This window comes from Prunus dulcis, chromosome 7, assembly GCF_902201215.1.
Source record: "Prunus dulcis chromosome 7, ALMONDv2, whole genome shotgun sequence".
In the NCBI taxonomy this organism is placed as follows: Eukaryota; Viridiplantae; Streptophyta; class Magnoliopsida; order Rosales; family Rosaceae; genus Prunus; species Prunus dulcis.
Genome location: NC_047656.1, coordinates 3038383 through 3109654, shown reverse-complemented (window position 1 = coordinate 3109654; position 71272 = coordinate 3038383). Strand labels below are relative to the sequence as shown.

Genomic DNA, 71272 nt, shown 5'->3' with positions numbered 1-71272 from the left:
CCATTTCCTCCTGCATGACTACACATATTCATTTAGTGTGAGTCATCATGTTTAAACTAGGAAAGTAAACCTCTGGCTTTCGTTAAAAGGTATCTTGTTATGAAAAACTAAAGATTTATGCAAGATATAATTGTTTTTTGTTTTTCAATCATAAGCTGCACTTAGGATCATACAATAATCCTTCTATAGATGTCCTAATGATTGCAAAAGGTAACTATGAGTATTTCGCTTCAACAGTTATAATTCTCATATTGTGCAGCTGTTTCACAACTGAAATTTTGGAGGGATTTGATGTTCAGAGAACCATTGGTTTGGCTGATACACTGAAGAAGTATGTTTATCTTACTCAAGCAATAACTCAATACTACAAATCAGAGTACTCTGAGGAACAACATAGACATGCCGGGATTTGCCCCTCTTTTGATGAATTTATCAAAAGGTGTGAAGAACTGGATAAAATGACAGTCAGTGATGTATTTGCCATTCAGCTCATGCAGGTATTTACTGTTTCTGACAGAAAGGAATATCATTCCCTCATTTGACAGATGTTGGCTCTGATCCCTTAATATAACAGACTATAGATTCATTCATGTATAAAAACAATGGAAAACATTAAATTCTGCGTTCCTACATTATTTCCTTTTTAGATTTATTGTAGAAAAAATCAAAGTAAGAGATACATTTTTTTCAAGTTATTTAAAACATTCTCCTGTCTTGGATTCTTCTGGATGTGTTCTTGTCCCTGGTGTACTGCACCCTTCTGCTTGTACTTTTTTTAGCATAAAACACTCCATTAAAAATATCGTGTATGCCCTTTGATGAAGAACTGGGTAAATTACTCCATGGCTGTTTGAATCAACATTTATGACATAGTTTGGTTCTCGCTTGGTCTAGAAGTAGAATATTTGTAGTGATGAAGTGGTGAGCAAGACAGCAAGACATACATCTTGAATTTTGAATGCAGGTCCCCCAGGTAACTGAGGAAGTTGCCTTGGCTGTTCTGGATTTGTACCCAACGCTTTTATCTCTTGCCCGTGCCTACTCTCTACTTGTAAGTCCTCACTCCCTTGGAATTTGAAATGCGGTAGTTACCATCTGTTTCACCAAAGTGTGCCACATAGGGTGATCTTATTTGCAATGCTTTTTCAGCGCATCACATCTCCCTACATGAAACATTTCCGAAAGTTTTCCATTTCACCTTCATTAATTTTCAATCTTTTAATATTCGTTTTAAACTTAAAAATAATCAAATTAGCACTGGCAGTGTCATGGCCATAGGGGAAGGAGGGAAAAGGGTGGAAAAGGACAAAATGGGAGTGATGAAATGGGGATGCAAATAGAATTGCATGTTTTTATCGTTCAATCTTGTTGAGTGCCACACAGAGGTTGTGTTGCATATCATTTAATAAAGGAAATCCTTACACTGATGATCCTAAAGAAGATGTTCTCTTGAAAGCGGTTAAAGATAAAATGATTTGTTTGGAGAATTTTGAAATCACATTGAAACCTATACAGTCCATTATGTTTTGTCTAGTGTTTGAAATTATAATTGGTAGACTAGTTTGGTGAAGATCATCCTTAAGCTTTTCTATTGAAGTCATAAATGCCATATGCCATATGACTTCAATAGTGGTTTTTATTCTTCTTCTTTTCTTAAAGAGTTTACCTAATTTCGTTGATCTATTTATTTCATAATTTAATCTTCTTCTATCATTTCCTTTATATTTGTTTAATTCATTTCTGCTGTATGCTGGGTGGTTAAATGAACTGCACCTTTTTTTTCTCCCCTTCGTTGTACTCATTCAAATTTAATAATTTTATTCAAATAGGAGGGTGACGTGGCTGCACAAGAGGAGATGCTTAGAACACAGAGCAACAATGTTGTCAATGCGGGTGCTAGTAAAAATATTTTTCACTTGGTTTGGGGCAATTGATTGTTGCTTATCTCTCTCCCATTGTGAAGTACATTGTTGGATTATTGCTCTTGTAATCTGCAAATCTTGCACTGTAAATAAGATAGCACAGTTATTGTTATGAAAGTAGCTTTCTGATTTGTACAATACTGCTGAATGTCATTTCACCTTTGTCTTTGTCATGAGCTCCTGAATTATTTGTTCATTGAATTAATTCGCCATCCAAAATTACAATCTGGAATGGTAAATACCATTCAGTCCGCCATCCAGGTCTCCACCGATGGCCCTTCACACGGCGCAGAAGATGGTCAAGAATATTCTAGACTCGTCCGCAGACAACCACGATGTGAGGACTGTGACCTTACTGGGTTCTTACATAATGGCGAAAGGAAATTGTGGTTGTCATGGGTTTTTCTGTGAAGGTTTGTATGGCCTTTTAAAGGTTCTTAAAAAAAAAAAGAGGCTAACGTGTTGAACGTAAAATTAATAAACTGGCCCTTGTATGAATGCAAATGATTTCGTGTGAGTCTAGTTAGTTATTCTATTTCTATGATTAATTTTCAAGAGATGTAATTTGTTAAGAATTTATCAAGAATAAAGAACTTTTGTACTAACACATTGTTAAGGCCCAAAAAATCACGAGAAATCCAAAAACATTTAAAGTTCAATATAACATACATGCATTATTATGTTATCAAAGAGAAAGGTTATTTCTTTGATAAAAGACATATTATGTTATCAATGGGTAAGAAAGGTTATTTTATACATTAAATCATATTATATTATCTTTCAATATGTAGAACAACCATAATCCAAGGAATACACAAGTGGATATGAGAGCTATGTAATAAGATTGCAAACATGGAGACTTCTCATCATCCCTAAATCCTGAATATGTTCTTGGTCATAGGAATATTGATTAGGCGTTAATATTCGCCAAAGATAAGTACACACAATATCGTCTCTATATGTAGGGAATGGCAAGGTCTCAAGTCATTAAGTGTGGAGATACATCAATATGTGTGTAGGTGCTTGTAGAAGAACAAGTACACTGAACGCGATCCAACACATGAGTTACAGCATGAAAGTCTTTACTCACATGTCAAGTTGGAACTCATAAATTGGAATGGTGCAAACTAATCCTTAGACCTGAGGCATCATATATGTTTTGTGGCTATGTTGTTAATCTTTTGGGGCGCTATACGTTCATGCTGAATTAGGCATAACTTAAAGGTGCTCATCGGGATTCTCAATAGAGTCATGGAAGCAAATGAATGTACAACAAAGAATCTCTACTCTCAATAAAGGAGAGAGGATACTCCAAGATATGATTGGTCAAATCTCTGCGCAGAGTAGTGGATAAGACTTGAAAGAAGAAGTCTTCAAATCTTACCAGGATAATTATATAAAAGGAATGATTCAGGTTAGGATATTGACAATCGGATTCCATGATCTAATAATGTGAATAAGGAGTATTGACATAAGAGAATGATTCAATTGCGTGGTCATTCCAATTTGAATAGGTTATTTCACAACATCTCATTTAGCTCGGATAACTGTGACTTGCTGCTAGGCGACAACCATGGTTTGTGGATGTTGTAAAAAGTTTCAATTAATCTTTATTAATAATAGGAAGAATTAAATCGTGGAATTTAATTCGTATATCATCTCTGAGGAGTTGAGTCAATCCATTACCTTGCTAAAGGGAACCTATAGATCTACACACCCAAAAGAATGTGATTAGAGGTACAAATGAGGAGAATTGATATGAGGAGACACAAGTCAATGGTTGATAATCAAATGTCAAAGTCAACGGTCAAAAGTCAACATGTTGACCGGAGCAATTGACCAAAGTGAAATAGTTCGATCGGGTCAATTAAGTAAGACTATAATTATAATTTAATAGTTAAATTATAATTAAAAGATTAATTATGGAATTAATATTGACATACTGAAATATTAGATTGAGCTTTTAAATATGATTTAAAAGGAAATGGACAAAATAGCCCAAAAGGCTATTGGGCCCAAGGGATAAGTGGCATAGGATGACATGTCCTATAGACCAAATGAAGCCCCAAACACCCACCCAATTGCCTTTTGTGTTGTCCTATATAAGCTAAGCGTTAGAGAAAACCTAGCTAGGGCTTTTGGTTTCCTACTTTGGTTGATGAGTGATCATCTTTGTATCTCATATTCCATAAACCAAAAATTGGTCCAATCAAGAAGTAGACTAGCATCCATACTTCTTGATTGCCTTCTCTTCATCTCTAGGAGCATTTGGTGTGGTGAGGTAAAGGACTCCAATCTTGGAGCCTTAAGGTGAAAGAGTCAAAATCAGGAGAAATAAAAGGCCTTTCCAACAAAGGTGTTCATTCTTGAGAAATCAAGAAAAGGTCATTAAGGGTAAAGATCTATTCCCTTTTTATTTTTTCTATTTGTGTTCAAAGAGACTATGCTAAGATACTAGGTTTAAAATGAAAGACATTTAGCTCAACTAGTATAAACAAAATGAATCCGCCATTTAGAATGTTTTTGTTGTATAGGTTGCGGCTAAAGTTCATTTCCTAAGCATTAGATGCATGTTTCCTTCATTCCTTCCATCATCCTTTTCTTAAAACTCTTAAGTCACCATAGCCATAGCCACAAACAACAAGTTCTCAACACCCAAACTCAAGCCTATCCACACCATGCCAAGCACATGCATTCTCATTTGCTAAACTTGCTGGTCTTTAGCTCCCATACTCCAAACTCTCATGTCCAGCTCGCATAATCTCAGTTCAACATCATCAAGTCATCTTCAACCATGCAAAATCATGACCCAGCATTTGTCAAGCAGCTGGAAATCTACTCAAGCAGCCCATTATTTATCTCCATCTCTCTCTCTCTCTCTCTCTCTCTCTCAAAAAGTTCCATCTCAAATCTGGAACACCCATCCTCTCAAGTTAAGTTGAAACCGTAGTCATTACCTTTTGGTAAGAAAGCGCAGACATCGCAAGCCCTTCGTCTAGCTGCAGAAAACACCCAAAAAATCTCAAGCCTTAATCCTTTCTTTATGCTCATTTTCTCTTAGCTCCCACGCCACAAGCCTATCATGCCAAGCCTAGTAGTATCTTGATTCACCAAAGAAAACTCTCATGCCAAACCTGTACAACATCAATGCACCATCTCCATCACTTCGTCTGGCTGCTGGAAACATCAACACAAAACACGCAGCCGCTGGAAGAGAAACAAAGTATTCCCCTGGGACTTGCTTCTCTCTCGGGATGCTTTGGGCCTAGTTCTCGCTAACTCAGAAAAAAGGGGCAACGAAGGCTTGATTCACTACTCTATGGCGGTCCAAGAATCAACAAGCTCGGATGAGCCTTCCGACGAAAAAAGACCCCAACACACATAAAACAGAGAGACATAACTCTTGTATCATTAGATAGAAATATTTGACAAAAGAGGATTTGAAAAAATCTTGGTTACATCTAAGCAATCACCTAAAAAAAAATTTATTAAAAAAAAAAACAGTTGAATTATAACTAGAATATTTTTGTCGTGGGACGTCTTTATCAGAATATTTTTGCTTCTCATTTTGAGCAATTACCAATAATTTTGTCATAGGACTAAACATAAATGTATTTCTTTTAATTTGGAACCTGTTATTATTTTGATTCTCATGTTTTCTTTTTGGTTTGCATTTTTCCACAGCTTCACCCATGTTTTGTGGGGAAAAATAGTGACATGGAAGCAACAATTTTTCCTTGAGAATTTTCCTGTTATAGTTTAATAGTTTCCTGAGCAAGTAAGGATGCTAATTTTTTCTTAACACTTGTTGTTATATAGGAGTTCTTGGTGATGGGTTTATGGCCAGTGGGCTCACAATCCAGAACACAGCAAGCGCTGATGTCCACCAAGCAGTAGCCTTTAAATCAGACAGTGATCTCTCTGTGATTGAGAACTATGAATTCTTAGGCAACCAGGACACTCTACGCACAGGTAACCTCCTGTTCTACAAGTCCTGCAACATCCAAGGCAACGTCGATTTCATATTATGAAACTCAGTTGCAGTTTTCCAAGATTGCAACATCCTGATCCGCCCTCGACAACAGAAACCTAAGAAAGGCGAAAACAACGCAGTCATCGCCCACGGCAGAACAAACCCTGCATAGTTGACGAGTTTCATATTTCAGAACTGCTTGATCAACATAACCGAAGAGCAGAATTGTGGAGCCTCAATGAACTGATTTCAGTTTGTGTCCAAGAAGAGGCAAGAATAAAGAAGGAGAAGAAAGTAAACACAATTCATCTCACCACCAATGCTTTAAAAAGACACCACTCTAAGCCAAACTCATCTGCTGCTGCCAGTTGTTGAGGTCCAAAAATCCATGGTTTGGCCTAAACAAATTCTCGGCCCAATGCGATACCTTATCAAGAAGAAACTCGATTTGGGCACGCGAAAGTTCATCATATGTGCTTGCACACATGCCACGTCAAGCAAATAAGCAACACGCCACGCTACATGCTTAAGTGGGCCCAAGCCACTCAAATGCCCGGGGCTTGCTTGAGTGGGTTGTGGTATGGATGGTAATAAATTGATATGAGGCCCATTAATGGGCCGAGAAATGGAAGTCTCGGGTTGCTTGGGAGCCTCGGGACTCAAGCCCATTTCTTAGGCCCAAACATATGGGTGAGCACAAAAGAGGAAATAGCCCATTAGCTTAACCAAATTAGCCCAACACCTCAACAAAAATAGTCCAACACTTGTTGAGGTTAGCCCATTTATTTTGACAAACCAACCCATTATCTTAGAAGGCCTATACAATTAGAAATGAGAAGCAGCAAAAGCATCAGCCCCTTGCTGAAAAAACAGAAGCCATGAAGGGAGCAAGATGTCCACATATGCAGAGCTGCTGGAAGGCTCCAGCACATGGGAAGGAACAATTTCCAAGCACAAAACACCCGAAGAACCAATGGATATTAACATGCAAGCTGCCAGGAAGAGAAGCACCCTTTGAACCAGCATACATACCCCAATTCCTTCCCCCACCAGACCTGGCCATGGAAAAAGGAAAGAAAGAAAGGAAGGAGATGGTTGGGAATGGAAGTCTCCCACTGAAACAGCTGCGGGAAAAGGGGCCTTGAGCTCTCAAAAATCTCTGCTAGGCAGAGGAAATTTCATCAAGATAGGAAAAGTGAAGGGAGGAGATGAGAAAGGAAGGGAAAAGCTTGGCCAAAATGAGTAGAAGCCATTAGGGTTTCTCGGGAAGTGATGGTTTCCAGCGGCTATAAAATGAGGCATCTTCTACCCAACAAAATCAACCCACACCTAGAGAGCAAGCTTCCTCTCTTACCTGCCAAAACCCAGCAATCTCGTGCACTATTCACCCTCCTCCATTTTCTTCTTCTAGTAGACTACTTGCATATCTGACAAGCTGCCGGAAGAACATGGTTCTTTCTTTCTCTCTTCTTAGCCAAATCAGCTTGCAAACCTCTTCTTCCTCACCTTAAACACTCCCCTTTCTCCCTAGGAAGCCATATTTTCCTCTTTGGTGCTAAACTCATGCTGATTTTGCATGCCAAGCTAGAAAATTTATTTGTAAGCATCAAGAAATCATCTGTAAGCCGTTGTTATTTTCATTGGTGAAGGTAACCAAGGTGTTTCCTAAGGCATCTCTGTCCTTTCGAAGCATTCTTGGAGCTTGATCTTCTAACTCAGGCTTAAGGGGCAATTTCATCCATCTGCCCTTTACAGCAGCCAAGGCTCGTAGCAGTTGCTGGAAGAAAAAAGCCCCTATACTAGTGAGGACAACACTAAGGCTAACTCTCCTCCCAAAGGTTTGAACACTTTAGCTATTAACAAAACCAATGTCTTTAAGTGTTACTTTATGTGACAAGACATGTCATATTAAGAAGGAATGTCATAAGTATAAGTGCTGGTAGAGAAAAAGAAGGCTAAAGGTAAACCAAATTCTATTTTAGTTTGTTTAGAGTCTAGTTATGTCAATGTGCTTTCTAATTCTTGGTGGATTGATGCTGGTTCATCAATCTACATTTTCATTTACTTGCAGGACTTCGTAAGCTAGAGGAAACCAAATAGAGACCAAGACCATGTCTTCGTTGGAAATGGTAAGACGGTGGCAGTTCTTGCAGTAGGATCAGTTCAGCTTCAACTAGTTTCAGGATTTTTTTTTTTAAATTTTAAAAGATGTCGCTTATGTTCCTTCCATGAGAATGAACTTAATTTCAATTTCTAGATAACCAGGGAACATTTTGTTTTGTTTTTGCTAAGGTAGGATTTTATTTGAATTTCAATAAAAGTTCAATTAACAATGACCTTTTGATTGATGGTTTGTTTCGATTAAATTGTTCCAATTTAAATGTTGCTTTCACCATTGATTCCATAGGTAAAAAACGATCCCAAATTAATGAAAACTCAACAAGGCTATTGCATACAATACTAGGCCATGTGTCTAGAAAAAGAATGCAATACCTTGTGAAAGAACAAATTCTTCCTCCCTTAGATTTCTCAGATTTTAATGAATCATTGAATGCATTAAAGTCAAAATGACTAACTCAAGGAGATTAGGTTCTACTCCAAACCAAAGTCTTATTGAAATTATTCACACATATATCTGTTGTCTATTCCCATTTCCAACTCTAGAAGGACACAGGTATTTTATCACATTCATTGATCATTTCAATAGGTTTTGTTATCTCTATCTAATCCAAAACAAATCCAGTGCTTTTGAGGCCTTTAAAGTCTTTGAAACTGAAGTAGAAAATCAATTAGAATTAAAGATTAAAGTGTCAAGGTCTGATAGGGGAGGAGAGTAGTATGGCAAATATGATGAACAAGGCAGACACCCTTCACCATTGGCATGGTTTCTACAAGATTGTGGAATTTTTTCTCAGTATACAAACCCTCAAGAGAATGGAGTATCAGAGAGAAAGAATAGGAATTTAAAAGACATGGTGAGAAGCATGATTTGCAACATTGATCTCCCAAAGTTTCTATGGGGTGATGCAATCAAAACTGCAAACTATATTCTTAATAGGTGTCCAAGCAAGTCCATTTCTAAGACTCCTTTTGAGATGTGGAACAAAAGAAAACCTAGTCTAAATCACTTGCATGTTCCTAAATGTCTTCCTCAATAGAAGATATTACACCTGCCCTTACTACCTCAACAAGGACTTGACAATTTGATGTGTTCCTTGTACACTCACTAATTAATATTTGTTTTTATTAATAAAGAATATGAAAATCCCTACAAATTTTTCATGTTAAAATAATCCACTCATTTCCCTGAATAAAATTATGTACAAAATATGTATTAACATTCTCAGATGGGATCTTCCTACTAAATGACACTCTCTTGGACAAAATCTACAGTCCAAGGCATCCACCCATCAGAGGAAACAAGAGCTTCCATGGTACAGTTTATAAAAACTGTCCTATAGCATTTCTCAGCCTTCTTCTTGTAAACCGTCATGTCCGCAGTTAAATTTGACGACACTCTACCCCGAACCTCCTATCCCTCTCGATCTTGGGCGGGGCCTATTGTGCGAAAGCGTCAACCAAGCAGTGTAAGTGGATAAAAGTAAACAACAACTGGCATGAGATAAAAGGAACAAAACAACACCAACAAGAACACCAAGATTTATACTGGTTCGGCTATTCCTACATTCAGTTTGGAGACGACAGAGTAATCCACTATAATCAAAGAGAGTATACAAAGTGTTTATCACTCAAGAAACCCAAATCCCAAATACACCTGAGTCACACTCTCACAATGATTGAAAAGAAAAAAAATAATGATATAAAGCAAAGAACAATTGAGAGAATTCTCTCTCTTTGGCATAATGAGTTTCTTGCTATTTTGTCTTCTTCTCACACTCGGTTCTGGTACTTCAAATGAAACCATTTGCTGTCAATGTATAGTCATGAGGAAGCCTACCATTCAACAACCAAGGGAGCCAATTGAGACCTACGTGCAGCAACCAAAAGAAGAATACATACAGCAGCCAATGAAGACAATGACTCCACCGACCTATGCATGCTTCCATGTGCTTGAATTAGCACCACCTTTTTTTACTCACATTTGAGCCAACAATCAACAATCTCCACCTTGGCTCAAAATGTAACAAACTCTCATAGTAACACTCCCAATGGTCGTCTCCCAATCCCCCAAGGAGCAATCAACAAATTTTACAAATTTTAATCAAGTCTAAGCAATGCTTAAACTTGAGCAAACAAATTGGCTTCGTTAACATATCCGCAAGATTGTCGGTGGTCCCTATCTTCTCAAGAAGAATATCTCCCTCGTCAATCTTTTCACGAACAAAATGGAATCGTGCATAATGAACTTGATTCTTTGCTAAATAAATAGCACTCTAACTATCACAACGAATATCCACATAGCCCTGCTTTGGCCATCACTTGCCGATCGGCAAGGGTCGGTTGAAGGAGTTTGAGTGAACCTCCTGGGTCTGGGCTCTTTGAAATTTGGCAAGGCTCTAGAGTGTTGGAGAAGAGTTCGAACGCGACGTGCCTAGAATCCTGCCGTTCGGCAAGAAGCTTGAGCACTGAGGAATTGGAGCTGGGTCTTCGGTGAGCTGGCATTGCTCGCGATCCCGATTCTTTTGCTCAACCCTCGCCGTTCGGCAAGGGTGTCTTGATGAAATTTTTTGACACCTTTAATTGTCTCTACATGGTGCCTACCGTTCGGCAAGTTTGGTTCATGTGTTTGACATGATGATTTCTTTGGTGTAGTCTGGATCTTTGGCATAATCCTTCGGCAAGAGCACGGCCTTCGTTGTAGCCATCATGGGCTAGTGAATCAAAGTTGGGCCGGATGTGGGGCTGTGAAGAGCTGGGATTTTTTGAAAGGAGATCATATTTGAGTTTTGACCTTCGGCAAGGGAGTTTGGCTTCCGTGTTCTTGTGGGATCTAGGTACTTGGTTCTCGTGGAGAGCTGGGAGCTAGCTTCGGTAGCCAGCCCCTTTTGTGATTTTCAGAAGTCTTGGAGTGTCGTCCCAAAGCTACAGATCAGTGTGTTCATTCTTGGATTGGAGTTGTCTCCATTAGCCAAAGCTCAACCCTTTCCGTTCGGCAAGGATTGATTGGAATTTTTTTAGAAGCCTCTTGCTGTGTCTTAAATCCGGGCGTCACTAGTTAGCAACTTGGTGAGTTGTCCGCGAGACTTCGTTTCCTTCGGCAAGGCTACTTGAATAAACTTTGGAGCCGGCACAACAAAGTTTGGGCAAGGTGAAATTTTTGGTGCCCCTAACAGGTTCTGCATGGGCCTTGCCGTTTGGCAAGGTCTTTTGAAATCCCTTTCTCCAAATTTTTTTTTTGAATTTCTCTCCTCTTACTTTTGGCATGTTGCTTGCCGTTCGGCAATTTGGTTGATCTTGGTTTGTTGAATTTGTAATAGGATCTCGGCAAGAGAGAGTGGGCCTTAAGTCTTCGGTTATAAAATAAGGGCTGGACCAATGAAGCTTGGGTACTGGGCAGATTCGGCAAGGGCTTGGATTTGGAGCATGGGCTCTTCGTCAAACATTGGAATTGGGCCTGCTCAGGGCGTGGATGTGTCAAGGCTTTTGGCAAAGCCGGGGTAACTACTTTGGTGAGGCCCCTTTTTTGTTTGCATGGCCCTTGCCTTTCGGCAATGGCATGAGTCTCTTTGTTTGTTGTTTCAACAAGGCTTCTGTGGTGTTGATTCTGAGCTAGGGCACGAATTGAGAGCTAGGTCACGGGTTTTGTTGCTTCATTGTCGTTGGTTGAGGACGGTCTGAGTTGCATTCGTCAAGACAGTTTTGCGAGTCCCCCATTTTCTTTTTCACGGTGCTTGCCGTTCGGCAGTGCCCTTTAGGCCCATGTATGTTGTTTTGATAGGTGTATAAAGGATTGTTGTTTTGTTTTTGTTTTTGAATTTGACAATTGAATTTCAAATTGTGTGTGGGTACAAGGGATTTGAGAGGGAAGATGAAAGGGTGCTAGGTTTTTCTCGTGAACCGAGGCGTGGGTACCCTTGGTTTGTTATAAATAGGAACTTGGGGTGGCGAAGGCACCACACTTGAGTTATAGAGCAAAAGTGCTAGAAAGTGAGAAGGAGAAAAGGAGATTTCCGGTGAGATTTGGTGGTGGTGCTTGTGGCCAAGGTGATTTCCGGTGACTCTTTCGTGGTGGTGCAAACAAGGTTAGACCCCATTTTTCTTGAACTTTTTGAATTGAAATGTCTTTCTTTGCATGAACATGTTGAAGGCTAGGAAGAACACCTTGAGTATGAGCATGAACCTGATGAACACTTTGAGCATTGGTATGAACATGGTGAATGCTTGCTTGTACACTAAAGAACATGTAGATTTGCCAAATTTTTATTTTGTTATGTTCCAATCATTCTTGTATGTGCATTAGTTCCTTTTTCTTGTTTTTGCATATTGTAGATGTTTGAAAGTTCTGATAGAGAAAGTCATGACCCCCTTGCCTTTGGTGGGGATGATACTGAGAGTCAAGAGCCCAGCCAATATATTTGTTCTGAAGAGGAGAGTTCAGAGACAGAGGGTGTGGTAGAAGGTATTATAGAAAGTAGGGTGGTTGGGCATGAGGGTGAGAGGGGTGCGCCATCAATAGACTCCAAGTCAGCTGCATATAGGGAGATGCAGAGGAATTATATAGAGTTAGAGGCTATAGCGAACTGGGTTCTAGCCTTGCCTCATACGCTAGAGGTGGGTTCGAGCAACCATGCATCACCATTGGGGTCCGTGGGTATAGCTGTGGCTTCAGTTTCAGAGGGAGTGGACATTCGGGTTGGTGTCTCTTTGGCGAGGCAGAACATACTTACAGAAGCAAAGTTGGCCCAGCTTCGGACAGACTATTGTGTTCCACCCTATGTGGACTTGAGGTTACCCACTGCAGCTGATGTGGTTAGATATCCTTCGGATGGCTCTGTGATGATTTTTATGGATATGTATCGGCATGGCTTCAGACTACCATTTCATCCATGGGTGCAGAAGATGTTAGCCAAGTTGGGATATGCGCCGGGGCAGTATAATCCCAACTTTTGGATTCTTCTTCATGGAGTTTACATCGCTTGGAGGCTGGTTGGGTTGAGGGAGCCAACATTTGAGCAGTTCATGTACTTGTACTCGATTTCGAAACAACAGGGAAGTTTTGGCTGGGTACAGACCAATTGCCGAAAGGCGAAGGAGATGGGTTATTTTATTAGTCACGAGCCATCTACGCAAAAGTCCTGGAGGAACAAGTGGTGCATGGTTTATGGTGATTGAGAGTGTCCGCCAGGGAAGATCATTACCCAACACACTCCTACCCACTTCAAGTCTATAGGTCCTTGGCCCATCCCTTAAGACTGTTTGATGTTTGATTTTGTTTTTCCTGTTCTCACTCTTGGTTCTCTATTTTTGCTTGTGCAAGTGTAAATGGCTAAGTAGTATCTAATCTTTGGCGCAGGTTCGGTGAAGTGGGGGTCTATCTCAAAGGAGCAAAAAGACGAGGTTGAGAGGGTGAGGTCACAGTTGTCAGAGACCGAGCGTGAATGTCGGAACCTAGTCACCTAGAAGAATCTGTTGGAGTCTAGACTTCTGCAATGAAGTAAGTACCTGGGTCACTTTTGTCGTTTGTCGTTTGATTCCTTTGTGGTTGTGAGTAACGTAGTTGTTTTATTTTTTGTTTTTGACAGTGGCGGGTATTATAAAGGGGAGCACGAAGGTGGTTGTGGATATTGATGATGCTGAGATGCAGAAGCGGCTAAGGGAGTCTCGGGCCAAGAAGGCAGAGAATGGGCCTGGGAAGCGCCCCAGAGATGATGATGACGGCTGGGTTGCTGACGTGTTGGGAAAGAGGAAGGCCTTGGAGGAAGCTCATCAGCATGTGATGGGGGCGGCACCGAGACTTCCTCCTTTTTTTCTGCAGGCGCCCCCGAAGCTCCCTTTTGGCGTGGAGGACATTTTTGCTGAAGGTGGACTTCGGCAAGCTACGTCAGCAGAAGAAGGAGGTGAACTTAGCCATGCACCGGCAGGAGGTGCCCCTAGTGAACGTCTTCCTGGAAGGCGTGAAGAGTGACCCCGAGGCTCTGGCGAGGACCCCGGCCTCTTCCTATATAGATCGGGCCCAGAAGACGATCCTCACTTCTGCCTATGTAAGTTGTGACATACATCTATTTGTGAATTTGTTTGTATCATTCTTGTTTGGTCTGACTGATGTTGCTTTGTTTTGCAGGCATTTGGCGAGATGTATGTCAGCATGGCCAAGGCAGACAAAGAGATTCAGAGGCTGTAGAAGCGTGATGAGATGGCCAAGAGTAAGATGGCGGAGGCGCAGGAGGCCATCCGAGAGAAGAACACCCTGCTGTTACAGAAGGCGGCCCTAGCCAAGGAGGTGGAGGAGCTGAAACAGTCGAAGGCCGAGGAGGTAGTTGCTGCCATAGTCAAAGCGATCGAGTCGTTCCGAACTTCAGAGGAGCTAAAGAGTTACATCATGGACCGACTTTTGGATAAGCAGCTTCGTTGGGAGGATAGGCTGGTTAGGTTCAACCCCTCGGTTGAGATTAACTTCGATACGAGTGGTGAGCCTCCTGCACCTAGTCCCACTACTGATGCTACTGCTCCGACGCCAGAGGCAGAGCCAGCCACTGGCGATGCCCCCTCTATTGAGTCTTGAAGGTGTTGCCTTCTTTATGTATTCTAGCTACTGTGTTGGAACACTTGATGTTTAGTTCTGCGTTGTATGAACATTTTGCCTTGTGTGGAGGAAGGTTATTTTGGTTTGCTATGATATGAGACTTGTTTTCATGTGATATCAGTTGTGCTAGCAAAATGATAATCATGTGAGTGATAGGAATTAGCCAGAGTTGGGCGTTTCATTTAAATAGGTGCCGAAAGGCAGAGGGTACAAGAGTTGGTTGAGTCAAGGCTCAAGACCGAAGTGTAAGAGAACATATTGTCCTAGGGTATCTTGGTATGTTTACTTATAGTAGTACTTGAGGTGATCAGCGTTCCAAGGATGAGGCAAAGTCTTGCCCTTAGGATCACAAAGTTGATAAGTGCTGGGGCGGCAGATTTTGATAATCTCGTAAGGACCTTCCCATGTAGGGCCTACGGTACCTTCAGTAGGATTCTTAGTGGCCAAGGAAACCTTTCGCATGACCCAGTCCCCCCTTTTGAAAGCACGGGGCTTGACTCGGGAGTCGTAGTATTTGATGATGTGCTATTTGTACGCGACATTGCGCGTGCTGGATTGGTTACAGAGCTCTTCAATGAAGTCGAGGTTCAGAGCTAACTGCTCGTCATTGGCCTCGGCATCATAATTGGGGGTTCGGTATGTGGGCTGGCCAATCTCCACTGGTGCCATGGCTTCGGTACCAAATGAAAGAGAGAACGGCATTTCTCCTGTAGAGGTACGGAATGTGGTGCGGTAGGACCAGGGAACTTCTGGGAGTAGCTCTGGCCAGCAGCCCTTGGCTTTGTCAAGTTTGGTCTTTAGGGTCTTCTTTAGAGGCGAAGCAAAGACGGATCTTGAGGTTAGAACAAAATTGTTTGAATTTTGCATTGTCAAATTGCTGGCCATTGTCTGTGATGATGGTGTTGGGGATGTCGAAGTGACATACGGTATTTTGCCACACAAAGGTTTCGATGTAGGCTGCAGTGATGGTGGCTAAGGCTTCGGCTTCGGCCCATTTGGTGAAGTAGTCTACGGCTACAACTGCATACTTGACTTGGCTCTTGCCCTCATGCATCGGTCCAATGAGGTCCAGTCCCCATTGGGCAAATGGCCAAGGACTGACCATGGCTGTCAATGGTTCAGCTGTGGGATGTTGGCAAATCTATGACACTTCTCGCATTTCTGGGTGAAGGCCTGGGCATCAGTATGGAGTGAGGGCCAGAAGTATCCTTTGCGAATTGCCTTATGAGCTAGTGAGCGTGCGCCCGAATGGTTGCCGCAGATGCCTTCATGAATTTCCCGAAAAACATAACGACCTTCTTCTGGAGTCAGACATCGAAGGTAGGGAAGGTTGAAACCTCGCTTGTATAGGGGAGCTGTTAATGATCAAGTATCGGGCAGAACGATAGCGAACGCATCGTGCCTCAACAGAATTAGCCAGTAGTGTTTGGTTCTGCAAAAACTGAAGGATGGGGTCCATCCATGTAGGGCTGTGATCAATGGTACAGATGAGTGGGGTTTGTGTGCTGGGTTGGTCCAAGAATTCGATGTGGATGTGGCGACCTATGCACTGCTCCAAGGCTGATGCTAACCTGGCCAACGCATCAGCATGGCTGTTCTCAAAGCGTGGCACTTGGCTTATAAGATGAGGGTCAAAGGTTGCAAGCAAGTGTCGGGTATGCTGGAGGTAAGCTGTCATAGAGGCGTCCTTGGCCGTGAAGTCCTGGTTGACTTGATGGACAACAAGCTGTGAGTCGCTGAATATCTGAATTTGTTTGGCGTCCATCTCCTTGGCTAGCCGAAGGCCAGCTTAGAGTGCTTCATATTCGGCCTCATTGTTGGAGGTGTGGAATTTGAAGCGGAGGGCGTACTCAAGGGCAACCTTGTCTGGGGAGATGAGAACCAGGCCGGCCCCACACCCTTGGGCATTGGAAGAGCCATCCACAAATAAAGTCCACAGAGGCTAGGTCAGGTCCAAAGTGCCTTTGATGGCGGCGTGGTCCTGGCTCGAAGGAAGAATGGGTTCGGTTATGAGCTGGGTAGCTGCTGAGGCATGGGGTTTCGTGAATTCTGATATGAAGTCAGCGACTACCTGGCCCTTTGTAGCTGGGCGGGGTTTGTAGTGGATATCAAACTCACCAAGTTCAATGGCCCACTTAACCAACCTCCCAGAAGTTTCTGGTTTCTACAACACTTGTCGGAGTGGTTGGTTGGTTAAGACATGGATGGTGTGAGCTTGGAAGTATGGTCGGAGGAGTCTAGCCGAGACTACCAGAGTGAACGCCAGTTTCTCAATGTCTGGGTACCGGACCTCGGTATCCTGCAATGCTTTACTAACATAATACACTGGGTGCTCCGAGCTATCCCTTGGTCGGATGAGCACAGAGCTAACCGCCGTAACTGAGACGGAGAGACAATAAAGGGGCCCAGGAGTTGACAATAAAGGGGCCCGGCCCATATATTCCTTGAGCTCACTGAAAGCCTTGTCACACTCGGCAGTCCAGATAATGCTTCGCTTGCTACCCTTGAGTGCCTTGAAGAATGGGGCGCAGCGGTCAGTGGCCTTGGAGATAAATCAGGTCAAGGCTGCGACACGCCCTGTAAGGCTTTGAATGTCCTTGACTGTCTTAGGTATCGTCATGTCTAAGATGGTCTGGATCTTCTCTGGATTGGCCTTAATACCCCTCTGGCTAATCATGAAGCCAAGGAATTTGCCTGAAGCCACCCCGAATGCACATTTTGTGGGGTTGAGCCTCATTATATACTGCTTCAAAGTGGTGAACATGGCAGAGAGGTTAGGGATGTGCTGGTCAGCTGTGCGACTCTTGACTAGCATGTCATCAACGTATACCCCCATGGTGTTGCCAATTAGTGGGGCCAAGAGGCTGTTCACCAGACGTTGATAAGTAGACCCGGCATTGTTGAGGCCGAAGGGAATCACCTTATAGTAGGAGGTGTGGGCTTGGTCTTCAGGGTGCATGAAGATCTGGTTGTACCCTGAGTAGGCATCCATGAAGCTAAGGAGGGCGTGGCCAGCTGTGGCGTCGACCAGCTGGTCAATGCGGGGTAGGGGAAAGCTATCTTTTGGACAGACTAGATTAAGGTTGGTGTAATCTACACACATGCTCCATCCCTTTCTTGGTTTGCGGACCATCACCACTTTAGCCAGCCATGTAGGATAGTCAACCTCCTTGATGAATCGGATACTACCCAGTCTATCCACCTCTGCCCTAATGGCCTCATAGCGCTCAGGGTCATAAGAGCGATGCTTCTGTCGAAAGGGTCGGACGGCAGAATTAACGTTGAGCCTATGGGATATGATGTTTGGTGATATGCCAGGCATGTCATTGTAGGACCATGCGAAGACTTCAGAGTTGAGGCGGAGGAAGGCGACGAGGTCAAAGCGAAGCTCTTGTGAGAGGGAGGTGCCGATCCAGACCTGCCGATCTGGGATGTCGTCATGAAGAGTAACCAGCTCCAGGACTTCCACAGGTTCAACATGCTGTGTGACAGACTCCTTCCTGGGGTCCTCAGGTCGTTCAGTGCCAGCTTGAGAAGGGGCTGGAGCCTTGGTTACTGCAAGGGCCTTACTCCTATGTTGGCAATTGGTGGATTTGACTACTGAAGCATAACAGCTTCGGGCGCCAAGTTGGTTGCCGCGCACTGTGCCTGTGCCATTAGGCCTAGGGAACTTCAGCAGCAGCATATGTGTGGAAATAAAAACCCTCATTTGGGCCAAGGCGGGGCGCCCAAGGATGACGTTGTAAGCTGTGGGACAGTCAACAATGAGGAAGGGGGTAGTGATTGTCGCCCGTTGGGGTGCGCCTCCAATAGATATAGGGAGATCAAAGCTTCCAATGGGCTAGACAACATCACCAGAGAAGCTCACAAGGGGTGTGATGCTTCGGTCGAGTAAGTGAGAAGGGAACTGGAGCTCATTGAAAGTGTCAGCAAACATCACACTGACCGAGCTGCCAGTGTCCACCAAGATACGCCCAACGTCGAAGTTAGAAATGTCCGCACGGATAATGAGTGGGTCATTATGGGGGAGGATAACACCACGCTCCTCCTTCACGCAGAAGGTAATGGGGCCCCAGCCCTATTTTTGGGTCTTCAGCAAGCGTCCCTGCTCGGTGCTGAAGACCTGGTGCGCATAGGTGGAGCAGACATAATGTTTGATGGAGTTGTGGGAGGTGCCAGCCAAGGTAGGACTCCCCACTAATTGTGGAGATCATGTTGATCTGCCGTTGGTGAGGGTTTGGTGGGGATGGTAGATTGTGCACATAGTTGTCCAGCTTCCCTTTAAGGATGAACCCTTCAATGATGTTGCTCAAGGCAACAAAAGATTCGGTCTCATGGCCATTGAACTGATGAAAGCGGCAGAAGACGCCCGTGTTTGGCATAGGCTTGCCGGACGGTCTCCGAGGGGGTGGCTTGGGGATGATAGGGGCTTCACGCACCAGGACGTTCTCGTAGGTGGTGTTGAGGATGGTGAAGACCTCAAACCTGGGGCTGGGTGTGAAGGGAAGTGGGGCCCGATCACTTGTCTTGGGAGGGTTGCTTCCACTAGATTGGTGGTGGTTGCGATGTCGGCCACGTTTGTTATTGCTGAAGGGATGTTGGTAGCTATCCTTTCTTTTTTGGGTGTGGGGTACCCTGGGTACTTGGGGTGGGGATAGAATACTGAGGTGGGGCTGGGGCAGGTACTGAAACAAGTGGAGGATCGGCGAAAGTGTTACGCGCCAGGTTGGCTGGGCCACGCTTGGAATTGAAGTATTCAATCTTGGTGTGAACCGCTGCTTCATTAGCTTTGCATATGTGTTCCAACTGTTGCTATGAATCAGGTAGCTAAAGTTGGACTCGTAGAGGTCACTCTTGAAAGCCCCGAAGGCAGCGCGATCGTCAGTCTCTAGGCGGCAGGAGTATTCGTGACTGAACCAGGTTGCATACTCCCGAAGGGGTTCGTCTTCACCCTGCCAAAGTATATACAAGTCGTCGACGGAGTATTGGCGATCAGTCTGGATCATAAAATGGTCCAGGAAGGTCTGCTTGAGATTGTCGAATGAGTTGATGGTGCGAGGGTGGAGCCTATAGAACCAGTTTTGGGCTGGGCCGCTGAGGGTAGAAGGGAAGATGAGTCACATGCCTTCGTCAGTGAGGCCTTTGCACCCAAGGGCAGACTGGAAGGAGTGGATATGGGTGAGAAGGTCCTTCATGCCAGTGTAGAAGGCGATATGGAGCGGCTGGATATCCTTCTCCTGGTGGTAGTTGAGGATACGTTCAGTAAAGGGCCCAGGTAGTGGTTTTGCCCAGAGTGGTTAGTGGCTGCGATGTTGTTCGCTCTCTAGACGCTGGACCTTCTCAAAGAGAAGGCTCATGTCCAGGACGGCATGAAGGAGAGTCTCGGGTGCTGAAGGCCTGCGAGATGGGCAGACAGGGGCTGAGGAAGGTTCCCATTCTTCCAATGCCTTGGTGTGGTACGGTGGCCAGGCTTCTGAATTATAAAATTCCCAGATATCCGAGTCCCCTATGCCCTCCTCGTCGGATAAGTGGGTGGGTTCTGGTGGGGGGCCCAGGTGTGTCACTCGTGGGTCTTCGAGGTTAATAGGAATGGGGATCGGCTCCGGTTGACAGTCCGAGATGCGGTCCCTGCAATCTCTGTAGATCCTGACTGGTTCATGAGGCCGGTCCTTCGGCGGGGGAATGCAAAGGAGTTGCGACTGGGTTAGCTCCGGATGAAGGTGGCCTTTACCCTTGCAGAGCCTAGATTGGGCCGGGGCACTGTGGCTGGAGTGTATTGGCTGGTTTGGCGAAGTATGCCCAACATTCTGGGTGAGGTCTTGTTGGGCGTCCTGGGTGTGAGTCCTCTCCTAATTTCGCTTTAGAACACGATAGTCATGCTCCAGCTCAACATTCCTGCAATGAAGATGCTCGTATTTCTCCGACATTTTAGTAACACTGTCACGGATGCACTCCAATTCTGCCTGGAGATTGGCATCTGCCGAAGGTTTCCTTCGGGACGTACCATCGCAAGGGGTACGGTGCTGGGTATCGTGGCTATCCTCAGTCGGCATAGCAGAGTGTGGGGTGAAGAAGAGGTGACGGTGCTTGATAGGTGAAGAAGCCAGCTAGGCTGGTAGAGAAAGAGGGGATTCAAGTGTCGAATTCCCACAGACGGCGCCAAACTGTTGATGCTCAAAATGGCCCGGCCAATATTGAGTCCAACTTAGTGATGAGGTATGTGGAGTCTTCAGCAGGGAAGAGGGCTAGGACCTTTGGCAAGAGGAGAACCTGCAGAGGACAAAGTGGGAAAAGCAGTTGTTAAGCTTTGGACACAGGTGTGGTGCCGGCCGAAGGCTTTCCGATGCTTAAGTCAGCTATAAATAGTAACTTTGGCAGAGTAACAGTAAGTGTGAGAAAGTAGTTACCCTTTTTACTTGGGTACTGTTCCTATTTATAGGGAGGTGAAAGTGGAAGGTTTGCACAAAGTTTCAATGTGGGACTTTGTGCAAGTTGCAGTGGTGGCGACACGTGTTCTGGGGATTAGGTTTGGCAATTGGGAGCTTCGGCAGGTGTCTAGCACCTCAGAAGTGTGTCTTCCTTTGGCAAGGAAGAAGACGTGGCTGCCTTGGTGCTAGTTGCTTTGAGGTTGGGTATGCTCGGTTGATCATGGTGTAAACAGTAGTCAATGCCTTCCTTCTTGCGTAACCTTTGGCTACCAATTTGGCTTTGAATCTTGCATTGCCTTTTTCCAAAGATTCCATTTTCTTGGCATACACCCATTTACACCCAATTGTTTTCTTCCCCTTTGGACACTGAACCAGCTTCTAAGTCTCATTTTTATAAAGAGATTTCATCTCCTCATCCATAGATTTCTTCCATTCCACGCTCTCTAAACTTTTGACCGTTTCTTTAAAGGTGAATGGAATATCATCTTCAATGACTGGAAGTGCATATGCCACAATATCAGTAAACCGAGCAGGCTTTCAAATTTATCTTCTCGTTCTCCTGGTTGCAATAGAATCTTGTTGTTGTGGAGGCTTTTGGATACATGCCTTCTCTTCATCATCCTCATCCTCATCATCATAATCAACTATATGACTAGTGTCTATAATGTCAGACCTCACTAGAACAACTGGAGTCTTCAGTAACTCAACCTGCTTTGAACTACTCATGGTCTTGGCTGCTTCAGATTCACCTTCATGCTTGTTCTGACTAACCATAGCACTCTCATCAAAAGTTATATCTCTCTAACAACAAATTTCTTCTCAACTAGACACCAAAGTCGATATCCCTTCATGCCAGTGCTAAAGCCCATAAACAGAGCTTTCTTTGCCGTTGGATCCATCTTGCTTTCCCTGACATGATAGTAAGCAGGACAACCAAACATACGTAAATACTTGTACTCAGTACAAGATTTACCAGACCATACCTCCATGGGCGTTTTTCCCTCGTTTGCAGCAGTAGGCAACCGATTAATAAGATGACTTGCATAGGTAATTGCCACAGCCCAAAACGCTTTGCCTAACCCAGTATTAGACAACAGACCCGGACTTTCTCAAGATATACACCGGACTTTCTCAAGCAAAGTACAGTTCATGCACTCCGCCACCCGATGTTGTTATGGTGTCTCCCTAACCGTGAAGTGCCTCACAATACCCTCATCTTGACAAACTTCCAAGAAAGGATCATACTTATATTCACCACCATTGTCTGATATGAGAGTCTTGATCTTTCGACTGGTTTGCGTTTCAATTATCTTTTTCCATTTCAGGAATATCTTCAAGAGTTCATCTTTACGCTTCATGGTGTACACCCATACTCTTCTAGAGAAGTCATTAACAAAGGAGATAAAATAATGGTTACCTCCCCAAGAAGCATTCTAGGAAGGTCCCCAAACATAAGTGTGAACATAATCTAGAATGTCATTAGTGTAGTGAATAGCAGTGCCAAATTTCACTCTAGTTTATTTACCCAGCACACAGTGTTCACAGAATTCCAATTTGTATGCCTTTGCACATTTTAATAAGCCTTGCTTCACCAATCCTTGCAACGCCTTTTCACTAGCATCCCCAAGACGCATATGCCATAACCTCGTAGTGTCTGTGATATCTGCGTAAGTAGCTTCGGTGACAACTGCTCTACCAATAATTGTACTTCCTTGCAAGAAATACAAGTTATTCCATCTTGTATCTTTCATCACACTCATGTCCCGTACACAACTTTAAGAACTCCACCCTCCATGGTGATCTTGAGACCCTTGGATTCCAATGCGCCCAATGAGATAAGATTCTTCTTCATATCCGGTACATACCGAGCATCACTCAATTCTCTGATTGTTCCATCTTGCATCTTCAAGCAGATTTTGCCTATCCCTTGCATTTTGCATGCATTATTGTTGCCCATCAAAACAACTCCACCATCCAACTTGTAGAAGCTAGAAAACTATTCTCGAATAGGACATATATGATAGGTGCAACCTGAATCCAAAATCCACTCCTTTGAGTGACCATCAACAAATGAACTAGCCAAAGCAAACTCAAAATTATCATCTCCAGATCTTGCAACACTTGCTTCAGAACCTGCTTTCTCCTTCTCTTTATTCTTCCATTTGGGGCAGTCTTTCTTCCAGTGACCTTTTTGGCGACAAAAGGCATATTCATCTTTAGCAGGAAACTTCCCTCGCGACTTTGTACGAGATTTTCCCCGCTTCCCAGATTTTCTTTCCTCTATTTGATCCGTTGCACCAAGTGCCTCAGTTTGTGAATTTTGAGTCTTTAGTTCCTTCTTACAACATTCATGATTCACCAATGCTGCAGACACCTCATCAAGTTTCCCCTCGGATTTTCCATACAACAAAGTAGTTGTCACATGATCATAATCATCAGGCAGTGAATTTGACAAATATAGTGTCTTATCCTCATCAGGAAGGTTTGCTAAATCAACAAGAATTTTAATAATTGAGGTGTTCGTGCATAGAAATACCTGAACGATATTGAAATCGAAAGAATCGCTTCTTCAGGAAGAACCGATTTTCTGCGTTCTTGGTCATGTACTTCTCCTTTAATTTCCTCCATAACTCCTTTACAGAAGTTTCCTTTATATATGGGTATTTCAACTCCTTATCAAGGAAAGATCGAACAAAGCCACAAGCATGAAGATTAAGTCTCTTCCATTCCTTATCATCAACTTCTTCAAGTTTATCTTCCAAAACAATATCCAACTCTTGTTGATATAACACATCCATAACTTTACATTGCCACATGCCAAAATTATTAGATCCATTGAATTTATCAACCTTTAACCTCGTAGTAGCGATTGGATGTCTACTAGATGTAGGTGTCGATGAAGACGATGCCGACTCCTTTTCCTTAACAGGTTCTTCTTTATGTCCAGCCATCAAATCCACTCGGCACTATTCACGATACTATAGCACAGGTGCTGTTCACAGGTACTGTAGCACAACCAATTCCAAACGGAAACCCCTAGTCAAAAATGGAGCGCTACTACCAATTGTTGTGCGCAAGCGTCAACCAAGCAGTGTAAGTGGATGAAAGTAAACAACAACTGGCAGGAGATAAAAGGAACAAAACAACACTAACAATGACACCAAGATTTATACTGGTTTGGCTATGCTTACATCCAGTTTGTAGACGACGGAGTAATCCACTATAATTAAAGAGAGTATACAAAGTGTTTATCACTCAAGAAACCCAAATCCCAAATACACCCAAGTCACACTCTCACAACGATTGAAAACAAAAAAAAACAATGATACAAAGCAAAGAACAATTGGAGAGAATTCTTTCTTTCTTTGGTAGAATGCCTTTCTTGCTATTTTTCTTCTTCTTACACTCGATGGTGGTACTTCAAATGAAACCATTTGCTGCCAATTTATAGCCATGAGGAAGCCCACCATTCAACAACCAAGGCAGCCAATGGAGACCCACGTGCAGTAGCCAAAAGAAGAACATGCAGCAGCCATTGAAGACAATGACTCCACCGACCCATGCATGCTGCCATGTGCTTGAATTAGCACCACCTTTTTTACTCACATTTGAGCCAACAATCAACAAGGCCCACAACTTGGTGTCGTTTCCGAAGTTGTCGTACGAGAACATCATGTTGAGGGCGTTCCTGGATTTTTCGACCACCGAGTCGAGAAACGACATTGTCTCATTGAACATCTGGGTGTCGTTGTCGTTGACTTTGGGGTGATTTTATTGCTTATTGCTACCACCTTGTACTATGAAAAGGAGGAGAGAAAATTATTTATTTTTTCTCATATTAGGAAATATTCTTATACTAAGAAAAGGAAACTTGTAGAATAAAATTATAAATTTTTTTTTAAAAAAAAGGTTATTTTCCTAATATGAGAATGTTTCCTAATACCACATATCACATCATTCATAATCCCCCCCCCCCCCCCCCCAAATATTCGACCAAAATCTTGCCTAGTAATATGGTTGCATGAAAAAGAATATATGACAATAAATATCAAAGAAGGAAAAAGAAAAAAGTAAAAAGAAAATCCCTTTCCTTTTTTTGTTGTTGATCAATTTCCATTTCCTTTTTGTTACAAGGGCATCATTGACTTTCCCTTTCTTAATATGAGAATGTTTCCTAATACGAGAAAAAAATAAAATATTTCTCTCCTTATCTTACACAGACAATGTGCTACGAGCATACTATAAAATCATGCAAAGTCTCTCAACCTTTGGAACTCAAATCACTCAACCCTTCAACTTCCAAAGTCAGAAAATAAAAACACTCCCATGTTTTCAACTTAAAGACTTAGTTAATATTTCAAAGAGACAATGGCCTCCGACGAGATGAAGAAGATAACCTTGAAGAGCGATGACGGTGAGACCTTCGAGGTGGAGGAGGTTGTGGCCATGTAGTTGCAGACCATCAAGCACATGGTGGAGGATAACTATGCCGACGACGCAATACCTTTGTCGAACATGACCAGCAACACCTTAGCAAAGATGATCGAGTACTGCAAGAAGCATCATGAAGAGGCTATTGATGGCAATTGGGACGCTAATTTCGTGAAGGTGGACCAGAGCACTCTGTTTGACCTAATACTGACTGGAAACTATCTGAACATCACGAGCCTGCTAGATTTGACTTGCCAGACTGTGGCAGACATGATCAAGGGAAAGACACTTGAAAAGATTCGTGAGACCTTTAACATCAAGAATGACTTCATGACTGAGAAAGAAGAGGAGGTTCATAAGGAGAACCAGTGGGCATTCGAGTGAGGGAGTTAGAGCCAGTTTGGGATTGCTGTCACCTTTTTAAAAAGTTGCTTTCTGCTGTGTTATTAGCTGTAAAGTAAAGCAACTCTATGTTTGGTAAATAATTTTTGTTAAGTGCTGCTAATACAAAAAGCAGTATCAAAACCGTTTGGTAAATTTTAATATAAAACCGTTGAAATTGTGAATAATGACTAAAATAGACATGATGTTGAAAGTGTTATGTGCTAATCATGTGGTGGTGGAGGAGGTGGTAGTGAAAGAGATGAAGGTGAAGGTAGTGGTGAAAGAAGTGGTGGTGATGATGATGAAGGTGGAGGTGGTGGTTGCAATAGTGGTAGTGGTGGAGATGGTCGTTTTGGAGGTGGTGGAGGTTGAGGAGGAGTTGGTGAAGGTTGAGGAGGAGATAGTGGTGGCGGTGTTGGAAGTAGAGGAAGAGGTGTTGTTCACTCGTTCTGTGTTTGCTCCTACGATGGAAGGGTAAAGTTCCCCATTGTCTTGAAAACCATTGACTGGTCAACAAGTCAACTTTCTTTGGTGTGCGAGCGTGCCACTGCTAGCAATAAAAATCATAGCAGACTTCTTAAGAATAGATAACTTGCGCCCTCAGTTACTAATTTCTAAGCAAGCGATTGTGAATTTGGGTGAGGAATATCTCCCAAGTAAGTTCTTTTCCTGCCTCACACTGGTGAAGACTTCACAATTTATCACAGTACAAAATTGGTAGTTCTGGCCAGAATAAATGATAATAAAGTGGGCTGTTTTAAGGCAGAACTGCCTTTTACAGAACTAGAAAGGGAAAAATCAACTCTAGAAAGACAAAAAGAAAGCTGGGATTCCATTTCTGCTTGGATAAAAGCTTCTGATCCGGGCTGGACTGGGTATGCCGGTGCTGGATTGAACTGTTCCCAACTTCAGCGGCTAAGCTTTAGCTGTAAATCGATACCAAAGTTTGAGTTTGGCAGAGCTTTAATCTATTTCGAGTCCTGGGAGGCTTTCTGAACGGGCAAAATTGCTGCCTTCTTCAGTCTAAAAGGGGCAGAAGTGGCTGGACTTGAGGATCACTGAGCAAGAACTGTACTGTGGTACCTATTCTGCTTGGCCAGGGCTCTCCATAAATTTGTTGAGTTTTTCATATTTGTAAAAACCTAAACTCTGCTTGTTTTGGCTTTTGCTGAACGAAATTTGTAACGAGAGAAGTCTCGTTTTGAATGACTTTTTCTAAGTCTGAAACTGGAGGTTTCGATTTGTAGCTAGCTTCTTTCTTGAGGCTCAATGAGCTTTTGGTTGCTTCAGTTTGTTTGAAGATTCTCAGAGATCAAGTGATCACGTTGAGTTTTTTGGTTGTTTGGTTGATTGTCTTCCTTTTGATTGTTCACCCTCTCCTATATTTATAAGAAATGCTTTAGAGTGGGTTTTCTAATAATGGGCGGCAAAATTTCTCAAAAGATCTTTCATTTTTAAATGGAAAGAAAAGGGATTTTTATCAGTTCTGGCAGATAAGTCTTCCATAGTCAGTTCCTAAGGCAGTCACTTCCCTGTTTTTGAAAGAGAACCTAACCCCACTTTAATTCCAACTGCCCCTTGTGAGAGCTCAAACTATGATGGTTAGTCTGATTTTCCAGTTTGAACAACTCCTTATTTCCTGCTTATCTTTTTTTAGAAAACACAGTCTGTGTATCCCTTGAAAGATGGTGCCTTCTGTGGAGTAGAAGCAATATCTTTGAATATATAAAAGGGATTTGATCTTCTAGTGGCAGAGATTCAGATAAAAAAGATTCACGTGGGTCTGTTTCCTTTTGTGCTTCTTCTTCCTTTTGAATCATGCCAAGCCCTTTTGATTTTTCTGGAGCTATGGGCTGATTGCTCTTGTCTTTTTCAAGGCCCAAGTGACAGATTCTGGGCTGGGCCTTCTTGGATTTAGGCTCTTGAATTCAACTTCGATGCAAAGCCCAATCTGCTTAGGTCCTGAGATTGCTTCGTTTATTCTGGGTTTCCAGTGTTGGGCTGAGTGTGTATTTTTGGCATGGGCTTTTGATATTTGGACTGGGTGTGCTAAATTTAGGCCCAAACAGGTGGTGTTGGTGGTTGTGGTGTGGTGGCGGAGGAGGATGTGGTGGTGGTGATGGAGGTGATGGAGTTGAATGTGGAGGTGGATGTGGTGTCATTTAAAAAAAATTAATGATGGTATTTTGGGAATTAAAAAAATTCATTAAAGGCTCATCTCTGTTTCTTTTAAAAGCAGCTTTGAAAAGCAACCCAGAGCCTGCTTTTAAAAGCTGCTGTCAAAATGCCACTGCTTTTAAAATGATCAAGATATTTTACTTTTACCAAACACCTTAAACTACTTAACTTTAAAGTAAAATAGATTTTTAACGAAAAAAAGCATTCTTAAACGGGGCCTTAGGGCAAGTGCAGCGCACTAGCCTTGCCAAGGCAACATGCCCCCTCCCCAGCCCAAATCCAGCTCCAGCCCGGGCAAACCCTGGGTCCCACCAGCCCAGGCAAGCACACGGGTAAATCTTGCCTAGGCTCAAGCTCGAAGGTGGTGACGTCAGCGGTGACGTTGCGTTAACACCAGTGAGCGCATTTCAATTTTTTTTTTTTATTACCGTTGGCGCGTGAGTTTCATGCTCCAATGGTAAAAAAATTTGATTTCCGCTCACTGACGTCAGCCTTGAAAGAAGCCAACGGGAAAACGCCACGTGGCGCTTCCCAGATGCTGCGATGGTTTTTTTTCCCCAGAAATCTAACAACCCTCATTTTTTTGGCTAAAAAAATACCAAAAAATTCTAGATTTTTTCCCTATAAATCCCTAACAATTTTATTCACTTTCCACACCAAATCTTCATACAAACTCTTCTCCTTCCAATATTTTTTACTTTCCACTCACATGTTTCTACTACTTTCCATTTGTATCAAACAACAAATGGCCTCTTTTATCGAAGCCGGAGGCGCGTGGACAACTCAGGAAGATATTGTGTTGTGTCAGTGTTGGGTGAAAGTTAGTCATTGCTCTGTCACGAGCAATGAGATGAAGTTCGTTCATATGTGGAGCAAAATTTATGGAGAATTTTGTCAAAGATTTGGTTCAATTTGGACCGAAATGGCCTTGTCTAGTAGATGGAAAATTATGAATAGAGTTAGGGAAATGGAGAAATGCCTTAACAAAAGCAAGGGGGAACATTCGAAGCGGTCAAAATCTTTCCGATGAGGTAAAAAAAATTTAATTGTCATTTTAATCAATTTAATGTAACTTTTTATTTATTGCATATTCAATTTCTTTTTCTTGCATAATCTTTTTTTTTTTCTTCTTGCATTTCGAATTTGTCTATATTTTCTTGCATAATCAATTTTTTTCTTGCATTTCAAAATTGTTTATATTTTCTTGCATAATCATTTTTTTTTCTTGCGTTTCCAATTATTTATTTTTAATAGATCATACAAGCACAAATGTGGTTGGGTGCCATGGGGCAAGGCAAAAAAAATTTCTTGAGTCACGAATGTTGGGAAGTTGTGAAGGATTGTTCGATATTCAAAATTATTTCCATAGGTCCGCCGGTTGTGTTGAATGAGACGCCGCTCCACGATTTGCCAGCAACCGATTTGCCATTGGACTCCCCAATGGAAACGGACTCACCACTCCCACGTGCACAGAGACCTATTGGGAGAAATGCAGCAAAGGCCAAAAGAGGGAGCAATTTGAACAATGAATGTGCACAATTTTTGGAGCAAATAGCTAAGAACGTCGCACTAAGAATTGAGAGAGATTTGAAAAGAGAAGAAGCGGACAAGGCACGACGTGAAGCATTTGCAATTGAAAGGCAGCAGGCATAAGAACAAGACATGGAAGGCAAAGAAATGAAAATCATGGCCATGGATACGAGCCATATGTCTCCGGAAACAAAGTCCTATTGGAAGCTAAAACAAAAGGATGTGATGAGAAGAAAATTTTTCCATGACGATGGACCTAGTAATACGGATTAGTTTAATGATCAAAACCATTAGGTTGTATTGAAAGATTTGCCATATGTATTAATTTGTTGTATTGTTTCCCTTTTATTCAATAAAGAAAGCATTAAATAATGACTATTTATTAAAAACATCTGCGCATCAAAACAAAGATTAATTAAAAACAAACCTTAATTTATTGCAAACAACACACAAAACAAACCATACTTAAAAGCATAATTTCAAAAAACACCACACACAAAATAAATCATAATTAAAAACATAGTTCCAAACAAAGCATTAATCTAGACTTCATCCACTGTGATTGCCTTTCATCTCCCACAAGTGCTCGATCAAGTCAACTTGACGTCTCTCGTGAACATATGAAGATTGCATTTCTTGATAACAATCAATCATGGGGCTGTTGTATCGACCATACCGAATTAACAGTTCGTGCTCCATTGGTTGTCCATTTGGTCCCATCAGCCTTTTATAAATTCTTGTTAATGCCGTGTTCATAGGATCGGGTTCAAACACGTCTGGAGCAACATAATCATACTCATCCTCCATAATCATGTTGTGGAGGATGATGCAAGTCATCATAATGCTCCGCAGCACCTCCTCATCAAGCATTCGAGCAGCACCGCTAATAATTGCCCAACAAGCTTGCAAGATACCGAAACACCTTTCCACGTCTTTCCTATAACCCTCTTGAAATGCAGCAAAGCTTTTTTCCTTCTTGGATTGGGGATTCGGAATTTTTTTCACGAATGTCGTCCACCTAGGATAAATTCGGTCGGCGAAGTAGTACGCATCCGAATATATGGTATTGTTGATTCGGTACGTGATCTGTGGGGAATGACCTCGTAATACATCGTTGAACACCGAGAATTGACTAAGCACATTGAGGTCATTCTAAGATCTGGCAACTCTAAAGAACGCATGCCAAACCCAAGTGTCGAATGAAGCTACGACCTCCAAAATTATACTTTTTTGGCCATTTCGATTCCCATAATCTCCTTGCTAAGCAGTTGGGCAATTCTTCCACTGCCAGTGCATGCAATCGATGCTTCCAATTATTCCTGGGAAACCTCGAGCCTCTACTTTTTGTACAAGCCTTCGGAGGTCCCTAGCCGTAGGTTTACGAAGGTACTCCCTCTTGTAGAGATTTTCTACTGCATCACAGAATCTCACCAAGCACTCTAGGATAGTTGATTTTTCCATCCGCGCAATCTCATCCACCTGCTCTGTAGATGCCCCATAAGCAAGTATCCGCAAAGCAGCTGTAAGTTTTTACTCTGGAAGAAGACCCAAAACCCTAACAGCATCATACTTCTAAACGAAGTATGTGTCGTAATTACAAATCTCATGCATGATTTTTTTGGAACAAATGAGGTTGCATTCTATATCTCTCTCAAAAATAAGAAACATAATATAACGAATTTGGGATAAAGTAATCTTCCAAGAGATTCTTACCCCGAGACTACCTATGTCGGTCCATGACGACGGTGGTGTTGCCTTGATTCATGGAGCATACACGCCACTGCAACCATTTCTTCCTCCTCTTCATCGGCCTCACAATCTTCTTGAGCACATCTGCGCTAGATTTCTTCCTCTTCTTGCTCTTGCCTCTCCAACACCCTCCTCAGGTTAGACATTAAGAGTAGAATGTGTTTTGTAAAATTTGAGAAATGAAATAATAGAGAAGATATGGTGTGAAAGATATCAGTTGAGGGTGTAGTTTTATAGAGGGATGTAGAAGCGATAGATAACACGTGGCGTAATTTTAGAGGGTGAAAATCTTATATGAAATATGAGATTATAATTTTTTAATAAATATATGAAAATCTAATATGACATGGGACATGCACAATTTTAGAAGGTGAAAATCTTATCTTCAATCTCACATTATAATTTTTTTAAATAAATATCCGAAAATCGTATCTGAAATAATACACGTGGCAACCGAGAATCTCATCCGAATTTTTTTTTTCTGAAATTTGATGGACACGTGGCAACCGAAAATCTTATCCGAAAATTTAATTTGAAAATTTAATCCGAAAATGTTATCCGAAATTTTAGGTGAGAATTTTATAATAAATAATGACACATGGCAACCGAAAATATTATCTAAAAAGCTATCAAAATTAATAGTTAAGTATTGTTCACCCGTTTTGATTTTGATCCTGTGATGGTAAGGTAAAGTTCCACATTAGCTTGAAAACCATTGGTGGTTAACAAGTCAACTTTCTTTTGTGTATGAGCGTGCCACTGCTAGCAATAAAAATCATAGTTGACTTCTTAAAAATAGATAACTTGCGCCCCAAGTTATTAGCTTCTAAGCAAACGATTGTGAATTTGGGTCAGGAATATCTCTCAAGTAAGTTCTTTTCTTGCCTCAGACTGGTGAGGACTTCACAATTTTTCACAGTACAAAACTGGTAGTTCTTGCCATAATAAATGATGAGAAAGTGGAATGTTTTAGGCAGAACTGTCTTTTATAAAGCTTAAAAAGGGAAAGACCAACTCAAAAAGAGACAAAAGAGCGTTGGACTTCAATTCCTGCCTGGATAGATGCTTCTAATCTGGGCTGGACTGGGTATGTCTGTCCTGGATTGGACTATCAACACCTTCAACTATCAAGTTTCAGCTATAAATCGATACCAACATTCGAGTGGCAGAGCTTTAATCTATTTCAAGCCCTGGGAGGCTTTTTGAAAGGGCAGAATTGGAGCCTCTTCAGTCTAAAAGGGGCAGAAGTGGCTGGACTTGATAATTACTAAGCTGGAACTGCGTTGTAGTACCTGTTCTGCTTGATCAGGGCTTTCCATAAATTTGTTGAGGTTTTCATATTTGTAAAAACCCGGATTCTGCTTGATTTGGCTTATGCTGAACCAAATTTGTAACGAGAGAAATCTCGCTTTGTATGACTATTTCTCTGAAACTGCACTGAAGTTAGAGATTCTGAATTATAATTGACTTGTTTCTTGTGGCTCAATGAGCTTTGGCTGCTTCAGTGTTTTCAAGGCTTTTGAGATCAAGTGATCATTTTGAGTTTTTGTTTTTGATTGATTTTTTTGGTTGTCCTTTGATCTGTTCACCTCCTCTCATTTTTATAGAAAATGCTAGAGTGGGATTTCTAATCTTTTAATAATGGGTGACAGATTTTCTAAAAAGCAAGATCTTTTATTTTAAATGTCAAAGAAAAGGGGAATTTTATCTTTTCTGTCAAAAAGGCCATCAACAGTCAGTTTTTATGGTGATCACTTCTCTGTTTTTTTGAAAGAAAACCTAATCCCCTTTTTTAACCTTTAACTGCTCTTTGTCAGAATTCAATCTGCACGTGATGGTTAGTTTGCTTTTCCTGAGGAACAACTCCCTTCTCCCTACTTATCTCTTTGCCTGCTTTGATGCAGAATTTTTTTTTGTATATAGAAAGGGATTTTGATCTTCTTCCTTGACTGTAAAGACTGGAGAAGTCTTCTTGTAAAACTTGCCTTCATTAATTTCCCGTCAAGTCCCTTGTGATAGTTGAAATTGTTGAATTTTCAAAGTCAGGTAGTCATGTGGGTTTCTTTGTGAATAGACTTTAAAAATCTGCTGACTTTGCACTCTGGGATTGAGATCAATGGTGAGAAATTTAGAAGTTGGGCCCGATCCAATTCTTCTTAGAATTTTATTGACCTGCTTGGTGATGATTTTATTTGTTCTTTGTGCTCTTCTAACCTCTGCCAATCTTTGCGAAAAGACATGGGCCTCTTAATGTTTGATTGGGCTGCTTTTGGAGTCAAGGCCCAGTCTTCTGTTTTACTGTTCCTAGGCTTCTTTGTAAAAAATGGGCTGGCGTGTGGATTTCTTGGCCAAAACAAGTCTTAAAAAATTGAAAATAAAGCAAAGCGAATAGTGTTTGCCCTTTGGGGAGGAACAAAAAAAGGCAAGACTGACACTAGTCATGACAAGACCCAACCCAAATTTCTCTTTGGAATTCGAGCCGGACCCTATGTGTGTCCGACACCTGGTGGATATCGGGCACGAATGACCTACTTACCTTTCCCTACAAAGCACGATAAAACAACAAGGTTGATTCCTGCCGAAAAATCGGCAGAGTCTCCCTTGTAAATTGGATCAATACCAAAACATTTACACCTACCAAACAAGCATAGATACATAACCAACTGTCAGCATACGTATATATACATTCCAATAGTTAAATTTTAAGTCTAGGGAAAATTTTCAGAGCGACTACTAAGAATTTCCAAAGGCGTCAATCCTTTTACAAAACAAAAGTCCTACATCAAAAAGAAAAGCGCGGAGGGTGGAAAACGGCTCGGTGGTGGATCCTTGTGCACGCCTACTGCCTGGGGGCACAAAACATTAAAAAGGGTGAGGGGACCCAAAAACAAAGTTTAGAAAATAGCATATGGACATACTAACCCCACTGTAAAAACAGTTATACAAACTAAATTATTCTCTTTATTACTGAAATCAATGCACTCATATAACTATACATGTATATAAGCCAATCATACTCATGGTCAACATTAATTTCTTAAGGCATTGAAAATAGTTTAAAACTACCACCTAGGTGTACCCCTTATTTCCGTCAATTCCTAATATTCATCAATTCCTTGCATCACCATGGGTGATACGTACTCGCAGGTCTCAATGACACAAAGTCAGTCCGAGTAGCAACTTGCAGGATTCAGGGGACCGTAGTCCGCCTGATCCGCATTACTCGCTCCACACGAATTCGGGTACCATAGAACTCGTGGGGCAACTATCAAGCATGTTGACTAAACCGAAGGCTACCAATAAAATCCGAAGGCAACTTATTTACTGAAGGCAGCATTTGTATATCTGGGTACAAGGTGGTTTAGGAAAATATAAAGTTTCTGAAGAAAATCTGCTGAATAACTGAATTTCTGTAAACTCTAAAACTCTGCTGCCATTTATCTGATAATTAACTAGAATTTCTTTTCCTATATCCTTTAAAGGAGATTTCACTCGGCAGCATGCAAAACAAAATATTTAAAAGCACATAACAGCTTATAAAACGCTAATCTTTGAATAAAACTTATTCAAGATCAAATACTGTAACTGAACTGCTTAAATTCATTTACAAAAACAAAGAGTCCACTCACAGATGGTTCGTGCTCGTTGGACCTCTTGAAGGTCCCTCCTGCGGGTCAACTGGTGCCCGGGTGCCTGATTCAATTACCATAATATACTATTAATACAATACGCATTATAGTATTAATTTAAAAACCCTGACCCCCGGCTCCTAGAAGTACGTGCGTCAAATTAAAGTTGTTCCTATGGCCAAAAAAACTTTCCTTCCACTTGGAATAGTTTAGCAGTATCTTGGGACTCAAAAAGCACTAAAGTCCCAAAAAGTCAACTCGGGGCCTCGCGGGTCCATAACCTCGCAATTATGATCCGGAAGCCTCCAGAAGTTCCAATATACTTAGGGCACATGTCTCGAGGGTTTGGTCTCGATCGGACGGTCGGATTGATCACGATCGTACAATTGCACGATTTCTAAACCTTAGCCCTAGGGTTCGCCATTTCGGAGTATCCGGGACTCCGATTCACGATCCGTCGAATCCTAAACGATTCTGAAATTCTCTAGAGTAACATATCTGAAAAAGATTACGATCCAACGGCTCTACAATATTGAACCCGGAAATCGCACAATATGCAACAATCCATTCGAGGCCCAAACTGTATCCAAATTGAGATCCGCGAATTCCTACGCACTCGTGACAACCTAAGGATCTCATTGAGACACAGTGCAACTTCACTATCCTCGTCCACGCACCGCCACAAGCACGGGCAGAGCTGGGTGCCCAAAGCGATTACGTATCACCGGAAAGTCTCAAAATCACAGCTCCAAACTCCTACTCTAGGTATAACACCCTATTTGGAGCCACTTTTGTTCTTGGACCTACCCCAAAAACTGACCGGAAATGGCCGGAATCGAGATCCAAAAATTGGCCAAATTTCAATTGGCAAATCGAATTACCTACGCTAAGAATCGATTGAATCCTACCCAAAAGGCAGCTTGAACAGCTCGAGAGGTTCAGAATCCATACCTGGATCGTCAGAAATGGTGGCCGGACGACGATGAACGCAGCCAGCGAAGTTTCTGTCAAACTAGCGCGATTCCGAGCTTTTTCCTACAGAATCCGGCGGTTCCAGGGGCTGAGATCGATCGGAAAGGGAAGAGGGGGTGGTGGCCGTTCGTTTGGGTCCGATCTTGTAGCCGATGACGGCCTGTGGTGGTGACGGTGGCTCAAAAGCCAAACGGCTGTAGAAAAAACCGTCGGGGGAGGGGCTGCGCAACAGTGGGGAGAGAGAGAGAGAGAGAGAGAGAGAGAGAGAGAGAGAGAGAGAGAGAGAGAGAGAGAGAGGGAGAAGAGAGAGAATGAGATTTTAAAATCTGATTTTTTCAAATTACCGTTTTGCCCCTCAGAGTATTTTAACCGTATTTTCTTCGTCAAAACTCCGATTCGAGCCCACTTCGTGTCTATGAACTCGTTTCGTCGTGCTCTATGCAACGGTGTGTGTGAAATTGTCAAATTCCTTCTCGGTCAAAAAGTCAACTTTTCTTTACTAAATTATTCCAAGGACAAAATTGTCTTTTCTTCTTAATAAATTACTAATTAAATATTAATTTAGGTTTGAGTTATTACAATTCAGGTGAATAGTACCTGCACTTGCGTTGCCTTAGCCTTGCCCTTGCCTTTTTGGGTGGAGGTGCTCTTAGAAGCCCCTACATACCTATTATTATTATTTGACTTCTTGTCTAGTCATCTATAGACTATTATTTTTCTTTTAGTGATAATTCAACTGGTTTTTTTTTTCTTTTCTTTCTTCTTCTTTTTTAAATTTGTTTGTTAAGTGATTGCTTAGACATAAACCTCTTTTATCAAATATGTCTAATGGTACAAGAATTATCCATTTTGTGTGTGTTCAGAAGCTTCTTTGTTCTCGATAAATGCTTAACAAATTAAATCACTTGGGAATTAATCGTATAATAACTAAAATTCCCAAACTGAATTTACACAAAATAATTTCCATTCATACAAGAGCCGGTCTATTGATTTTGAAGGTCATGTGCTTAAATAAAAATTGAATTATTTTACTTCAACACGTTAGCTTATTGCTTTCTTTGGAAGAGCCTTCAAACATATTTGTAAAATATACCCTTAAAATGCACCCAAAATGTCTTTTTGCAATTATTGTTGGGCTAAAAGATTCTATTGGGTCCTCTCACCCTTTGGGCCGATGCTGCATATAAGTTTGACTCCACAACAAGAGTTGACTATGAAAGCAATTTCTTATACGACCCGTTACACGACTCGAAACCCGCACGGAAAAAATACGACCCGAACCCGCACGATTAATAATTGGGTAATTTTTGGGTCAACCCGCTGCTGACCCGTTTATAAACAAGTGGGTTTCGGGTCAACCTGCTAACCCGTTAAAATACCTGTTTAACCCGTTTATTAAACGGGTCGTGTCAACCCGTTTAATACCTGCCAACCCACGAAAAAATGAAGAAAAATATAGACTTCAACACACACACAAAGGGTGTCGAATCCCTGCCACCTTCATTTCTCTCCAACAATTTATCCACCACGCTATAGACAACTTTGTGATTATATACTATGCATTTTGATTTTTATAATGTTTTTTTAAAATCTCTTTTGTTTTTCTTTCTTTTCGGTATCTCTCTCTTTTTTCTTGCTTTTCCTTCTCTCCTCTCTAGTAAAATCGCCTCAATTCATTTTTTAAAAACCCAATAAACAACAAATAATATAATCATTAAAAAGTTTAAATTGAAAGCGTCATCATCTTACAAAGTTTATGCTCATATCAACCTTACAAAAACAAATAAGTTCACAACTTAATCAAAATAAGCACAAATAAGCTTCAAACCAAAATTGATTCCATACTCAGAATCTTGGCTTCAATGCTTATTTCATTTCATAACATGTGATTACATACATAAGCTTGCTAATGCATACATCGATTTGTGGATCACATGTTTCTTTTTCACATTTTGAGACAACTGGGGCATCATGCAAGTCTGCCACCTGAGCTTTCAAGGAAGCCACCTCTTTTGCAAACTTTTTTTTTCTTTTCTTTTGTTTAAGTTTGGGAATGGCGTTTTCTTTTTCTTTTTCTTTTGCAAACTAGTTTGCATATTAATTTTATTTTTCAAAATCAATGTTTGTTATGATGTTTGATTATTTTGTTATCTTTGGATTTATTGATTATACATGTTTGCATATGAATTTTGTTTTTTTTTAAAATCAATATTTGTTGTGGTGTTTGATTATTTTTGTTATCTTTGAATTTGTTGATTATACATGTTTGCATACGAATTTTGTTTTTTAAAATCAATATTTGTTATAGTGTTTGATTTTTTTTCATTATCTTTTGACAGTTCGAATTTATTGATTATTATACATGTTTGCATATGAATTTTGTTTTTAAAATCCATGTTTGTTAGCTGGAACTGAAATCGTAACCATTAAATTAATTAATTATTCCTTTATAATACAAAGACTCTTGGTGGAGTGTTGGTAAACTCTTGGTGGAGTGTTGGTAAACCCTAAACCCTAGGACATGGGTTCGAAACCCCTTGCCAACCTCTCTTTTTTCTTTCTTTCTTTTTCTCTTCTCTCTCTTTTTTTCTTTCTTTTCCTCCTCTCCTCTCTCTCTCTCTTTTTCTTTCTTTTCCTTACATTTTCTCTCCTCTCTCTATTTTTTTTCTTTAAATTTTTTCAGTTGTGAATTTTGTAACATGCATGTCATTATTTATGAAATTTAATCACGGGTAGTCAAAGTTTATAGTTCTTTGTACATAGCGATGTTGCTTTATTAGTTGCTACCACTTTTATTAAACAAGTTATTAACCTGGTAACCTGTTTAATAACCTGTTTAAGGCGACCCGAACCCGAACCCGACACGACACGATTATTAAATGGGTCGGATTTGGGTTGAGCATTCTTGACACATTTATTATCCCAACACGACACAAACCCGACATGACACGACCCATTACCAGCCCTACTATGAATTGGAAATTTTGAAATCTTTCTGTTTTGTAAGTTGGAAAAAGACTACTCTATTTCCTCCTCTATATTAAGAAGTTAAGTTGCTATGGATACTTATTGAAGTTTGAAAATCGTTTTTTTTTTTTTTGGTTGGATTGAAAATCGATTTTGTTATAATTAATTTGGGAATGAGAATATAAAAATGAAATAATGGCAGTCCAGATTAATTTCAACTTTGGTGTTGTACTGCACCAAACAATTGCTAAAAATCCAGTCATATCCCAAACAGTCCAGTGTAATATAAAGGGGTTAATTCAATCCCGTCTAGTCCAGCCTACCGAACGGGGCCTTTTTGTTCTTGGACAGGGTTTGAAACCTGGCCTATTTGTGGTAAGGTCGGTCTGGTAATTGAACTTCGATAAAAATTCATAGCAAAACTGGAAAGAAAGAAAAGTGGGAGCAATAGCATAAGCCGTATTTTTCAGTCTTGGATATGTATCTATTATAGAACGAAACGTAAAGCCTGTGTTGCATGGTCCGTTTTTAATTAAATACCATTAGCTCACATAATCTACATGCACTAATCCCAGAAAAAAAAAGAAAAAAAAAGAAGATAAATTACATGAGTTCCTAAAAGCTAAAGAAAGAAAAGAACTCAACCCTGTAAAATTGTTCTTTAATGTAGCACCTTCATTTTTTATTTTTTTTTATATGTACCGAGCTATTATTTATTGCACCTGTTTGTGCCATATCACAGCTCTTCTAGTTTTGTAGATTCAGTAATGAAGTAGGATAAAAATAGGAATTGGGGTGAGAGAGATTGAACACAAGAATGTGCAGAAGAATGAATTAATTTCATTTTCTTCATTCCATTAAAAATACATCACTGACCTTCAAATTCTACCTCCAATCTCAGTAAATTAGCATTTTTAAGCCCCCATCATGTTCAGTCAATCTGTCATATGGCATACATGCACTGAGAAAAGTTTTCTGCACCAAAACCTGAGCAAAAACAGTAAGACAAGGTAAGGACAACCAATTACCATGCAAGAGTTGCAAATTAATTCTGAATTCAACAAGTTAATAGCAGAACATAACATGCAAAATAGAGTCCAGAAACATATGAAGTGATTTTGCAAAATCCAAAGCCTGTTTTATCCAAGAAAAAAGAACAAAAAAGAAAAGCTAATATCTGATATGATATCTGAAGCTTCTCCACAAAATCTAAACTACACCAGTTTTCTGGAACCATTTCCCACTGCTACTTTTGCTTTCAAACAGACAATGCCATTGCAGTTTGCAGATCCACTGTAAGTAGAAGCCAAAGTGGCTTCTTGACTTCAAATGGTTCAAAAATTCTAGTAGCTAGGAGGTGCTGTATGAGGTGCCATTGCCGATTCTGTAATTCATAGCTTGGAATGAGATATTGCCAAACTTGCTGCAATGGTGAAGTGCTATTTGTGCTATTTGTGAAATGAGATTATCTCAAACTCAAATTAACATGATCCTAAGTTGTTTCATTGGAGTTGAAAACGTGAAAAGTGTGCCAAACTGTAGGAGATGCTCCGAACTTTAGGCATTCATGTTGCCGCCCCTTGATAACTATAAAATACTTAAGTTGGAACTTGTTAGGGAAAAGGACATCCCACTTACATTGTTGCAATATGAAGTTTGTCACCGAAAACAAATTCACATTCATGCAACTAGATTAAAGGTCATTGATGCGATAAAATAAACTTTACTATGATGTCCGGCAACATATCATCAGCTAATATCTTCATGGAAAAAAATTGCTAAATATCCATATTCGAAGTATAAAGAGACTGAGAGAAAGAATACCTTTTTTTCTTTTTTTTGTCTTTTTTTTTTATTTAGAAAACAAGCAGTGATGTTGTCCAATTGGAACTACTGAGGCCTCTTATCATTAGTAGAATTAACTCCTATGCCGGAACTTCCCTGTGAACGTCTTTGTTCTTGACCAATAGGAAAGATAAATTGATTTAATGCAGGTTCATCTGCTGCCTTCCGTTTTAAATTATCATCAAAATCACTGCTGCCCAAATTCTTCTTCTTCATGTTATCATCAATCCCACTGTAGTCCAATTTCTGCAAAATACTTGGAACCATCATATTCCCATCCTTGCCAAACTTACTTCCCCTTTCCATGTCAAATTTCTCTTTAGAGCCAATGAAGCCTCTGTTACTCTCTGAAGCGATGGATCCCATTACTGTGTCGTCGTCTTTTGAGACCCATGCTCGGAAGTTGACCATTGAAGGTGGAATCCTTGAGCAGAACACTTCTTTCAAGTTTCCCAGTACTCCCTTAGTGTATGGGTTTTCATTCTTATCGTAACGGTAACGAAAATTCTCATAAGTCGTCTGTGACAAAGCAGTGGTCAGAATGAAAAAATCTAAATTCAGAATAAAACACTGGGTAAGAATTCAAATGACAGTCGTGCTAAACAATGTAAACAAAGATAAGCCATCTTGTTATCATGTAGATGCAAGATGAAAAATATGCACGCAGCAACTATACATGCATAACATATCCAAAAAATAGTAGGGATTATCAAGTGCGGAGGTAGACAGAAACACATATGTGCAACTCATTCTGCACAAAATTAGCAGATAACACTGTACCCCAAATACTTAAGTTGTTAGGGATGTGCAAAAATTTTACATCAACTTAACATCCCCTCTATACCAGGAAAAAAAAATAAAAGCAAGAAGAAGAAGTGTAAGCTATTTAGGAATGAGCCAACAACGTCTTCCAAGTTAACCCCCACCTCCCTCAGGTGCATCACTATGGACATAGAGAAACATATATCTGCACCCAAGACCTCTCAGAACCAAAGTTCTGATACCATGTCAAATTTTGTTGGTTTACCACTACTACCACAAGTTTAAGCTTTTGAGTTACATTGTAGCCTAACAAGAACAAACCAACCTTTCAGTATATTAGAGATAATGGTTAGCGAGTATTAGTTATTCTGTACCCCTAAATTATCAGATCTGTGATAGAGTTTGTGATAATCTACAATTCATGTCAATATCCTATATGACATATATGCATAGGTAGCTATCCCCTTTCCTGTATATAGTTATACGTTAATTCAAGGCAGGTAATGCATTAAAGATACATTTCTTACCAAATTAAGCAAGAGAATCGTCAATCCCAAAGAAGAAAAGAAACCTAGAACAATACATCTATTCTAGTTACCCTGACCAGTAGTTTTCCATCTCAATTGAGGATTTTGAGATCAAAGGTTAAAGTTGACTGCAGCAGAGCAGTGGCACTAGACAGCACAGTGAAGGAGGGATTTTTTTCCTTATGTAGGCCGTCTAAAAACATGTACTTAGCATAATCTAAATCATATTTTATGAAATGAACCCAAATACGCACGGTGGCACTAGATAGCACAATGAATGTATCATTATTTCCCTTATCATTCCTCTCTAATATAGATATAGATGTCTGCAATACAGTATTGAGGATACATTGCAGAAAACTATGGACAACTAACAGATAATCTTAGTTTTATATATGAGAAGGAAAGCGACCAGACTACAAGAAATTGCAATAATTGATAAATGATTTGGAAAAAATAATAATAATAAGAAAGCAAAGAGGTCTACCTGGTTGGTGCAAATTAGATAGATATGGAAAACTGTTAGCCCACCAACAAACCATACTGCTACAAAGCAATATACTATGAGAATAACTGATACGATGTCATGTCCCATGGCCCTCCATAGATTGCCACCTTGTCGAAGAATGTTGATCCAAGACAAGACAAAGACATATATGCACAGGAAGGTTGATGACGAAATAAACAAAATGAAAAATGGATAGTTACGCTGCAAGAACAAGAACATGAAAGAGGTAGGTTAGAAAGAGTGCAAATTGTTTTATATTGGAACAAGCTCTTTTAGGTAGTTTTCCTCAAGGAAACTAATGAATCCTATGGGTGAATTGTATTTTGCGAGTTTGAAACCTTCCATATTTTAGCCAACGCATGACCACATTACTTTTTCTTATGGTACACATAGCTTGCTAGTTACCAAAGTATCCATTTTAATGAAAGAACATTAGTCTGGTTGAGTGTTTCATAAATTTTGTGACCCCTTAGGTTGTCCTACATCACATTGCTACTTGGTATCAAGCCATAAGACAAACTTTTCTTCCTGCTCCTGGTGTTTTCTTCACTCTTGTTTACGGTCACATTTATCCCGTTGTCATCTTTTTAGCTAAACTTATATATTCATAGAGTTATACAAAAACCAATACCTTTTTAGGCAAAGAAAGACTTTTCTTATAAAACAAGGAACAGAATTCACTTCAACACAAGTAACTGAGAATATCAACTTTTACCAATTGACAAAGCCAAATGAAGAGTTTGGGACATAATATCCAACAAATTCTCAAATATAATGCAATACACTGACCAGAAGAATTTCTAAGTTTCATTACCTCCACTTGAAAACTAGCAGCCTTATTCAATTTCCATTTAGACACCCGGAACATAAATTGCAGAGTTAATAGTTGGGAGGGGAAGAAACTTACTAATCCAATACACTGACCCACCCATGGACAGTGGTGATCAAACTTCTGAACACAGTTGTTGCAGATCGAGCAATGAGAAGCACGCGGTGGACGATATAGCAAACAAGTGTCACAAAACTTTACCTTCACTACATGGCCATTGACCTGTACATCCTTTATTCGGGGTATTCTCAAATTAGAGGCTTTGTTATTGACCCACTCCATCGATCCAGACATATCATATGCCTCATCAGAATCAGGTGGTCGAGAGTTCCTTGGAATGATACCAGGATCCCTACCAGATGTCAAGTACAGAAAAGTGAAATCCTGCATGAGCCAATATAAGTCAGATTTGAAGTTTTTCATTTGGTGAAGCAGGCTCCCACTGTACGAAAAAGAATTTCAATTTACCAACCAAAACAGTGAGGATTATTCCCCCAGTTAGTACAGGATAGTCATAATGTCCATGTTCTCCTTTCATCGTTACAAGCATTCTTATGCAGAATGTTAGTGCAGGACATCCAATCAAAAAGCTAGTTAGAAACAGTGATGCAGCATCATGACCAAAGACTATTCTTCCACCACACAAAAATTTCTGTCAAGAAGAGAAGTTTTTAGTGTTAGTCCATATGATAATCAAATGTGAAATTGTTATTCTAGCCACTTTTGACATGGATGTACAAAATTACCTAACTTTAGATGGATGATTTTGAATGCAAAAGAATGAGTGACGGTAAACACATTCGTAAACACATTCATGAACACAATAAATGTGTTCGTATTACTTGGTTAAAATGCATAACAGCCTCATTTTTCAGAAAATTTGTTTGGTAGATGAATAGTTATAATTTTCTATATGCAGGACATGGGTAGAAACAAAGTTAATCTTCTCAACTGATCCACACAATAAAAAATTAATAGAACTGCCCTATATATTATTCCATAAGCATGATATACAAACAAGAGACTATCTGTAACAAAGATAGTGTGGCACCTTCAACCCCAAAATTTAGTTCAACAACTTTTAAACCCCTCAGATAGTGAACCTACTAATTGATGAGGTGCTTCTCAGATCATTTCTTCAAATTTTATTTTATTTTTTTAAATTGTTAGGTCCTTCTTAGATCAATTACGTCTCGTTAATCGGTTGAAGCTTCTCAAACAACTGGATTGACAATAATATGCAAAATTAGCATCTAAAACAACAGAAAAGTACATGAAGTTGATTCCTACATAGATGTTCTAAGGCTTGACAGAAAAAACATAAGGGTCAAGACAGAGTTAAGATCACTTGAAAAAAAAGAAGCAAAGAACTGCTCAAAATACAAAGGACAAAGTCATGGAACATTTTTATGCTCAATTTGAATGCCAAGCATGCTAGGGGGTAAAAACTCCCAAGTACAACAACGTACCGTACCAACTCAACACCTCCTTTGCAATTTAATGTCAACATTTAAACAGAATGAGCTGTTAACCCAGATAACTAGACTTCCCAAAGATGTATGTTTTACTTCACCTCTGGAGAATCATATTTCAATTCAGAATTAGGAAGACAGTCTTCCAATTCTATACCTAAGCCTAATGGTACTTCTGACAACCACAGAAACAAACTCATGAGACCAAAAAAATTGTAAAATGGGTAACAATTATATCCACACACAAAAAAGGCCCAAATGATGAATTATTATCTAAAAATCCACAAAACCAAGCTGCAACCCCAAGGCAGGCATAAAAAGGGAGCAATTGGTTTAAAAAACATGAAACAAATCATTCTGCATAAACAAGATCTCCACAAGAAAAGAACCCATAATCATCATGAGCATATAACATCATACATTGTTACCCTGCCAGACTAGGTAGAGCCTTTCTTTTTCAGGGCTGGGTTTCGGAGGAGGAGCCACGGCTGTGTCGTCGTCCATGCCATTGGAGGGAACATCCCAAACTTGGCTCTTTTTCCTACTCATAATAAAATTTTCAATTCAATTTTTTTCCCTTTTCTTTTTAGGTTTCTTCAACAATCTCCTTTTATTCGCATATACCCGCATCAAAATGAGACCATTTTTCTGATGGGTAAGCGAATGAAACGAGATTTAAAAAAACACAGCTGTGGGTTGTAGGAGGATGCCCTTTCACATGATATTCATCTGGGCCTAATGGCTTCCCCTCTCTCTCTCTCTCTCTCTCTCTGGTTTTTCTACCTGTTTGCCTATGCCTGCCCCGTATTCAGAATTTTGCTCACCCACCTCATCAATCTTACAAATCCCCTCTCTCCAACAAACTTGCTGTCAAACGGGTCTCCGGCTTCCAAATACGACCGCCTTTTTCGCGCCCAAACCGATATGTTTTTTACTGTTACAATTACACCCTTCCATATATTTACTACACGTAACGTATATGCTCAATTTCTCATGCATTTTGCATCATGGCTCTAATAAGACGAAAATTATTATACTTTTTTTCTTTGCCTAAATTATAAGAGTGGGACTTGAGGTCATACATCAAGACTTGTTTTCCATTTATTGTTGGTTTTGGGCTGATTGTGTGGTTTAAAAGGTCAAGGAGCTTTTTATGATGATGATCATGTTGTGGAAGTTGACGTGAAGGGGAAAGATGGACCATGGCCTCAAAACTTTTAAGTCTATTTTTATTGATTTGATGAATGATGAGATTTCAGAGGGAAACCGATCAACGACAACATTTTCCCAAACTAGTTGGCAAACTATCATAAATGAACTTCATATTAGGACGAACTACCCTAATAGTATTGCCTAGCTAAAAAATAAGTACCAATCTTTTGAGACAAACGTATAGAAAGTTCAATAAAATTTTGACTCATACTAACGGACTGGCGGATCAATAAATTTTCCTTCGTGAGGCCAAGAACTTGTAAAGTCTGTCTTAGCTTACATTGGCTAATGGAGCCTACCAACAATCTGTAAAGTCTTTGCATAATATAGCCCAAGTCTCAACCATTCATTTGACCCTTTGCCCTACCTCTGCCTTTTTTTAGGCATTCCCCCATTCAACATAAAATATCATGAAAACTTGGCACTTTCATAATTGTAGAACAAGATTGAGTGGAGGCTAATGCCTTCACTGACTCCTTACTAGATCCGCCATTGAGTGGGAATCCAACTTTTGGAGCTATTATTGTAGAAGATGATGCATTGAAAACCTTTCTAACTAAGGTATGAAAAACTTTGCAATGTATTAAAAGATTCAAAAATTAGATATGTAATTCCGTATAAGTTGGTTTTGCTTCCCAAAAGATTTAAAAAGAAGGGTTAATCTTTTTATTAGTCCTTGAACTTAAACCCGATTTGCATTTAAGTATCTCAATTTCCAAAATGATTTCCATGGTCCTTTAACTTCACTTTCATGAGGACAAATGGTCCTGCCGTCAATATTGTTAACTTTTCTGTTAAATACATGGGCAAACTGGTTTTTGTATCAAAATTGATTAAAATATGAATAAAAAATTAAAAAACTAAAAAATTAAATTAAACTCTCCCTTTTCCCCTCCATCCCAATGTCTACTCCTCCAAAACTTTATTATTATTATTATTTGGTTTTTTTTATGTGATTTTCTTTTATTGTTATTTTAAAGATATAAATTTTTATTCATTTTTTTGGTTTTAATATAAAAATACTATTTTGCCCCTGCATTTAACATAAAAAATTGACAGAAGCAACGGTAGGACTAGTTGTGCAAACGAAACTAAAGTTAAGGGACCACGGGAACCATTTTGAAAATTGAAGTACTCAAATACAAATTGAATCTAAATTCAGGAACTAATAAAACGATAAATCCTAAAAAGAAAGGTTTCCCCACTATTAGAAATTGATTAAAATAGTATTATTGAAGGCTAAAGCCGCTTATTATTTTATTTCCCTATTTTTGAAGAGTTGTGGGCTGGTTGTAACTTGTATTCGACAAAAAGAACCTACAATCCGACAGACACGAAAAGACAGTGAAAGTTCGTATAGTCCCCGCACCTACCTAAGCGGGCGGGGTTTGAAAAATATATATCCTCTCACAATACATTTTCTTTACGTTTTTCCGACCCAACAAAAAAAAAATTCTATTTTTGGTCAACATGGAAGGACAAAGTAAACGAATCTTATTCATCATCAGCATCCCCTAGAGCCTGAGCATTGGCCAGCCACCATTTTTGTGCAAAGCGTAAGCATTGGTGATTTCTGTGCGAGCAAAATGGGGAGGATTGGTTTGCTTGTATCAGATTTCACAATCTCGTTCATGTGGGTTTGGTCAGGGGTCTTGATTAAGATGTATGTTTACAACAATCTGGGGTTTGGCCATGAACCCACCGGTGAAATTATCAAATCCACTCTGTCAATTGTAAACATGTTCTTCTTTGCCTTGCTGGGAAAGATTACCAATGGTGGCACTTACAATCCTCTCACCGTTTTTGCTGCCGCAATCACTGGGGATTTCACCCGCTTCCTTTTCACTGTTGCTGCAAGAATCCCTGCTCAGGTAACCCAACGCCCCCTTTTCATGGGCTTGTCTTATTTGGTTGTTTGGTTGGCTAGATACAAAACTTGAGGAGGGAAATGGTAGAATTTAGAGTGAATGAATCTTGGGTTTTGATCTTTGTATGTAGAGTTGATTTTTACAATTTTTGGTTGCGGAAAATCTAATTTGGGTGGTTGAAATCTGATTTGGCTTTAAATAGCGGTTCTGGGTTATCTTGGTTTCCTAGTTTCTGTGATACATGAACAATTTGGGTTGTTTGAAAATTTTGAAATATACGTGCCTTTTTTTTGTTGTTGAACAATTTGAGATATTGGTTGTTCTTGTTTGTGTTCTCTATTTGACTGCTTTAGTGAAATAGAAATTATACATCTTCAAACAGATTTAATTAATTGAGGAATTGTTTTCCGTGTGGGAAATGCCAATTTATGTCGCTTTCTGTTGATTTTGGAATTTAGATAATCTCATGACATATATTACAACAGACCTATTATGGTGATACTCCATACAAGTCTCTAAATATGCTCTGCCTTCGCTCCTTTATTATACCCTATTAAGTGGTCCTTTCTGAATTATATTGTGCGTAAATAATTAGAATAGATGTTCTAGATGACACTAATGCCATGAAACAAGTAGTTTGTATTTTTTCCTTAAGAGAGAGAACGAAATTCTTAAGAAGAGTGGCACTAAAATGAAAACATTAGTTGGAAAAGAAGTGAACTGTTGATATGTTGTTCAAATTGGATAGATTTGATCTAAATAGTTCACCATCCTAAGACATAGTTGAAGAAGATGAACCACATGTATCTATGAATGCAACAATATGAAGGCCGATGAGGGAAGAACGGGAAGCAAAGAAAAAGTTTACGCTAAAGAGAGAGAAACTAAATGAAACACAAGCAACGAGCCCCCATTTGTCTACTCGTTTTGTAACTTCTACAACTTCTTCCTGAATGATTGTAACCCTAAGGTATCTAAGGAAGGCATATAGACTGCCAAGGGCAGTTATCTTGCACACCCCTTGGTCTTCAGTAAATGGAGCTGTGGTAAAAGGAGAAGATGACCTAATAACTTCTCCTACAACCCTTCCCATTACCAGAATCCCCCTTTGTTTTAAGATTGCTGTCCTAGGAGGTTGTCTGGTGACAGCTCTGACCCTTCCCCTGCTGCTCTCAATACTCCATTTTTTATGAGATCGTGGTAACTCTTCCTTAGACCACCCTTCCTAGCTGCAAAGGGGCAAAATTGATTGATGCACCTAAACGAAGAAGCTTGGGTCCTCTTCTCTTCAGTCTCCTCTGCCGCTGCAAATCCTATTGGACCGTAGATAGCAATTTATAGTGGCCGTCTTTTAACTCTTCAACACTTGAGATTGATTGGCCTTGAGAGAACGTCAATTAAGCTCGCTTTTGTTTTATCAGGTTCTACTTCCCAAGAACAGACTCTCCAATTCAGTGGTAAAAAAATCTCATTCAAGAGTAATAAAGGCACATATCAAAGCCCAAATCAGAGCTCCTATCCCCTTTCATGACAGCTTTCTGGCCAAAATAGGATCCTTATGTCCTCAATTTGGTTCACATGCATCTAGAACAGATTGTAGAAGGTGGAAAGTGGAATCCACTGCATGTTTTCAGCCTTCTTCTATGATAAAGTATAGCCCAAGGTACAGATACTAGCTTGGATAATTAATTGCGGCAAGTCATATCACTTGTGATCACTTATTTCTTCGTTCTCCTCTGGCATTAAACTTATTCTTGAGGTTGTTTAGGGAAGCTGAACTGAGTAGGATAACTCCAGCTACATACAAGTCTGTTGTTTTGGACAGAAGCACAAGACTTTTGACAAGGGAAGCAAGGCAAAAGCTAGAGTTCCACTGTTCTTTCAAGTGTTGTGCATCAAGAGAGAAATAGGACTTTTTATAGTTATAGACTAGTGAATATGGGTTGGAGGTTTGATTAGAGCTGGTCAAGTGACGAGCTTGACCTCAGAAAATGTCCTTGAAAGACCCCATGGTGTTTTAGACCAGATAGCTGCCTCTTCTCTTGTGCAGTGACATTGCTGTCAGATCTCTTTTGGTGACCTTTTACCGTGGCAGTTGTTTTTTCCAAATTCTTGGAGTCATGTTGTATGGTTCAATATCATGCATTCGTTGGTACTAGCTTAAATGGAAATTATTGACTACTTATAATGCTATAATTGAGCTTTTGACTATGTAATTAAGAGTTGATTAACTGATTAGGCATAGATTATGGAATCAGACATGTTTTCCTAACTAAGCCCTGTGTCTCTATCGAACCAATATGGAAAACATAGAGAACTAAGGAAATTTGAGAGTTCATCCAAAATGATGAAGAATAAAATCAGAGGAAACATTGTTTCTCTTGTTTTCCAACAAGGTTGGAGTGAAAATACCAGTTGGACTGTACTGTTCCTGCGTGAAAACTATGATAAGGATTTTTTAAATATTAAAGCTCAATTACAGGTGTGATATCCTGCACTCCTTGGTGTTAGTTTTGTTGGAGAGTATTGTTATAAACCTGTAATTGAGCTTTGATTATGTAATTACGAGTTGACTGAGTGAATAGACATTGATTATGGAATAATGTACCTTTTCCTAGTTAACCCTTGCATGTACTAGTATAAATTCATAAAGAAGGTTAACCCAAGCATTGAGTGAAATTATCAGTTGAACTAAGCTGTTACTGCGTGTAACCTATGATAAGGCTTTATCTTCCTGCTCCTATAACTTTTCTAAACATATTATCTGTTGTGGGAGGTACTACTTGAAATGATTTTCCTAATTCCATATTTTACAGTGATGACAACTTAATTTCTCTCATATCTCTTATCTCTTCAGGTTATTGGCTCTATTGCTGGGGTCAAACTCATAATTCAGCTCTTTCCTGAAATAGGTCTTGGGCCACGTCTGAATGTTGATATCCATCGAGGTGCACTTACAGAAGGATTGCTAACATTTGCAATTGTTACTATCTCACTTGGGCTTGCCAGAAACATCCCAGGGAGTTTCTTCATGAAGACATGGATCTCAAGTGTTTCAAAGTTAACTCTTCATATTCTTGGCTCTGATCTGACCGGTGGTTGCATGAACCCAGCCTCTGTAAGTACCTACTACAATTAATCATTAATCACTTAGAAACTTGAATGTATTAAACCTTATTGACTTATGTAGGTGATGGGATGGGCTTATGCTCGTGGCGCCCATTTAACGAAGGAGCATATACTTGTCTACTGGCTTGCCCCGATTGAGGCGACTCTACTGGCCATATGGACATTTAGGGTGCTAGTTCCACAACTAAAAGAGGAAAAGGTAGACAAGAAGGCTAAATCAGAATGAAGAAATTCCACTGCATTTCTCCATGTCAAACGGAGGAGCAAACTTGTTAGCCTTTAGAAAAAGTGGACAATGGCTAAATTAGCCCAAGTTTCTCTTGTATATGAAGTCAATTGTGTCCTTGAATTTGCAGTCTGTTGATGATCTAACCTGTTAGCCTTTAGAACTGAATTTTGTGTGTTCAAACCGTCCCATTCAATCTGCCGTTTATAAAGAGGATTTTTTATTTTTTATTTTTTATTTTTTATTTTGCTTAAGGATTTGAAAAGAAGATGTAGCACAAATTTGAATGACATCATCAACTGGGAATTTTATGTTCAACCTTTCGCCGACCATCGTTATCCATTTAAGGAGAGAGATTGAATAAGACAGCAGAACAAAGCAGGTGGGAGATTTACAAAAATTCTCCATCCTAACATGCTTGTCGCACAAGAATCCATTTCAACGACATTCAAGATGATAAAAAAATCCACTCGATTCCGCATACTTTGCAGTATCTATGTTACAGGGTAACATTTAACGGCAAAACACATATACCAAAACTTGCAGGAAAGTGGCATGCATTATTCTCAATGCTGCTAACACTAGACCATTTCAATGCCCTCAACCTCATGACATAAAAAATGCTTCAATTATGTATAACGATAGTGCTCTCAACCATTGCTTTACATATTCATTCTAATTGGGATCACAGGAAGACCTTTGAACTTTAAAACCCTACTGGTACTACTATGAGATGAATAGAAGAGACGAATACAGCTAAGTTCTTTTTTCATCTTTGAATGTATACAGGCTTGCAATTAAGCAGCATTTTCCGACCCCAACGAGACAGTCTTCCCTTGACATGACTTCAAAGATGGGCATCATTACTCCAAGGTCTGTGCTTGTCATTGTCTAGTTATGCAATCCAGCTTAGTATGGCAGCAGCAAGCAGCTACATAAATTAATGGGTCATCTGGCGCTGTAGATAACGAAAAGAATACATACATACACCTGTAATCTGATATGCAAAACAGACCAAAATTGCTCAAATTTCTCAGTCTGCATCACCAAGTCCATCACTCCCGTCCCCTCTTTTGGATATAGGTGCAAAATGTGAGCTTGATTTCTTGGTCTGTGAAGCAACTTCAGCATTCTTTCTCAAGACGGCACCTGGTGATGGGTAAGGACGCTGTTGGAAGAGAGGACCCTGAAATATACCAGAAACATAACATCATCTAATTAAAGCATGACAGCGTTTCAAATATAGTTCATTTCAAATGGTAAAATCAACATGCAACAGGAAAATATTTATGTGCATCACTAGGAGAGAAAGGAAGCATCACATTCTGATGTTGTTGACAATTTCAAGTATCAGTAGATATACAAACATGGACAATATTCCCATGCATGGAGGTGTATCATCCAGGTTGCATCACTTGTGAAATATCCAAGGTAATAAACAATTTTCTGTTTTTCCTATTTTATCTTTGTAAACCATTGAGCTAAAGTTCATATATATATTTACTGGCCCATTATAACAAGATAATGAGACAAATTTATTGAGGCAAAAGTATTGAGTTTACTGTGGCAGTGGTATCAGCAGCTCGTGGCTGCACTCCTTTAAGGCCTACAACCCTGAAAATAAGCAGCAGATAAAATTTTCAAATATTAAAAGGAGGAAACAAAATAAAACATCACTCTAAAATGATCAATCAAGTTTGTGGAACATACCAGCCACCACGGGGAGCATCTGAATATGAGCTGGGGTCCATAGGATCCAATTCCTCATCCTCAGAGTAAGAACGTTTCTTACTTTCCTTTTTATTTCCCTTTCCCATTGGAGGTTTCCAATTGGACCTAAAAACCGAAAGTAAAATCACATCTCTTACATATAACAGCAGTCCAAGACAACTTCACTGCATTTAAGGTTCTATGGACACTTATGACTTCGTAGTTAAAAGCAAGCAGTTACTTAAGAAAACCTAGCTCCATGAAAGACAGGTACCTCTGTGTGGGGGCCTTTCTGTCGGATTCTCTTTTAATATCTACAGGATCTGGGGTCTGGTGATGATTATGCATACTAGTCATCAAGTACTGGCTTTGTGGAAGATGAAGAACTCTGCAAGTGATAAAATAATCCAGAAAAACAAGTATCAACGCAATCATGCACACAAATTTGTATATATTGAGAACCACAACTCCGAGAGAGAGATAGAGAGAGAGAGAGAGAGAGAGAGAGAGAGAGAGAGAGAGAGAGAGAGAGAGAGAGAGAGAAAGAGAGAGGAGAGATTTGCATCTGCAATGCTTTAAAACTCTTGTCTATTAAAGCCATTGTCAACTTATTACAAGTAGATTTACCGTATATTGAACACTGACACACGAAACTTCAGTACTAAACATGTAAAACATGACATGCTTCTATAGAAAATTGGAAGTTCAGAACAAAATACGTTCACCACGTGCCATATATACACTTGGTCAGTAAAGTAAATACACTTGGTCTCACATTGGGGAAAGGTAATGTACTTTTTGTTTTTTAATCCACACTGAGACATGTTAATATGCAAATCCACTTACGCCAAATTTAATTTGGTATCAAAGCCTCAATATGTAAAAGAAAAAAGTATCTCTAGAAACCACCCCTCTGCCACCTCTCTCTAGCTGCCAGTGCCTCTTCACCCACTTATCTTCCAGCTTCTGCTCACTAGGGTTTGCTGGCGAGAAGTATCCACACTCATGCAGTTTTGAAGGATAAAGAACCACTTATGCCCCAGGCTTTAGCTTGACTTATTGCTAATGGGAGGATGAATACTTGTGACATGGAGCGGAGGTGGAGACCTTATTGTAGTTTGCCTATCTCCTTAGTGGTGTGTCATATGAAGAAAGGATGCTGAAGGTTTGAAACCTTTATTGCTCCATTTTCTGGTTCTATATTCTTTGTGGATAAGAACGTTTAGGGAGATCAATTTGAGTAGGGAGATTCCAGCTTCTTGTAACACTTTACTATATAAAAGGTTAATTTAGAGGTAGGACGAGGTGATTGGTGTTGGGGAGATATGATTTGTGGGAAATAGTTGGATGGAGAGGAATAGGAGAATTTTTTAGGGTGCAAGGTGTGAGAAGGTCAATAATTTTGGGGACAGAGTTTGATTATGAGCCTCCTTTTGGGTTTCCGTTCCTTAAGAGTTAAGGAATTGGTCTTTTTATACTAATTCTTATTGAGAGATTGTAGCCACGTATTTTAGTTAGTTTTTATTTTTATTTTAAAATTTATTCTTGTTGATGTATTTTATGTTTTTTGGAGACACCTTGTTCCCTTTGTTGGAACTCTTTTTCTTATTAATAAAATGAATCAAAGTTGTATATGTTTTAAAAAAATTGAATTGGTTTGTCGTTACTTCAGTATTCATGAATCAACCAGTGGTTGGTGGACATCTCTTTCCTAGCTTGGGGGAAAGTATAGAACATTTTTGGCACATGTTATTTAACTATGGATCAGTTCCACCAGCACTCCCTCAGGTATGGGGGTTATTTCTCCTGAACCCCAACAGGTATCTTGTGAACAAGGGAGCCATCTTACCTTGTGCAATGATTGCAGTAACCCCACATCTGAACAAGGCCTAGTCCCCATCCACCGCAACCCGTGCATCTCTTTGTTTTGGATGATTCATCCTTCTCTGCTTGTACCTCGGCTGATTGGCCATCCCAATAAACATTAGCAGGATTTCTAGAAGCCAAGCTGTCAAAATGTTGAGATGCAAGTGCAACCTGCTCTGATGAGTTAGGGTGTTTCCATTGTGACACATGTGTCTTTGTATTGTAGTAATACTTGTGACCTGTGCATGAAAATATGAAAGTTCTAAGTTTGAGAAGAAAAGAAAAAAGAAACAGAATGCAAACAACTTTACTTATCAATTAAATTTTGTCTGTGTAGTCTGGTTATGTTTCACTACCACATCTTCATGAAAAATGTATATACTATTTAGGTTCGTGGGCAGCTCTCCCTGGAACTTTATTGGCAAAATATTCCCACACCTATCAAAAGAAACATACAACACATCACATCAACCTCCCTAAAGCAGAAGTGGATATCTGTTCTTCAAAGTGGTAAGTGAGACATGGCTCTACTTTGTCTGGGACTTGGTTTGCAATTTCCAGAAACAAGACTGGCTACCTGATTCTCATACAATGATCGCCTTGTCAGTTTAACCCATGTCAACGACTGTATGGGAATGACATATTTCCTTGGATAACTGCAAAATGTGGGTTCTTAACTCCAAAAACAGGGGATTCTGCAGTAATTACTCGACAATGATCACTTCATGACTTTAGTAAAACGAATCATATATACTGTGATAGACGTAAAATACGCATATAAGAAGGCTATGATTATCGCTCCCATCCTCAAGCCCAATCTCAATCTCAACTTCCACTACCATTACCAGCCATGCCTGAATCAAAATCCTCTCCACCATCTCAAACCATTATTTGCACAACCCCTTTTTCTCAACCTTAGATGTTCAAAACTCCAACCATAATCAATTGCATTTGTCAAAACCACAGAAGCCCAAGCCACTCAAAACTCCAACCATCGTCAATTGCATTTCTCAAAACCACATCAGCCCAAGCCAAGAGGGGAAATTCTTGGATCACCTAAGACCACTGCCCAATCTTTGCTGCCCCACCAGAAGTCGGTGGTCCTGCTACTAAACCCAATTATCATTGCATCCTGAGACCAAATTGAATATTTTTCCTTTACCCAATGTTTAATTTAATAAGAAACAAATTTTACTAATAAAGGAAATTATACAAGTGAGACAAACCTGATGTCTGACCAAGTTCAAACCATATATGTCACCCAGAAACATAAATGCAAATCACTATTAGATCAAAGCTCTCCCTAACCAAGAAGAATAACACAAAGGATTCATCTTCAAAATCTTTAAAATGAAGAGGCGCTAAATATTTGGTTCTATCGCAAAGTAACTTCACCCCTTCCTTACCTTCACAGAACATTTTATTCCTTTCCAAACACAAGAACCAAGACTGCGGACCACCAGAAAGTAACTGCCCCTTTATAATTCCCAACAAGAAGGCACCCCCCCACCAACGAAAGATAACAACTACTAAAGAGTAACCACCTTCTTGTCCTTGGAACTGTTATCTTTTGTTGGAGGGTGATCGTGTGAATAATCTCAGCTCTCATTCCATGGAAGAACATGTCCTTTTTCTATAGTTCTTCACCTTTCTTTTTTTCTCCTGCTTTTGTTCTGAACTTTGAACTGCCTCTTATTTTTTCTTTTCTTCAAGAATCACAAGCATCATTTACTATCTGAAGGATATAGAATCTCTCTCTCTCTCTCTCTCTCTCTCTCTCTCTCTCTCTCGCTGACTCTTATTTTTTCTTTTCTTCAAGAATCTCTATCATTTACTATCTGAAGGATATAGAAAATCTCTCTCTCTCTCTTGAGCTGACTCTTATTTTTTCTTTTCTTCAAGAATCTCAAGCATCATTTACTATTTGAAGGATATAGGAAATATATCTGAAGAATATGTGAAAGAGAGTGGCACAGAGTGTACTGTTTTATAAATCCTCCATCTCTCTCTCTCTCTCTCTCTCTCTCTCTCTCTCTCTATATATATATATATATATATATACACACACACACACACACACAAATTTTCCTCTGCGGACATCCAGACATTATTATCGCACAGACGCCATGTATTTTCTACTAGCCCTCCCCGTTTACAATGGCATCCGCACAATAATAACATGCAGACATCCAGATGAGAGAATAATTGTATATATATAGTGCGGCTCTCTGCAGGAATTTTGGACGTCCATGTCAATAACATATTAATAATGTATCGCTAAAATATCAATAACATGTCAATAACTGGTCCATACATATGTTTAACATGTTATTGGCATATCAATAATCTATTGACACGTTACTGATATGTTATCGATATGTTATTCATGCATCCGTCCTTTAACGTCCTACAGAAAGAATCTCACAATATATAATACTATATCAATATAAACAAATTTATCCTCTTTTTTTTTTCATTTTTCATTAAGGTCTTACTACTTTTTTGTCATCGACGGTCATTTACGAATGGAAACTGAAACAAGAGAGCCAAGTGTAATTTACTAAGACTAAAGTGCTATCTACACATCCACAGTGGATACCAGTGACTTCGTGAAATCCCTGGGATGTTGGTGTACTTCTCTCAGAATACACATAGAACATATTTGGCACGCATACCTGTTGTTCCATCCAAAGCCTCCACCCAATCTTTTGGAAGAGATACAGGTGATGGAAGTGGTGTAACAGAAGATGTCTCAGCAGGCTTTTCCCATTGACTCTTGCCACTGACCTCATTGTAATAATACAACACACCACTTGCAGGGTCTTTTGCCTCCACCTAAAAAGTAATACAAGTATTAGGGTAATAGCAGCATGAAAGAACACAACATGACATTTTAAATAGACTACAATTTTACTAATTTCAGAAATTTAAATTATGGCCTCGTTCTATTTATGTGCGTATATGTGAGCCCTTGTACGCTAGCATATCATGTGCACTTTTAGCTAACAAGAATGAGCTTATCTTATTTGTAACTTGTTTGCTTTCTTTAGTCTTCAGTGATGACTCATAGGAACATGTCATTGTTTTTGTTAAATGAAACAAATTTCAACTATATTTTCCATGATATGGTCTTTGCACAACAATTCTATCCAGCAGCTAGGAGAAAAAAATACCTAATAAAAAAATAAAATAAAAATACAATTATATCTCACAACTGATACGCACCCATCCAGGAGGCAATTTCCCATATTCCGTCTGTTGAGTTGAACTACTTTTCAACTTCTGAAATTGAAAGTTACAGGTTAATCAAAGGAAAAGAGATCAACTGAGAATAACAAACGGAGGAAGTCCAATGTCATAAGTTGAGTAGTCCACAATAGAAGTTAAAGATATTTCAGAACTCCAAAACTTATTTTCTTTTTCATAAGCAGTGTAATATTTATGAAAATAACCAATAGTGTACAAAAAAATTCATTAAGAAAACTAAAAGGGGACACAATCTTCTTGTACCTAGGAGGTTTATAAGAAAAGAGCAATAAATAAAATAGGAGAAACTGTCTTTCCAATCAATAAAAAGAGAAATTATATATTCAAAAGAGAAAATACGATAACTTGAGGACAAACTTAAGTTACCCATGGATTAAAAAAGAAGACTGGAGAAATAAACTAAAACAAGAATTAGTCAGCTTGCCATATCACAACCTAGGGAAATGAGCTTGCTATATCAGTATAATACCCCCAATAGAATTAGTCAACAATGGGGTTCCTTGTAAAAAACTTCCTTGTACTCCCTCTAGATCAACCTAATAAACAACGAACTTGAAATTTAACATACTTGCACAATGCACAAAATATTAGCTTCAGAACATCCTCACTCACAACCCTCTCGTCCTTGTCAAGGCCAAACTTATAGTGAAGTTGATATAGTACAGCCTGTAGGTATTAGATTAAGCACTCAAACAATAGAATATAGAAGAATATAAGAGATCGAAGAGACGAAAATATAGATTGAAAAGATGAAAGAAAGGGCAGAACAGTAGAACAAGAAGAATATCGGAGTTTGAGGAGACGAAACTATAGATCGAAGGGACGAAAGAAAGGACCGAAATCAGAGAACCGAGAAGGACAGAAATCACATAGTCTTAAGAGAAGGTTTACTCAATATCCAAATCTGAATTTTAAAGAACTATATGGGGTTATTTATAGCAAACTAAAACCTAGACATAATAGGATAAAAAAACACTTGCTTAAACAGAAATCCTAAATAAAATAGGAAACTTAAAACTAGAAATCTGGAAATCTGGAAAAGTAGAAATCCTACTAGAATTTGGAAAACTGGAGAATCTAGGAAACTAACAAAAATATTAGGAAGCTAATAAATTTAGGTCCTACGCGTCCTGCATCAGAAGTGCTCCTGAACCCACATAATGGTACCAAGCAGTGTTTTCGAAGGCCAAGGCGTAATGCAAGGTGTTTTGGCACTTGCAAGACGAGGCATAAGCCTCCCAAAGCAGTGGGTTGTTGTGGGTTCAATGAAGAAAGGGGATATATGAGTCTGCCTAAGTGGCATCTGCCTCTTATGCTATTATGCAAAAGCCACACACTACCGAGCAATGCTTACGCCTTTTGAGCATTTATCTCAACAGATGGATGTCTGGGGCATTTTGCCTCTGCCTTGCCTTGATGCCAGCTCCTAGTTAACACCTTTGAAAACACTAGTACCAAGTTCAGTCTAACACCATATGTCACTTTCGTGATCACTCCCAATGACTAGAGAACCGTTGACACTCATTGAGACCAACCTAGGACACAACACATATGAGCCTCAACACATTCTTTCTCATACAAAGGAATGGGACTTGGATATCGAATCAACCAACAAGAGAAGAGCATTTTCAAAAACTCCATCCTAAACTTGCACAAATAGATTGAAGAACATAGCTTCAAAATAAGATTTGGTTCTCAAAACAATGTAAAACAAGTTCGACAGTGAGGTGAGAGAGAAGCTAAAAGCGTTGGTAGGGGCAAATTATTTCCATAGCAAAAACTTACAAGATTGCTTTTGCTTGAGTCGTCTTTAAGAATGCCCCTATTTCTCAACTTTTGCTTAAGATACTCTGGCAATTCTTTAGCTGGAGACTTCTGTTCATTGTCAGACTCAAAATTCTTCTGACCCATCTCACTATTTCCAACTCCCAGATTTCCTAGGAAAACAAACAAGAAAATGCTCAATTTCTACAGTAGACAATTCAGAGAAAATGACAATGAAAAATATTCTTCAGTTTTGTCAATTAGGCTTACTAGGTGTAGTAACATTAGGTCCTGGAGCACCGTAATAAGCACCTCCTCCTGGTACACCATACCCATTACCGATTTCTATGTTACCTAGTATGAAATCAGCAGATGAGCATTGTTCAGATTAACTCAGAACGCAAGACTAGTTATTTTGTTGAGTAATTCGCATATCAAATATGGCAAATGACATTAAACATGATCCATAGAAACAACATATAACAACTACAATTATGGTTGTCTCAGTCGAGCGAATATTTCATTTGGTAGAACAATTTCCTCTTTCCTGTAAGCAATTATCTTCACATGGTTTCCAACCACACCAATAAATTTTGCCTGACCACTATGAGCATACTGAGCCAAAAATGAACTGGATTAACATGAATAAACTGGATTCCTAAAACATTTGAAGTTTTCCACACGACATGTAATTCTAGTCAGGCAAACTTCTCGTATCTATTTTTAATTTTTTACCAAGGTTTTATTAATTGTAAAAGAGCCAAATCAAGCTTTCTTCTCCCAGTTCAAAAAAGTAACTTTCTCCTACATTTCAGATAAACATACACGCTGATTGTTAAATCACATTCCATCACTGTAACTTAAACCTTTTTTATTTATTTTTAAAGTGAGCATTAGGATACCGATAAATGTTTTCTTGGAAATTGCATGGAAACTTTAATGATGACAATTCTAGGTAAGCTTATATATAGAATATTGTTGGGCTTTTCTACACATCTTGACTAAAGGTGCCTATGCTTGCTTCCAATTCCTTATTTAGTACGCCTATGCTTCTTCTTTGGGTCTGCAATATCACTTAGCTGTATTACCCACCATATATTCAGCCGCATACAGACAACATCCTGTCAGAGAAAAACCAAGGCCTCAAAAATCACTAGTTCATTCATTTTTCTCATTTCCAGAAGCTTCCATGGAATTCTCAGGCTTTACATACAAATTTGAGTCAGCTCATCCGTGGGATTTGTCAAATCTGCCAAAGGTTCTTTCTTGTTTATTATAAGAAGAAAAAAGTTTTGGAAGCTTCTAGAAATGAGGAAAATGTGCCACAAAATTTTGGAATCCTTCCCAAGCTTCTTTCTTGCAAAGAAAAAAAGAAGTATCCTTGTTTTGTATTCCCCATCCAGATTATGCCAACTTTAAATCAAGGCCGTCTTTTAAAAGACAATTTTCAGAGTGAGGACTGCTGCTTAATGGAAGCTACAATGCGTTTTGTTTAGGCCACGATTGGTCTCCCAAGAAACCCCATAACAAATGGGAAGGACCCTCTCTCACCTATAGAATCTGAGTATTTAATCATGTCTCTTATGCTTAAGCCAACTTCTTGTAATACATAAACACTACATTATCATAATGAGAAGTCTTTAACCCTGCAGGCGTAGCCTAAATTGGGTGAACACATATATCTTCTGTCTTCTGTGAGTGATTTATTCTACCTATCTCCCGTCTCAATCTGTCCTTCTCACCTCTCGCGTTGATCCATTTAAGGGAATCAACAATTTGAATCCTAGTTTATTATAAAAGGCAACTTCAAGTCATGCATCAATTCCAGATGCACTACGTCTTAAAGGAAGCTACAATGACTCGAATCCTACTTTATTGTGAAAAGAAACTCCTTCACCGCGTTATTCTTTTTATTAACAGGGGACAGGGAATTCAAACTTGGGACTTCTTCCAACATTGGAAAGAGAAACACCACTAGACTAAGAGCTAGTTCGTAACTCTTCCATTGAGTTGAATGATGAAAAAATAGAAGCTGTTAATAAATCAGGAGGGAGATAACTACTTGGATTGACAAACAAAGGAACAGTCTCTTGTGGCATATTCAAAATAGCCCCACCCCTGTGCATTCCATACTGTTTTTCATTTTCCTCACAGAAGCTTCAAATATATAACATTTCATTTCACTGATGTCATAATGTTCCCTGTTTTCATTAAGAGGTTGTTTATTCCTTGTTAGACACTCCTCTTGTTTTAGTAAAGAAATTTTGTTTGACAAGAACATTATGTTCAAAAGAGTTGACCACAGAAGTAACAGAAGAAAAAAGGCCCAACAGTAAAGGAGAAAGAAGGAACGACAACCATTGTACTGGGAGGCCAAACTTCCAATGCTTTGAAACTGGGTATCACGGTTTTGAGAAGGGAATAACAGTACATGCCAATCACAAAGAAGATACTTTCTACCAACCTTCTCCAGCAAGGGTAGACTTCCCACGTTTTGAAGCCATTTGAGCTCGATGTTCCGTGGTCATCTTCAGTAGATGGTCCTGTAGCAGCACCGATAAGCAGAATGCACAAACTGATAATAATTTCAGAATAGGAGATGATATACTCAGTGAGCCTACCTATAAAGTTGATATGGCAACAAGAAAAAAGAAAAACTGATTCAAATTACACACCTTTAGAGCGCTGGGATCAAGGCGTTCCGAGAAGACATCTACATTATCCTTAGAAGACTCATCCACACCTCTTGCTTCTCTAAAATTGCAAAAAACAAAATATCAAACTTAAAATGATTTACATATCCATCATGAAGAGAAGATTTTAGTGAAAGCAAATAAAAACAAACCTTTGACTACGTATGATATTTTGGGTAGAAATTTCCTATTAGGCAGACAAAAAGAAAATAATCACATAAGTTCAATAAAGAAATGAAAACATGAAAAGGGGAAACAAAAACAATAAAGAGTCGTAAGTACTTGTTCATGCAACACCACATTTTGCGCAGCAGTTTCAATTTCGCTAGCATTTTCAACATGTAGTCTGGAGCTTCTGGTGGGTGCAGGGAGAGCACCATGAGAATGTGCGAGGTTGTGCTTTTCATTGACAAGATGAATATCAGATGCATTATGAATTGATGAGTTAGCTTCTTGAGTGATATCAGCATTCTGTGATGAGCCATCATGCGGGTGTGTAAGTGTTTGGTGGAAAGATTGAGGAGCAGTTGTAGTGAAATTACTATACTGGGCTTGTGAACTCATCATATGAGGGTAGAAGAAGCCTTGATGAGGTTGCAACGACTGAACGCCTGGAGGCAGTGGCTCATTTTGAGAATCCTCCATATTTTGCAATAATTTAGTCAGACTCGGAATGAATGAGTCAAATAAAATAAAACCCAAATTATTTATGACAAATTCGAAACCAAAATCCCAATTGAACAAATAATTTATTTAACAAAACAAGCCCCCACTCCACTATGGTGTATCTGTCTGCTGCACCTGCACCAAAAAGTGTACTGCTTTAGAACATATCATCTTCACAGGCACTTGCATACATACATTAAAATAAATAAATAAATACATACATACATACATACATACATAAAACCCACATGTGATATCGTATGAATGAAAAGGCAAGCACGGGTACTTGTTATATGCAGACAGACAATCGCAAATCCAAGCAGAAAGCTTCAATGATTGGGTGTGAGTGCGCAATTCAGTGGAAGCACAGAGGTTTCAGGCGTAGCCCAGGAATTCGCCGCAGGTAGCACCAGTTTTGTCGATCTTGGAGTGCCCTGTTTTGAAATTTGAGGAAGAAGACTCGATGTATGTTTGCTTTGGACAAGGGCTGCAAAGAAAGTAGGAGGATTGGCCTACAGACACAGACACAGAGCCAAGGGCTTCGTTTATTTCCTTTGGGCCGACGGGGGGATATTTGATGACTTAAGGCCCAAGACCAGATGGGTGGGTGCCTAGATATTTTTTCTTAAACTACCTGACCTTTTCTACCGAAGTTAATAATGATTATTATTATTAATTCTCCACTTTGGTAGAGAGGTGTAAAAAATTATTCACTTTGGCTAGGCCGAGTGGGAAAAAAAAAAAAAAAAAACTACAACGAAGATCTTTAAAAATCTTAATATTCCGGAAATCAAAACAAAGTTTAACTGTCACCAAAAAAAAGAAAATTTGACAGCCATACATAAGGGTGTACATAATTATGTCATATCCTTACTAAGGCATTTGCTACCAAGTTTGTTTTACGAAATATATGCTGAATTGCATATTCATGCAGTTGCCAAAGAAGTTTTCTGGTATCCTTAACATGTGATGTGATAAAATACTCCATGAAATTTAAAATATCAATTGAAACCTTAGAATCACCTTCAATAACTAACTTATTATAATTTAAAACCATGTTTTAACACAGAAATTTCAGCTTGTAATACGTACACATAGCCAATAGGAAAAGAACCATCAATCTAAATATTTCAGTGAATATCTCTTGACAAAATCAGCAACTGCTTGTTTAATATTCTTAGGGCTAGTTTGGCAATTCTGTTATATGAAATAATCAATATCAAATATGTTGCAAGTGAAATTAGCTATGAAAGAAAGCGGTTTGGCATTGGGTAAAAAGAAAATAAAGAAGAGAGAGAGAGAGATTGGAGGCTTACAAGAAGTAGAAAGCAACTGATGGTTTGATTTAGAGCAAAAAGTGAGAGCGGCAGAAGGAGACAAAACGTTTATTTTGGAACGTTTGTGACGTTTTATTTTCACATCGTATAAAATGTCTAGTAATGTCGCAAAAACAATGTATACGACAAGAAGTAGAAGGGCGTCGAATATATAGTTTTGTGCAATTCATTTGAGACGCTGTTTACGACATAACTTATAATAGGGCAAGTGTATTTGCAAGGGCCGCATGCACTGTCGCATTAAAGTTGCAACATGCCAATTTCTTGTAGTGGATGTTGGTACAATAATCAGTTTATTAGTGTTTGGTGAATTTTTTGTGTGAATGCCCTGTGAGCTATGTATAATGACTAAAAAGGCCATTGTGTTGAAATGACTTTTCTATTCAAGTGTGTGGTAAAAAGAAAAGCACTTTCACTTTCACTTATATATATTTTTTGTTAAATACATTTCTTAACCATCATGCTCTAAAAATTATTTTAATTATAAAATAAATAGAGTATCATGTTGAAAATTAAATATTTGTCTCCAAATGCTCGAAACTAATGTTTGAAGTTAAATCCAACATATTCAATTAATAATAAATTTAGTGTTAATAATATGGTCATAAAAAAATTAAGATAGTCCTAAACATGGAATCATATATAATTTCTAAATAGATGAACTAATTAAACTTTTTTTTTTTAAACTCATTAAACTTCACCACAAAAAAAAAAAAGTCATTACTGACCAACTTTTATTGCGAGCTTCCCTAGGAAAAAGTTTTTTTTATTTATTACCAAAATATGTTAACGGTTGGAAATATGCCACGAGGCTGAAATTATGTTTTCGACAAATGAAGTGTCGTTGGAACAAGTCTATATTCATTGAAAATGTAATTTATTTGGCGGGAAGACTTGGCGCCAATTTTATTAACGACAAAAAATATGTTTGTCGGAAATAGGATGATTATTTCATAGGGACTTTGCAGTATGTCGGAATTATTTGACTATTTACGGGAGAAATATATCCTCTTGGTAATGCCATTATATTTTCGAGGATATTAGGTGTAGTTGGAAGTGAGTATATATTTTCAAACGCAAATGTGTCGTTTGTACGTTCTCGGAAAAAGTTTGAAGTTCAATTTCCCATTGTAGAATAAGTACAAAAACATAATCAATACTATGTTGTTAGAGGAACTTTATGTTAGTGACTAATGACTGTCATCCAATTAAATTATGTAATCTTACACGTTAAAAGTTCCAAAGCTCAAAAAATTACCTACAGTGCCTATTATTTATTTTAGAAATAAAAGACAAACAAAATTAAAAATTGAAAACTCATCATAGTTGTACATAAATAAAAATAAAGGAATTTGATTGATAACGATAAGACAAATAACCCATCACACTCCAAAATAGGTAACTCAAAATAGCCAATCCAACTGAACTAGATCCAAATTGTAATAACCCAAAACAAAAATATCAAAAAAGAAACAAAATATCTAAAAAGTAGGATTAATATCTTCTAGCAAAAAGACGATTTTGCCCTCGCATTATTTAATAGGAAAAAAGTTGACTTTTTGACCGGGAAAGAATTTGGCAATTCCGCTTACGCCGTTGCGTAGAGCACGGCGAAACGAGTCCGTAGACATGGAGTAGACTCGAATCGGAGTTGTAACGAAGAAAATATGGTCAAAATGCCGCGAAGGGCAAAATGGTAATTTGGAAAAAAGTCAGATTTTTATCTCTTATCTCTCCTCTCCCCCGTCAGTTCCTCTCTCCTCTCCTCTCCTCTCTCTCCTCCAGCGCGCGATCTCCCCTGACCTCCGCTTGCTTTCAACGTCGTCCTGGCCGCCACACTTGGAGCCGATCTCCGCCGTTGGTACCAAACCAACCACCACTCGACCGCCGTCATTTCCTGACCCGTCGCCGCCGTTGCTATGGCCGGAGCTCGCCGGAATCTGTCATTGTTTGCCGATTTCCAGTTCAAACTTTCAGCTCATTTTTCTCCTTCAATTCTCCACCAAATCGATCAAATAAGGTATGGTTTCTCAGCTATTTTTCGTGTTCTAGCTGATGGATGTATGGGTTTCGATCAATTTTGGCTCTAGAACGTTCGATTTTCGACTTGAAAATCGGCCAAAACTTCGGCCACTGTGATCGGCCGTTTTCGGTCACTTTTTGGGGTATGACCAAGAACAAAAGTGACTCCAAATGGGGTGTTTTACCTAGGAGAGGAGTTTGGAGTCTTGGTTTCGAGATTTTTCGGCAACCCAAAATCGCTTTGGACACCCAAATCTGCCCGCGCGTGTGGCGGCGCGTGGGCGAGGGTGGTGAAGTAATTCTGTGTAGTTTTGTGATCCTCGTGTCATCACGAGCGCATAGGATTTCGCGGATCTGGATTCGGAGTCCGTTTGAGCCCCGAACAGATTTTTCGTATCGCACGATCCTTGGGTGCAGTGTCGTCCAATCGTTGGATAGCACTGAATTTTGGATATGTCGGTCTACATGATTTCAGGATCGTGTAGGATTCGACGGATTGCGAATCGGAGTCCCGGATACTTCGAAATTGCGAACCCTGGGGCTAGGGTTTGGACTTTAAGCGATAACGCGATTTTGGCCAATCCGACCGTCCGTTTCGGACCAAACTCGCAGAACATGGTTCCCTCTCTATGAGGAACCTTCAGAAAAGTCCAGATTGGCCATCGGAGATCGTGGACCCCACGGGTCCCGGATCGGCTGATCTGGCAGCTTATCGTTTAATTAAGCGTCCGGTCTTCTAAAACTGATCTAAGTGTCTGAAAGGCTAATGTGGGCATAGGAGTAACTTTAAATTGAGAATACGTATTTCTAGGAGCCGGGAGCAGGGTGTTTAATTTAATTCTTTTATTCAGCAAGATTATTAATTTATTATTATGGATAATCAGGCACCAGAGGTCCAGTCGACCCACAGGAGGGACCTTCGAAGGGTCCAGCTAGCTCGGACCAACTGTGAGTGGACTTTCTTTCATGAATGATTTTATATAAATGAGTTATATAAATGATTTATATAAATAGGTTTACTTAAATGATTTTATATATAAAAAAAAGCTTTTATAAATGAGTTTATTTGAATAAGTTTTATGAACTGTTTCTTTCAAGCATGATTTGTACTGTTAAGTACTTTGATCTACGTGATGCTTAGTTACTGAAGCTCTAGTAATATAAAAAGCAGAGTTTGAGAACTTTACCAGAGGAGATAGCCGTTAAGTTTCAGATTTACAGAGATGCAGTGAGTTATTAGATTTTTCTCAAAATAGTTTATTTTAAAACCACCGTGTACCCCCTTTTTATTTGGTGATTACCCTCAGACGGACCGATGTCTACGGACATCCAGTCTGTTTACAGTTCAGTCAGTGCACTTGACTTTGCCTCACGAGTTTCGGGGACGCTCGGACCGTGAGTGCCAGGATTTGCGGCTCGGCAGACTTGGTGTCCCGAGACCTGCCAGGATTGCGGCTCGGCTGACTCTGTGTCCCCGAGACCTGCCAGGATTGCGGATCAGGCTGACTACGGTCCCCTGTATCTTGCCAGAGCGGCTCGAGTCGACATGGTGTCATCGAGACCTGCCGGCGGATCAGGCTGATCATAGTCCCTTGATTTCGCCAGTTTGCGGCTCGGGTAGACTGCGTGACGCCCGAGACCTGCCAGGGAAATTGACGGATATGACAGGGGTACAAATAGGTGGTAGTTTCAAAGGATTTTGAGCTTTCTTTTATCCACTTATGACTTTCAGTTATTTTATACCAGCTTCTTTGATATTCGCGCATTTATATCTTTATATGTTGTTCAGTTATACGAGTATATTCATTAGATGTTTTTACATGCTTATTTAAATACCTTGTATTGAAATATAGACAAACTATCGATTTATATCCTTACTTATTTTTTAAATGGGGGTTACTATGGTTATAAATTGTTTCAAGAACATTATTTTTGTCCACTCACATTTTCAAACTGTTTTTCGCCCCCAGGCCGTAGAAGTGCGCAGGATCCACCACCGGGCCATTCATAGCTTCCGCGCCACCAAAAGAGGTAGAGTTTTGTAGAAAAGCCCTTGAAACCCTGTAAACTTTAGAAAATGCTCTGATATCTAGTTTGAGTGGAAAACTGGAGCTGGTGAATACTTGGTTATTCAATTCTGGCAGTTGGTGTAGATTTATTTGATTGTTTGACAGGTGAAAAAATTTGGGTTTGGTCAAAATACAGGGGAGACTCTGCCGAATTTTCGGCAGAAGTCCAAAGAAAGTTTTCCTAGTAACTGTAGCAGGAGGGGTAAAATGGTCATTTGTGCCCGACAGCTGCCAGATGTCGGACACACACAGGGCTTGGTTTGAATTCCAAAGTGGAATTGGGATCGGGTCCTATCAATTTGGTATCAGAGCATAGGTTTTACTTCCTGTAGACTTCGCACTCTGTGCATCCTCGTTTTCTTTTCAAGTTGGGCCTAAATGGTGGTGGTGTCTGTAGGGAAAGTAGACAGACATCCCGACGTAGGGGGATGAGATTCCCATGTCGGACAGGAACTACACCGGTATCTCAACCGGTAGAGTAATCTGTTGTTAGGGGCTCGTTAGGAGCCGTATTTATTGTACCTAGTAGGCAGAGAGATCCAAACGTCCAGTAGACCTTGGAGGTGTTGGCTCAGGCTTTAGTCAGCTAGAGATCCATTCGTGAGACAGGTGGATCAAGTGAAAAGGATTGAGAGCTATAAACTGGGATGATGGTGGTACCTAGTAGTAAAAGAGGATTGAATTGAAGGAATAGAGCAGGTCATGAAGGTCCTGGTTACTCCACAGAAGAGTAGAGTATTGGTGGGATTCGGTTAAGAAACGATACCAGAATCCTTTGACTCGTACGGGACAAGCATTTTGGAGCCACATTTGATAGTCAGCACTACCCACAAGTCTATCAAATGTGTGGATGAAGGAATTCTGCAGATGGATAGGGAATAACGATTGGATCCGAATACGAGAAAAAGGTTTCACGTACTGTTTCCCTACTACTAGAAATTGGAAAGTAAGAGGTAGTACCTGGTTGCAATAAGGTGAAAAAGCCTTCATCCAAGGTATTGTGATCAGTTAGTAGTTAGTTAACCTTGGTGTCGTGGTGATGTCTGCCCCAGCCAGATAATGGGTAGACCATGGGGTGCACTCTGTGCACAGTATTTGGATATAGGTCATACTAATCAGGAAGAATATAAGAAAGGTAACTACAGTGGGGATTACAGTTTTCGATCACCGAATGGCCGCAGGTATGGAGGCTGCCGACCTGGATGTAGTTCCAGAAAGGTAACAGCCAGGATAGTAGTATTGGAAATCGTTCTAGGGCTGGTGTAGCCAGAAGTATTGAAAGACAGATGTTGCCAGGCTCTAACAGGAGAAGTTGCCCTAATGTGCCAGGTGTGGTGGGTACCGTTCCGGGCCCTGCCAGTGGAATACTACTGGAAGATATTACTATGGACAATCTAGATCTTTTTCAAAAACAGGGCTGCCGCTGTTTCCTTAGCATAAGAAGATCATTTCTGCAACGAAACAAGTATGTAAGGTAAATTACAGGAAACACCACAGTCTATGGAGGCCTTGTTTGGTGGTGGGCCCAGATCAGTATGGCTAGTTGAGGAAGCAGTCAGTCGAGGGGATGTGGTGACAGTTTTAGCTCCGCAGATAGACAGTAAAATATGTCCCAGTAGGAAGCATGAGCATTACTTACTGCAGTTACAGATTGAATTCCCATTCGACATGGTTGACTGGAGATCATCTTAGGGTTGGATTGATTTGACCAGATACCGTGTCGCAGAGTTACTTTTCATTGGGAGATTGGGTTTATTCTTGAGCTCGCTCCAGGAATGGAGCCTATTTCTCGGGTAAAGTACAAAAGGACACCAAATAGTTGAAGGAGTTAAAGCCTAAAATTGCCGGAATTGATAGCGAAGAGGGTCATTCAGCTTAGTGTTTTCCTTATTGAAGTGTTCTAGTGTTATTTAAGGAAGGAGATATCATCATGAAGTTATGCATGGACTCAAGGTAGCTGGATAAGATTACAGTACGGAGATAGATGTCCATGGTTTCACAGTAAGGGAATTGTTTAATAAGCTAAAGGGTGCCAAGGGATTTTCTAAAAAGTGACCTGAGGTTTGGATAACTTCAGTTGCGAGTTAGAAAGGAGTATGTACTTAAAACAGCGTGTTGAATAAGGTATGGGTACTTTGAGTTCCTGATCATGATATGAAGAATTAAGAGATGTGTCAGTTGTATTTTGGAACCCCCCTTGAACAGAATGTTTGGGCGATATTAAAATTGCCTCATGATCGTGTAGCTAGATAACCTTTTGGTGTATTCTAAGAAACATAAGGCACATGTGAAGTATTTAAACATTGGGTGGTGGACTCTGAGAAGGCAGTAACTTTATGCCAAGCTCAGCAAGTGTGCATGTTGGATGGACAGAGTGAGTTTCTTGGGACACATGATTTTGGTTGAAAGTATTTTGTTGATCCTTAAGGATTGAAGCAGTAGCAAATTTAGTTACGACCAATCAGTGCTACAGAGGTACAGAGTTTTCTAGGTAAGTCGATTTTTACTGTCGCCCTGTGGAGAGGTTATCCACCATGGCGACACCGCTCATCTTTTTAGCAAAGAAAGAAATTAACTTGGTGTGGTCAGACCAGTGTGAAGAGGATGATGTTAAACTTAAGAAAATGCCAATT

At 39.8% G+C, this 71272-nt stretch overlaps 4 protein-coding genes and 1 pseudogene across 11 annotated transcripts in view; 3 read left to right on the top strand and 2 right to left on the bottom strand.

The window, feature by feature from the left end:
• The window catches only part of LOC117634469 (crossover junction endonuclease MUS81-like), a 7880-nt gene extending 5820 nt beyond the window's left edge, over positions 1-2060 (top strand). For 2 of the 3 annotated variants that reach the window (XM_034368603.1, XM_034368601.1), the window contains 3 exons: positions 260-497; positions 965-1051; positions 1830-2060. In XM_034368603.1, coding sequence (XP_034224494.1) covers positions 260-497; positions 965-1051; positions 1830-1934 — 430 coding nt within the window. In that variant the 3' untranslated portion in view covers positions 1935-2060. The remainder of the gene's footprint in view (positions 1-259; positions 498-964; positions 1052-1829) is intronic. The other variant, XM_034368602.1, reaches the window with a different exon arrangement.
• Positions 2061-25395: 23335 nt separating this feature from the next.
• On the top strand, positions 25396-25842 carry LOC117635071 (annotated as a pseudogene).
• Positions 25843-39357: 13515 nt separating this feature from the next.
• LOC117636192 (probable protein S-acyltransferase 1) lies at positions 39358-45631 on the bottom strand. The gene is made up of 6 exons (XM_034370693.1): positions 45231-45631; positions 43811-43990; positions 43417-43722; positions 42489-42710; positions 40692-41231; positions 39358-39854 (listed from the first exon to the last, which is right to left on the bottom strand). The coding sequence occupies exons 1-5, from the start codon at positions 45357-45359 to the stop codon at positions 40758-40760; spliced, it is 1311 nt and encodes a 436-aa protein (XP_034226584.1). The 5' UTR covers positions 45360-45631; the 3' UTR covers positions 39358-39854; positions 40692-40757.
• Positions 45632-47427: 1796 nt separating this feature from the next.
• LOC117633685 (probable aquaporin SIP2-1) lies at positions 47428-51475 on the top strand. The gene is made up of 3 exons (XM_034367391.1): positions 47428-47893; positions 50748-51008; positions 51081-51475. Exons 1-3 carry the CDS (start codon positions 47609-47611, stop codon positions 51243-51245), a joined length of 711 nt encoding a protein of 236 aa, XP_034223282.1. The 5' UTR covers positions 47428-47608; the 3' UTR covers positions 51246-51475.
• A 282-nt stretch (positions 51476-51757) lies between these two features.
• Positions 51758-63707, bottom strand: LOC117633684. Of its 6 annotated transcripts, XM_034367390.1 has the most exons (15): positions 63449-63707; positions 62828-63346; positions 62698-62732; positions 62528-62606; positions 62317-62395; positions 60123-60206; positions 59874-60025; positions 58047-58103; positions 57497-57656; positions 54805-55060; positions 53230-53343; positions 52956-53081; positions 52808-52859; positions 52261-52431; positions 51758-52176 (listed from the first exon to the last, which is right to left on the bottom strand). In XM_034367390.1, exons 2-14 carry the CDS (start codon positions 63188-63190, stop codon positions 52279-52281), a joined length of 1710 nt encoding a protein of 569 aa, XP_034223281.1. In that variant the 5' UTR covers positions 63191-63346; positions 63449-63707; the 3' UTR covers positions 51758-52176; positions 52261-52278. The 6 variants fall into 6 exon arrangements, with proteins under 6 accessions (XP_034223281.1, XP_034223279.1, XP_034223276.1 ...); XM_034367388.1 differs by having other exon boundaries at positions 51758-52431; positions 63445-63707; XM_034367385.1 differs by having other exon boundaries at positions 51758-52431.
• Positions 63708-71272: the final 7565 nt, after the last annotated feature.

Bases quoted from the DNA above. Each gene is read 5' to 3' on its own strand.
- LOC117636192 (XM_034370693.1), bottom strand. From the start codon at position 45,359: ATGAGTAGGAAAAAGAGCCAAGTTTGGGATGTTCCCTCCAATGGCATG. The intron at 43,723-43,810 runs GTTGGTAAATTG...TGGCTCATGCAG, and splicing joins GAATAATCCTCACTGTTTTG to GATTTCACTTTTCTGTACTT. The intron at 42,711-43,416 runs GTAAGTTTCTTC...TTGTTCTTGCAG, and splicing joins TGGGTCAGTGTATTGGATTA to CGTAACTATCCATTTTTCAT.
- LOC117633685 (XM_034367391.1), top strand. From the start codon at position 47,609: ATGGGGAGGATTGGTTTGCTTGTATCAGATTTCACAATCTCGTTCATG. The intron at 47,894-50,747 runs GTAACCCAACGC...TTATCTCTTCAG, and splicing joins CTGCAAGAATCCCTGCTCAG to GTTATTGGCTCTATTGCTGG. The intron at 51,009-51,080 runs GTAAGTACCTAC...TGACTTATGTAG, and splicing joins GTTGCATGAACCCAGCCTCT to GTGATGGGATGGGCTTATGC.
- LOC117633684 (XM_034367388.1), bottom strand. From the start codon at position 63,190: ATGGAGGATTCTCAAAATGAGCCACTGCCTCCAGGCGTTCAGTCGTTG. The intron at 62,396-62,527 runs GTGTGTAATTTG...GTGCTGCTACAG, and splicing joins TTGATCCCAGCGCTCTAAAG to GACCATCTACTGAAGATGAC. The intron at 53,082-53,229 runs GTACCTGTCTTT...TTCGGTTTTTAG, and splicing joins AGAAAGGCCCCCACACAGAG to GTCCAATTGGAAACCTCCAA.